Here is a 72,089-nt window from a genome sequence, read left to right on the forward strand (position 1 = left end):
CTCTTCTAATCTATTTTCCAATAACACCAGTGAGGGGTGTCTCATATAGGAGGAAAGGATAGCAAATACACAGTGTAAAGTGCAATTTCCCTTAAGAGCACACAGAGATCACAGTCAGTCCAGGGCTGGTTGCTCCCTTGCTCTCCAGGTCCTGAATAAGACTCCCCACTGGCAAAGCTATAGGGTCCAGATATCAGCCTAGTGGGCAAGCTAAAATCTCCTGCACCCTCTCTGTCCAACCAGTGCTTCATGTTCCTACCCAAGTAGCTCACACACACACACACACACACACACACACACACACACACACACACACACACACACACACACACACACACACACACACACACACACTTTGAGAAGAGTTTATACAACCACACAGGCACTCCTGGGGAAGGCTGGCACAGGTTCTCCAGCTGTGCCCCTTTTTCCCAGACTATATGGTTGTATCAGCTGCCACCACCCATTAATATTTATCAGATACTCAAAGGCCCTTAAAAGGGTGTCCAATTATTACTGTGCAATATTATTATCCAATTGGTAGTATAGCCCGGGGCTAAAACTATTGAAGTGGCTCTGTACAATTTTACCAAAGGCATGCAAGTACTCTAAAGAGCTTAAATTATCTCTACAAAAACAGCCACAGTTGAAAGGGTTTAAAAATATTTAATAACAGTCAAAACACAAGACAATAATTTTTACTACACAGTGCTAGTTAAGAGTTCAGAGATCGCAGAGAAATACTTAAAATAATTCAGTAGTACAGTTCTGACATCACAGATAAACACTTAGTCTAATCATTCTAGTTTCTAGCTATTTCTAAGAGAAAACACAAGTCTAAGATAAACTTACATATAGAGCAAGACAGTGCTGGTGAGTTGCACGGTCAAGACAAAAATGCTTAATGCTCTTTGAGTCTCTCTGTTTTTAAAATCACATTTCTGGTTCACATTACACCATTCTTTACACTTCCCTGAGTTCCCAGGCTAACAGAAACTACATTTACATTCTTCACCTCTGGGCAAAAAACAGAGTAATAAAGGACATTTGTGCATGAAAATTCTGGCCATTAACTCTGGCCTTAAAACAATAGGCAGGATGCCTCACTCTAGACTCACTGGCTCCGAGTTTTAACATCAAAGGGTCACAACATGCTTTACTTGGTCAGTAGAGTGCACTGTTGTTACATTTTTTTCAGTTCCACATGTAACACCATTTTTACCATTTAAGACAACAAGCCTGTGGTTTACATTAATATTTACAGATGGCAGAATTATCTCCAAAATTCTATCTGGCTAGGCTGGCAGCCTTCATCTATCTTCACCCAATCTTCACAATTTCAATAATATGTAAGACATTTAAAGAAAAATATTTGTTGTTTGCAAGCGGTGTGGTTAATTTTGGATATATACTGGCTGTGCATCATTTGCTGTTTGACACTAAAGAAGAACTGTTGGTCTGAAACATTTGTCTATAGTTCTATTTTAATAAAGCATTTTGGCTGCTGTATATGGAAAGCCTTTTAGTTTGCTCCTTTTTTCAGTTTTTTAGGATGAGTATACTATGTTTCATAGCTGTCTTCTTTTTGTAGTTATTGAATTTATTTATGTCATATGAGACCACCATGGTGAATTCTATTGCTGTTCACATGCCTGCCCTTCTTAGATAATAGCAAGAATCTACAGAATGGGGAAGTTAATTGAGCCAGTGAAATGGCATTTTAATCATGAAGGTGATTCACATGTAGTCCTGACTAGAGGATTGTGCTTGATGAAAAGGGTGGAGTGCAAATTGGTGAGACATCTGATGTGATGGCAATCACTGTAATGTAAGTATTTTCATTTTCCTCTAAGTTTTTATGCTATATACCTTGAAGGTAATAGAGAGTTCCAAAAAAGAAAGTATTAATGGAGTAATGATACAAGGAAAAGATGGGAAGAAATGGTAGCAGTTACAGGTAATGCTGAACATACATATAAGAAGAGAGTTAGTGGAACAGGTGTATAGAAAGTGATGCAATTAGCTAGTGCATCAGAGGAATGAAAGAGTGAAAATTATCAGTGTACTTAGCAAAATATATAGATGGAGACAGATATAAAAAGTGGATAAAACCAATATGGAAGATGAAGTTACTTGCCTGAATGGTATATGGAGAAGACTAACCAGGAGAGAATAACTTTAAATTGCTACTGTGGTGTTATTTATATTCTGACCAAATGGTAAAGACTTTAGTAAAATAATTAGTTACTGAAGCCGGGTTCCAGTCTGATGTTGGGTTTCATTATAAAAAGGTTTCCCTTTGAAGGAAGGGGAAAACAAAATGACTCAGAGCAGTTAATCTTAATTCCAAAGCAAATCTGTCTCACAACAAAAATTGCCCATTTTTTTTTTTTACAAGTTGGAAGTAAGAGACACAGTTGGGTTAATAGTTAATGTCTTTACCTCCCCAGTACAAGGTTTGACACTGAATGTGTCTGTGGGGTTCCTCCCACAAACATGCTCTACAAACACACCCCAGAATGGAGTTGTGGGCAGCCACACATGCTGTAGACAATTCATACAGGTGAAAGAGTTGTATAGACCAACCACTTTTGGTATCAGCTGTGGTGTGTGTGGTATCCTGTACATAAGGAAATCAGTGTGCCCTGTGTCAGGGCTAACCCAAGAGTGTAAAAATGGTCTTAAATGGATTTGATTGCAATGACTTTTTACAGGTTAGATACAAGTCCAAACAGGCTTCCAAAAATTAAATTCATACACGTTGTATGTTTTCCCTTGGCAATATACCCCAATACTTACACATATTTCCATAGTCTGGTTAAATCCATGCAAGAAAGATAATTCATGCAGGAAGTGCATTTCAAAACTTGTCCTTAGAACACTGCAGTTGCCATTTTTCACAGATTCCAGGAACATGTTCTTTCTGCAGAGTATGTTGCAGCCATCTTTCCATCTAGGCGTTGACCTTCCTGTTTGATTCCCTAAAATGTATTTGTTCCCTGCTGAGATTTCTTGCCTCCTCTGTGTTTATCTATTAAAGGTGTCAGTCCCCGGTTTAGCAGCTTCAAGAATGCAACAAGACCATCTCCAATGTTACAAGCCCTAGCAGATCAGCTATATGTTTGCGACTTTTCACCATGTAGCCTAGATAATGTATAATTTGAAAGTTATAAGGCTGGAGGGTTAGGGCCGTGGTGGTGCAGCGGTTAGAGTTGTCGCCTCACACCAAGAGGTTCTCCCATTCGATTCTCGGCTGGAGTGCCTTCTGTGTGGAGTCTGCATGTCCTCCCCGTAGTCGAGTGATGTTAAAGATATGCAGGTAGGTGCAAGCGTGAAGGAGTGTGCCTTCCTTGAAGGTTGAGCGTTGGGTTGGCAACTCGGCACCATAAAAATCCACTGCCAATCATTAGTGGACCAGAGTTCTGCTGTGGCGATCCCTAATCGGGAAAAGCCAAAAGACTTTTTATAAGGCTGGAGGGTCAACATCCAAAGAGACAGTTTAGCATTATTCTCTTTCTGACTGTATAGCCATTGATGGGGTATGATTTGTAACCAGATTAAAATTTCTTTCTGCACTGTTCTTATAATATCCTTTTTTTCTTGATCATTCCTCCTATAACCATAATATGAACATCATCTTTCATACTAAGACATCACTCAATTTTTCTTTACTGTCTCTAATCATGTAATCTCTAATATATCTTTATAAATATCATATGAGAATTGTCTCAGGTCTTTTTATCACATAGTAAACTAAGTAACAAATAATATGACTAAATTAGTTTTTCCTCACATATTTTCTCCAACTCATGCTATTGTTTTTATTGCACTCTGCTATAAAGCAAATGTATGTTCTATGCTTTTCTCATTACATTTTTCCACTCCTATGTTTTGTAGTGTAACATGATACTTTGCAATGTAAAATAGCTGTAATTTTTGAAAGATTGTGATTGCGGAGCTCTTCTCCTCAGGCCTTCACTGAAAATGGACACTTTCTGGTCCAGTCAGACTTTTCTGGTAAACAAATGTCAAATAAATAATAAATACATATATAAATAAATATCTGAGGTTGTTGAGGATCAGTTTGATTGCTAAGCATTTTCTTTTTTTTGCAGATTAGTACTTTTCAGTGTTCTTGAACTGGCAGGTAGTACAATATGTGACCACTTTTATGGATGTTCCCCTCTGAAATGTGAGAATGTTCAGCAGTGATGCCTACTCTATATGTGTTAGTGTGTATCAGAAACATTGTAGTATATATTTCTCAATATTTTCTAAAATGTGACAGGTGTTTCTCAGACAGCAATCACCTCTGCAAGCATATTTCTTCTTATTATGTGTATCAATAAAATTGCATAAGGTCTCATAATAACAAATATGCTTCTTGAGGTGGCAGTTATGTGAAAAACATTGAAAGAAATGGGCAAGGTAAAGGTACCTCAAGTAGATATCCAATCCATTGATAGTGTAGTCGAATTTAAACTGAACAGTCACTCAAATATATGACAATTTTTCATCAAAAGCTGATGTATTTCTAAAGACAATTCAAATAACAAGAGGTATATTTTAGATTTGTTTCCCCTCTTTTTAATTTACACAAGATAGGTGATCTAAGGTGTTTTCTTGATAAGATCAAAGTGAGCCACACTGTCACACTACACCATCTGACCAGTACCATAAATGTTAAAAGATATGGCTGTGAAGCATTTGTGCTTCCCTAATTCCCAGTATGGGACTTCCATCCATTCTATATACACAAAGTCCAAGAATGCAGTAACTCAAAAGAAAAGGCAATACATTAAAATGTTAATTTACACTCAGTTACATGTTATTTATCATAATATTCTTTTATATTTTAAAAAATATAACTAGAGCCTTTTAATAGGGTTTGGTATTGGGGCTTCTTAAATTAGAAGAAAATTAGATTCTTAATAAATCCTGTAAAATACAGCTTACCTCAAATCCATAACATAATTTCATGATTTGACTGCTATTGTGGATGCAAGTTAATGGTTGGGTGCACGTTATTGAGACCTTATTCAGTTCTGTTGCTGCACGTATTAAGAAATATTTTTCCAGATGATGCTGTTAGCAAGGAAACACTTGTCACATTTTTAGCAAGTATTGCAAACTATAGAATAAAAATGGGGTATATTTTATTTATTTATTTTATTTATTTATTTATTTCCAGTTTGATGACCGGGGAGGTCCACTGGGCTCAGGGAGCCCGTTTTCAGTGGAGACCCTGGGAGAAAAGCTCTGCATTACATAGTTTAGTTACATATACAATCATAGTAAAGAAGACACAATTACAATTTCATTTCATGCTAGAGAACAGGAATACATTCTTTATTACATAGTATATAAATATTTAGGATGGCAGTGGTAACTTAATTGAGAGGGAGAATTAAGACTTAGAAGGAAAAGAGAAAAAAAGGTAGGATGGATTATTTATAATACATACAATTATGTTATGTACAATATGTACATTTATGTTAGGTTAGCTTGAAAGTTATTTACAATATGTACATTTATGTTCGGTTAGCTTGTACTCAGAGTTAGTCAGGAGTTTAAGGAGTGGATTGATTATTAGGCTAGGTGGGGAGAGTGCAATTGCATTTCCTGTTAGAGGAAAGGTAGGAGTGTAGCTGAGTTTTAAAGTTTTTAAAGTTTTCACAAGTTCTTAGAGAGGAAGGAAGAGAATTACATTTTTTAGCTAAGGAAGAGGACAGAAGAAGCTGACCATCAGGACGATTGGGTTTGCGGACAGTGATTAGGTTTTGGTGAGTAGATCTTAGAGTTCTCTGAGGGGTGTAAGATTGAAGGATGTTGGTTAGTGGTGGGTACTTAGTACGTTGAACAATTAGTCTGTGGGCTGTAGTAATTTACAGATAGTCTAGATGATTGGAGAGTTCAAGCCAATTTAACAAATGAAGGGCAGTACAATGATGGGAGGAGAATTTGGCTTTGGTTGCAGATTTAGAAATCTTATTATAACAGACTTCTAATTTGGAGGACAGAGAGGCAGAATAAGTTTGTTAGTAGATGAGCACCATACATTAGTGAGGGGAATAGATAGATAGTGGCAAGAGTTTGTCTAGTGGAAGGAGAGAGAAAGTGGATGTTTCTGTATAGCATAGCAAGTTTTATATGGGTTTTCTTAATGTTTTGCTGGATATGAGTGTCGAATTTTAGGTGTTCATCAATAGTAACCCCAAGTAGTTTAGCAAAGGGAACAACCTCTCTAGTAGAGTTGTTTTGTCTAATAATTTGGAATGAGTTTTAATCAAGAGGGGAAGCTTTTGAGGGAGAGAATAATAGTATTTTGGATTTGTTGGCATTTAGCGAGAGGTGGTTTTGGAGCATCCAGTTTTCAGTGGTGGAGAAAGCAGTTTGGGTCAGTGTTTGAAGCTCTGAGAGGTTAGAGGTGCAGCAGACTAAAGTTGAATCATCTGCATATTGTACAATTTTGGTGTTGGGTATGGCTTTGTGGAAATCATTAATAAAGATGTTGAATAGCATTGAACTGAGTATGGATCCCTGGGGTACCCAAGTGGGGGTTGGAAGGAAGGTTGAGGTGCCTTTCCCCCATTTCACAGCTTGAGACCTGTCAGAGAGGTAGCTTAAGAACCAGGATAAGGCATTCTGGGACAGATTAAGGTTAGAAAGATGGTTGTTCAAGAGATGGGTGTGGGAGATGGTATCGAATGCCTTGGACAGATCTAGTAGAACTGTTGATACTATTTTACCAGAGGCACGGGCAAGATTTATTGTGTCTAAGAAGGAGAGAAGGGCAGTGACTGTACTATGGCCAGGACGGAAGCCGTGTTGGGTTGGAGTGATTAGTTGGTGATTGGCTAGGAATGGCATAAGCTGAAGGTGGATGCATTTTTCCAGAAATTTTGAGATTGGGGAGAGGACAGCGATTTGGCGGTAGTTAGAGATGCTATTGATTTTGCCTCCTTTATGGAGAGGTAGAATAAAGGCAGCATGCCATAATTTTGGAACATAAGATTCCTGAATGGATCTATTGATCAAGATGCTAATGGGGAGAGCGATACCATCTGCGGCTATTTTTAGGAAGGAAGATGGGATATTGTCAGGGTCATTGGAGCATGGTTTTAATTTGGAGAGGAAGTTTTTTATTTGGGAGGTTGAGATGGGTTTAAGTTCAAATATTGGAGGAGAATTGGGGCAGAGGGTGGTGTAGGGGATGAGGAAGATTGGATAGGTTGAGGAGAAGGGTTATTGTTAGAGAAGGTCTTGGTCAGCTCTGCTATGGAGTTGGTGAAGAAGGAGTTGAATAGAAAGGCTATTTCAGTATCAGATTTGCTGGTGTCAGGGCAGGGGTTGTTTTTGGTACCTGGGTTGAGAAGAGATTTAATGGAATTCCAGAAATGTTTGAGGTTTTTTGATTGGTTAGACTGGAGTTTGACATAGTAGGACTTTTTGTCTCTGCTGATTTGTTTTTTAGTGAGGTTGCGGAGTTGTTTATATTTAAGAAAAGTTTCTGGCTGCTTGTTTTGATGGTATGTTTTCCAGGATTTATCTCTTTGTAGCATAAGTTTTTTGGTATCTTTGGTTAGCCATGGGGCTGTCTTGGTTTTTACTCTTTTTGTTCTTGGTAGTGCTAGGGAGCTGAAGATGTTTAAGAAGGCTGAGTTGAAAAATTCTATGGCATTATTTAGTGGAAGAGTTTTTAAGGGGTTCCAGTTTGTTTGCTTTAGGGAGTCAGATAAAGTAGTGGGGTTAAAGTTTGTGATGTTACGTGCGTGAATATATTGGTGTAGGTGACGAGAGGAGTGGGTAGCTCGGTGTATGAAAGCTGGCAAGTGGTCTCCTACAGGGTCAGGTATAATGCCAGAATTTAAGACTTTAATAGGATGGGATAGTAGGATCCAGTCTAGTATGGTAATGGATACATTAACATGATGCACATTTAACATGAAGAATGCCCAAAAGTATTACAAGAATCTTTGACTGATGATGGCTTGGAAATAATCGGGAAAATATTATAGAAAATAGTTGTGATATCGTTTTAAAACATAATGTATTTCTCTAGGATGGGACATTTAGTACATTGCAAAAGTGAAGCTGGTAGAGTCAGTGTGAACCTTAATTATGCTGCTAATTTCTTAATTATTTAAAATAAATATTTTGTCTCTGTGCAAGAAAAGAAGCATTATTTTTAATTTATTAACATTTACTGACATCACTTTCATGATTTATTACACAGACAGGCAACTTAAACAGTTTAAAAGTCTTTTGGCAATAAATGGAGACATCTAATGAAAATTTAAAGTTTTATATATGAATGTTAGTGATATAACAGTTTTAGATGCTGATGTTTTCTTAAGTAACTTTAAAGGCATTTTCATAACTAAATTGCATTTGCTCAATCTGAGACATCTCTAAGGGATAGTTTCTGGTTCAGAATGCTTTTAGAACATAATTAAAAAGTACCTGAACAAAAAGGCTTTACATATTTTCTAGCAGAGTTTATGATAAACAAGGGCTGACGAGCATGATTCATGATTTCTTACAAGAAGACCCCCATGTACCTAACTGTAACTCTTGATCAAATCACTTAATTAGACAGTGTTCTTGGGCTGTGTCTGAAAAAGTTCCATAATGATAAGTTCTCTACCCCAGTTAACAAATATAAATGAAAACACGTTTCAGTACAGAATTATTACAAAAAAAAGAAGTGATTGAGTTAATTTAGAGATGTTGTTAAAATGTGGTGTATCTAGTCAGGAAATGTATAAGATTTATATGAAACACTGGTACTTTCCAGTGAAGGATGGAAATATTAATATTAGTAAATATATAACAGAGAAACCTAAGTTTAGTTTTAAAAGATCAAGTAACATAAAAAATGGAATCATGCATAGATGACAGAAGTAGAAACATCAAATTCATTGTCAGACTTTATTTGCATTTGATATGCTCCACAGTATGGCAACCAGTTCTAGGAAGTGATGCCATGGAAAGATTGCTATACCTGGAAATTGTAATATAGCTTAAAGGCTGAACAAAGAACACAGCATAAATTATATCTTGTTGATCAGACTCTCTTTCTGACTGAGAAGTGCTTAGAAATTATAATATTCAATTGTAATAATATTTTATTTAGATGTTTTTAATTGATCCATAAACTTTACATGAATTGTTTGCACATTGTCATTGGAAATCCATGTTTTAGAATTGTATACATTATGATTTATATTGTGATTAAATTTTTGTGAAGAAGGGTATGATATCCCTTTTACACAAAAGCACATACGTTTATAAAGGGTTTCTGAAAAAGCTAGCCAAAGTATCACGCCAGGCAAAAAAAAAAAAAGGGCTAACATGGGGGTATAATGAATTGATATGGAACAACATAAATGTAGAGCATTAGAAAGTTATTCAGTAAACACTAGAAGCAACTTTTGCTATTGTTAAATTATGTCTTTCTGAGAACAACGTTAAGTTGGACTTGAAACTGATGCAATTCTACATGGACAAATGGTGAGGCAAAAACAGCCAAATGTATGAATTGTTTTTCCGGACTGTACCTGAAGGGAAGGAAAGTGAAATATTTATATCTTGTGGAAGAGGATAACACAAGTTCTGTTACAGCAAATTAAAGTTGTTAGATCAGAATGATAAATATATTTAATTAACTAAAGTGCTGCAAATTGCATGTCCTTTTTCTTTTATTTGCACATTGTTTTCCCAAGGCTTTTGCTCTTGTTGCAAAATTGTTCAGTGATATTGCAATGGATGTAACAGTTTTGTTTTTAGAGATACAAATGATTATGACATTTAATGAAATATGTCTTTAATAAAAAATGACTACTTAGTACTTTTGATAGTATTGTAGGAACCTTAACATCCACTAAGCTATTACCAGTCCAGGCAAATGGGACCTTGATTTGATGTTTTACTCAATGAATGGGACTTCAGAAGTGCAGTACCTTATTAAGGCTGCACTACAGTGTTAATAGCAAAACATGAATCTAATTAGTTGATATAGGAGTAAAATTTAAAATTGACAACATTCTGATCTTTCTGTCATTAAAAATGAATATAGAACCTTCTTACCTACTGAGAATGCACATGATTAAGGATGGCAGGATTATTAGCAAAACTGGTTAATGCAGAATCCAAAAGTTAGGAGCTTAAAATGAGGGCTCTTAGTGACCCCTGAAAAGAGTTTTGAAAGCCATCAGGTTGGGCATGTTCGACTTCTATCCCAAAACATCAACTAATATGATACTCAGTAGTAAGGCACTGAAGCCATCTGCAAACATAATCGCTCCATCTCATAGGACTACATTATCTTTTATATTGGGTGCTTTTGTATCTCAATGAATAGGGATCTGCTCAATAGACTCCTGTTTATACTACTCAAAGAAGAACCTGTCAGGAGTTAAAGGGCAGTGATTGTATTTTTACCTTGTTTGAAGCAACCCTGCTGATCAGCCAGAAACTCAGAGCTATGAAAACATACATGGACTTGCTGGCGAACTAGTTTCTCCAAGAACTTGAAATGGCAGAGTAGAAGAAAATAGACTAAGACATGGTAGTTTAGATACCAGAACAACTATTGCTTCCTTTCATATGTCAAGTATGGAGTTTTTTGTCAAGCAATGTATAAACATGTGATTGTAAGGGTGAACTACTAGGGAGGCACATATTTTTGATAAAATACCCAGCGTAGAACACTGGCACCTGAATTAGCATGGCTAGAAAATTCACTTAGAAATTCAAGTATTTGTTTCAGACTGAATGACACAAGCTAAAAATGAATATCATGGAGCATTCTCTTTCAGAGACAACCCATGCCGCAAACTCCTTGAGTATCTTGCTGCTACACTTATGATGTGCAAATAAAGTCTTACATGATGGTAGCAGGTATGGAATATATAGGTCATAAATTCAAGTGTTTCTGGAATTCTGACACATTATATCTGAAAAGTTGAAGTATCCAATCACCCAGTTAAGTGCTTCCTATAAAACTTGTTGTATCCTGCACCTTCATGGATGTAATGACTCCATATCTTATTCTCACAGACTCCTCTTCTCATTCCAGTAGGGATTGTTTATCATGGTTCCCACTTCTAACACCTGCATCCTTCCAGTGCAATATAGCAGTGACCAGTCTAGTGCTGTCTAGCCAGCTTTGGAGCCTGTGGGCCCCTCTCAGAGTTTCCTGTATGTGGACAGAGGCACCCTTTATTTTCTCAGTTCATGATGAAAGTTCCCATGCTCTCCCCAAAGTGCATGTCAGTGATCAGAACCCTCCTAAAGCCTTTGCACCCTGTTGATGAGTGCAGTCCATTGTCTGCTTCTGCTGCTTTTCTAGCATCAGACTTTGTGGTCCTCCTCATTTATTCATCTTTGTCAGCTGTTAGCTTCTGTCCTCACACCTGTGTCAGTGCTAACCCATACAACAATAATACTCCTATACACCACAATATTAATGCTCAATGTAAGCAAAGACGCATCTACTATAACACTACCTACACAACTCTTACAACCCCTCATGAAGACAGCCTTTCCTGTTCTATTTTCATTATTGCACTTCTCTGCAACTGTAACCCTAGCACATTCATGTGCACAATTTGTTGACTTCCTTCCTCATGTCATATAAAATGCTTACAAGAGACCATAGCCAGATCCAGCCCTATGTGATATAGGCAGTTGCCAATGGTTCTGCTGACTTGGGGGGGGGGGCACTGGCCAAGTGTGGGGGGGTTCCCATAAAACTTAATTTCTTCTTTAAGGATACACAGTGTGCATCTTTAAGAAATGTAATATATGCAGAGTGCGTCCTTAGTAGCATCTGGACATGTGGCTTACTGAAGATGCACATATCTTTTTAATACTTGAGTGTGAGATTTCTATGGAGAATTGCTGTTCCAGATAAAAGAGACACATGAACATGGATAATGGGCTGGGTGTGTGTTTATGTAAAATGTCCCAGTTAGGGATGGCAGGTTGGTTAACTTATTCAAGCTCAAACCCTGCACCTTGATTACAGAAGACTAGAGCCTGAGTCCTCTACACCAGCTACCAAACTGTCATCAATAGGTGCATTTTCAAAGGGTGTTGAGTTCCAGTGCATTTTCAAGGAATGCTGAGTTTCAGTGCATTTTCAAAGAATGCTGAGCTTCTATGCATTTTCAATGAATGTTGAGTTTCAAGGAAAGAGAAGCTTACTGTTGCTCGTGCTAAGTCTGTTTTCTGTGTGCAACTGTTTTGTTTAGCAAATCCATCATCAGCATTTATGCTATAAAACTGGAAAGCAGTATTAGTAGCACAACAGGTAGCATATTTGGCTTTGATGCACAAGGCTGTGGGTTCTACTTCCACACAATGTAGATGGAGTGTTGATTTTTCAGTACCCTTTAAGGAGGGATGAGGGTGCTGCACTCCTGAGTGTGTCTTCCTTTGGATGGGATGCCTAATAACAATGACTCTGTTGCTGATTTGATAGCCATTTCCTATTGCAATATTACCAGCTTACCATTTCTTTAAAATATAACATGGGCAATTTAATTTTCAAGGGCAGGAGGCACCGAAATTGTACGAGACACTGAAATGTAAAGTTGTTTGCCAGTGGCAACCTCTTCATTAGTTATAGATCCCTTTAATGTGAAAAAAGTCAGATGACTTCTACTTCTGCAGATATTGTGTATGTTGACTGATATTCATTGATTTTAATGACAGAATTTTGAGTGGCCTTTTGTGATTGAAATGTTTTATAATGGGTAGTTTTGTCATTACTGGTTCACATGTTTTGTTTAATTGCTTACCAGAAAAATGTTCAAAACTACAAATTTAAAACACATTCTAACAAGTAGTGCTGTATTATACAAGGAAAATAATTTAATAATATCAGGATGGTGCATCAAAGAACAAATACATGCATGTATGCATGGTCTTAAATGTGTGTGTGGGGCTTATGGTTTGAAAATAGCACAAAGGTAAACATAATCCACCACTGACCAGATGAGTTTTCTTAGAATGTGGGTTTCAATGCAGTTTCAATGAATGTGAGTTTCAAGGGCAGAGAAGCTTACTGCTCATGTTACGTCTATTTTCATTGTGGAACTGTTTTGTTTAACAAATGACTATCAGTGTTTATGTTATAACATTTGAAATAAAAGTTTTAAACATCTCTAATCATTTTAGAAGTAAAGAAGAAAATATTATGCACACTGACAGGTTTGTATAGTGTTTCTGGTAAATGGGAAGAAATAGCCAATTGACGGGACACTGGAATGGTGGTGTGGGTGATGCTATGGGGGGGGCAGCTCAGTCTGGTAAATCAAGGGTCATGAGTTTAAATATCATCAAGCCATCTGCTTGTGCTTTAATAATTCTAAAATGTGTGGGGAAATTCAGTTTAGATGGCGGGGCTGGCATAATGGTAAAGCTGTTTACCTCACAGGCAAAAGGCACATGGCTTGATTCTTACCAAGATAAATTGCCTGGGGCTAAAATAACCCATAAAGGCAGTTAGCCCAGTACTTACCTAAGAATATAAATTACCCTGCCTGGAGCCACGTTTGTTGTTTCTTTTGGCATAGAAATGCAAAGGGTGCTTTGCGCAGTGGCCATGTTTTCTTATTCTGATGATTATGCATGAAACAATGCATTAAATCTGATGAAGGTTGTCTTAAAGTAATACTATTTATGCATTTTGTTCCTGTTATTTAGACATGAGTCTACTGTATATCCATTACAGTGTGGCCTAACATGTTTCCAATAGTCCTAGCTAGTCCATGAAAAATATTTTCACTTTAAAAATGTAGCCTTGCATTTTGCTCTCTTGCATTCTACAGCATGTTTCTCCATCCTGAATATTATAATTAAAAGTGCATAACTTACATTTGTTCATTACACAAAACACACCAGATGCTTCAGGGAACAAAAGAGATAAAAATGTATGCAGTTTTATTTTCATCAAAATAAATGCACATTACAATTTATTAATACAGAGTTAGAAAAAACAGGATGCGTAACTTACTGTTGGCGTTAAGACCTGCTACAGTGAATTTTAATTTAACCGCATGAATGACAAGGCAGCAGCAGTAATAAAATGTATCATAATATGATTTCATTTATTTAAAACATACCAAGAAAGCAAGGTTCTAAGAGTATTTACTGTCCGATCTCAGTGTCTTTGTGTTCATGGTATATTTGTCATTGTGCTGTTTAGTTTAATCTGAGGTACTTTTGCAAGCAAGCAAGCAAACAAACAAGAAAAGTGTGACAGTATGGAGGCTTTCACTGTTCATGTCAGCCATTTTAGTGGCAAGATTTGGTGTTTATTATAGTAACATAGGCAAACTTAATCTCCCCTGCACGTCTATACCTAAATTTAGCAGCCCTAGTGTTGTAGAACTAGTCTGGTAGGGGGTAATTAATGGTTAACTTCCAATTCACCTGTTCTTTGACTGAGGGATACAAGGAGACATCCTACATATTCATTTATTTCAGTTTGATGACTGGGGAAGTCCACTGGGCCTAAAAAGAGCTCGTTTTCAGAGGAGGCCTGGGGAGAAAACCACCAGTAACAATGACATATTAGCACATACACATACAAATACAAAGCAAAGAAGTCATATAGCTTTATGCAGCATTCTACAGCAAAAAAAAAAATCTATATTCTATAATAATAAAATCTAGCAACTATACAGTTTAAGAGTCATTAACAGTGAATTGCAATTAAAATTTTTACATTTCACAATAATAGTAGTAACAATCTAGCAACAGTACAGTCTAAGGGTCATTAACAGGGAATTACAATTGATGACAAGAAAATGTTGGAAATAAACTATTAACACAATTTGGAGGTTAAGGAGGAGTATCAGGGCAAATGATGGCAAATGACATACTCCACAGTAATTTTGTTGCATGCATGCTATAAAATTACTTTATTGCACGGACACACATTGTTTGCAAGGGGAGGGAACACAGTTAAAATATATAGTAAAAAAATCAAGTGCAAATTTTATTTTGCTGTTTACTTTAACTGTAATTATGCTTTCATCATGGGTTTTCTGATTTTAAAATATATTGACTTTGTATTTGTATGCATACCTCCTAAATGTAGACATTCAAAATAGTTGCAAAGGCCCTCGAAAAGTAACTACATCTAACTAAAAATCTGTACATCTGATTTGAATGAAATTTAAATATCAAATAGCACATAAGTCTTCCTACTTCAAGTAGGACTGTGGGATTATAATCAAAAACATTTTTAAAAAATACAGTGACAAAAATGATAGAAAAATATAAGCAGATTATTAAAGAGACAGTGTAAAACTCTATAGATTTCAATGAACTATATTGGACAATTCTACAACATAAGGTCATTTATTTTTTGCAAAAGGGAGATGTAAGATTTGTGTCATCCTTCTTCCATTTAGTGGTGACACTAGTATATAGGTTATGTAGTATGGTTTTCTATGTATTATACAGCTTAAAAAATCATGCATGGCAAGGGGGGATTCCGAAAAAATCTGTGAAGGGGTAAAACAAGCCAGAAAATAGAAACATACCTCCAAAAATAGGTATATCATGTTTAGGGATAAATCAGGCCTGAAAATAGGATGATTCCTTCAAAACAGGGACTGTTGAAAGGTCTGACTATATGCTGAGCAGATGTCCAATTATTTAGTGGCTATGTCATCTGGTGCTACCTTCTGATGATGCAATTTTGGGCACAAAATATTTGCAGTGGGTCGGCCTGGTTTTTGTACTCTACAGTGATCACCACATAAAGTGTTACTGTTATAGTCTGTGTAATTCTTATCACATTACTTGTATTTGTGCAGTTAGGGGAATAAGTCACATTCTGTACAGCAGTATTATATGCACTTTCTAGTTCTTTATGAAAGAGAGGAAAAAACAGCAGTTCTTGAGCTTTGAACTCTTAAAGAAACTGTTGTATGGCTAGCCCAAGTATGTATTAATTATGTGTACAGTGATGACTTTAGTTGAAAAATGTCTCAAGCACTGTACAGCTGTTAGATTCAATTCTACTTTTTACCAAATAGAATGCAACTGAAAAGTTTCACAAATATGTAAAAAGGAAAACTTAAGGTTTTAAAAAACGGATCCATATCAGATCATCATCAGCATTGATCCCCTTTTCCCATCACCTCCATCATATAGATTGTGACAAGACTATATCCACAATGCTTGAATTTGTTTGGTGTTTCTGCATTACAATTAACTCAGGGAAATGTACTATATTTTTAGAAGGGCAAGAGGCTCCTAGGTCCATAAGTGTGTATTAGGCCAATGACCACAGGGGCCCTTATAAGCCTAGCCATGCATCCTGAATCTCTGACAAGTTCTGCTACCCTTGGTAAGAGTAAGCAGAAGCTTGGGAGATGAAACATTTACAAGCAGGCTGCCTGTGTCCATTAGAGACATAGGTGCCAAACTAGGGATGAATTTCCTTTTTCTAAATCCAATTGTCTAAGTTATACTTGGGAGGAACTCTTCTTCACATGGCTGGAGAGCCTGTTTCACAGAAGGAGTTGTCTCTGGAATACATACCTGTCTCTCCAGTAGATCCTATTTATATTACAGGCAAGGTTTTGATCTTTAGAATGGATAATTCTGCTGCTGCTTGTTTAGTAGAGATGCAGGAGGTCCATCAGAGTGGGGTCCAACAATGCCTTGTATGTCAATCATAGGTCTGACCTCTACAACCTTTTGGAGATAGACTACAGGGATTGAGCTTTGACCTGGTCTTTACTGGATATGTTACTTATGCCCTATATTCTTTTAGTGAGGAACCTCTGTGGATGTTCTAATTGTGTACTCAGCGATAGGTCTGGTGAAGGATGAACACAGTGGATAAATGACCTCCTTGGACCTAGATGCCATATTTATCTTTGTAAGTTGCACAACATAGAAGGATTTTCTCACTACCATAGACACATGATGGTTAAAGGCAAGGGATAGAGCTTTGAGGTATTCTGTACAGGACAGCACAGATGTTACTTACCTCCTGTATTCTTTTAGTAAGGAACCTTTGTGGACATTCCAGTTGTTGGATGTGCCTAGTTAAGTACATACCAAAGGGGCATTGTATTCAATGATATGTGTGATGAATGCAGAATACAGTGGAGCAATTGTCTCTTTGGATCTAGATGCCATACTTTTGTTTATAGGTTGTACAACATAGAATGATTTTCTCACTACTGTAGACATGTGATGGTGAAAGGCTAGATTTCTGTCTAAGTGTGTGCCCCCAAGTCCCTGACTGCTAGGTTGACACTTTGTTGCCAATATGATTGTTACCAGAAGTGGATGACTTCCTGAAGGATACTATTATGCATTTCTTGGCAGTTATTTTTAGTACATGGCTCTAACACCATTTATTTGTCTGTGTCAGCCCTTCCTGGACAACATTAACATCAATGAAGGATTCTATAATTGCTCCTAATTTGCAACCATATGCAAATTTGGTCAGCCAGATGCCCTAGATGTTGGTTTTGGCTTTAGAGAAGTAGAAGCCAAACAGTAGCAGTCCCAGAACCGATCCCTGAAGAAACCTGCTGGTGACTAGCCTCTTTGTAGGGGTGGACTCCCCAATTCTAACTTTATGTGTCCTGTCTGTGAGCCAGCTGGCTCTTCACTGGGCAACATAAAGGTTTATATCTACCCTCTTGAGTTTATCAATAATGCCTGAGTGGGGTATTGTGTCAAATGGCTTGGCCAGATCAAGGTAGGCAGTAGGAACCATTTTGCCTTTGTCCATTGCCTTGGCGACCTTCTCAAAGAAGTCAACCAGGTTAAGTAGGCATGACTTGCCCTTGATGAAACCAAACTGGGCTGGGTCCAGTGCCAGGATGTTTCCTATGTCATTATTGATCACGTCCATGATAATTATTTCCAGGACTTTGTATATGAGACAAGTGAGACTTAAGGGTGTGTAGTTTGCAGGTTCTGTAAATGGCCACATTTTTCATAGGGATGAGGCTGCTGCTCGCCTTCTGTTAGGCACAGAGTCTATTTGGAGGCTATGGTTAAATAGTGATTCTAGAGGGCCCAATAGTTCATGTTTCATGCTATTTAGAAGGCAGACTGGGATATTGTCAGGGTCCATGGATGCAGTTTTCTTGGCCTTAGACAGTGCATTGAGAACCTGTTCCCTACCATCTCCTTCCAAGCTGACAAATATTGTACCCTCTTAGAACAAAACCAGAAATTAAGGCAGTTATTAAAGTCAGTCCTCTTCTGTTCATATTGTAGCATCATTCATAGAGAATGTAGAATGCTCCTCAGTGCTAGTCTCATACCAGCCTGGGATTCTTCATATAATCAAGACAGGTATGTCTCAGGTCATTTATAGCAAACATGGATTATAACTGAGTCATACTGGTACTTATGATCTAATGATCTGAGTGCAAGCATAATTTGGTGAATCCTACTGATCCCCAGTAAGTAACTGACCGTGACTTTCTCCTTACTCAGCCTGGTGAGAGGGACATCAGTGTGTCTCACAATTGAGTCTCCAATGACCAGAATGTTCAATTGCATAGTGGCCTGCCTTATGGGCTTAGAAGTAGAGGCTGCATGTGTTGATGAGAGCATTGTTTTGAAAGAGTGCATTTGGGACTGCTCAGGGCATTTCTTATATGTGCTTCATCTAGGAGGTCTTTGGGGATTAGGAAAGTTGCATTTATGTGCCTCAACATATTTGGGTCTACTTTGAACTGTGTATAGTGGGTGCAGTGTGTGTACTACTGACATCCTGATTGACATTAAAGAGCTTATATGTGAGACCTTTTCCTTCAGTGACATTGTGTAAATACATCTCTCACATACCTTATCAGTTTGTTTGGGAATTAGCTGGTTGTCAGTAAGCATGATGGAGTTTCTTGATTGCCTCAGAATGGCCATAGCCACCAAGATGGTAACAGTGATAGTGGGAAAGTTCATATTCATGGCAACAGATTTTTATTGATTAGATAGTTGCAGTGAGAATATAAAGTGAAGTTAGGTGTATCTGATTTGCAACTCTGGGGCCAGTGCTTGTCACTGCAAACAAGTTTCCCATATACAACTAGGTATTGTTGAAATTTCAAGTGTGCTTTACAGGAAAAAAAATGTTAACTCAAGGGGCCTGTGTCTATAGAGGGCACTGCCAAATACTTGAGGGGAACCTACTAAAGTAGACCCTGACAATTTAGGGATGAAGTATTTAAGGAAATATTCTGAAGTTGTTACCCATAGTGAATCAAAAAGAGAGAATTAGCTTTGTCAAGAATTATGAATAGTAGAGATTCAACTAATTGGCTACTACCTGGCTGCTACTACTGCTGGTCTCACCATATCTTCATACTTCTGGGATACAATGCCCCTTTGCTTCTGCTCTCACCTGAAGCAAAGCAATAGCATTAATTCCAAGATGAGAAGCAGGCCACAAGTTCTTTGGTGATAAACAGTCTTGTCCCAGATGGGTCTGTAGGCTTATTGTATCCATTTCCTGGTAGATGCCTTGAATAGTGACCAGATGAATCAGGACGATCCCACATGGACACTCGCTGCCCAATAAGACACAGTCAGGAATCAATGCCCTCTCCTCCTTTCCTCACCATGAGCAAAACAGACACAGTAATCCCAAGATGAGTATTGAGAAGCAAAATGTGGGCTTTCCAAAGATTGGTGGTCTTGGACCAAATGTTGCAAATAAAGGTAAGATGGAAACAATGGGTTACTATCTTAAGAGTTGCAGTGGGCACTATGTAGTTGATATGAAAAAGGGGGTAACTCAAGGTTTAGCAATCTATGGGGAGAGCCACTAATTTTAAAGAGTAAGATAGATTGGATGGGGGTGGGTACCTAATACTCTGGATCTATGGAATACAGTGGACGGCCCAATAAATTTAACTGTTGAAAAGGGACTGACTTCTCAAAATGATAATTTTATGCTTACTGAAAATACATAATGAAACAGGAGAGGGAAGGAATTGTGTGATCTAATTAGCATAAGAGGCAGACAACTAGAGAGACAATGAGTTTAAAAACACAACAGCATCAGTGTGGGAAGGTGAGGAAAATGTAATTTCTGTGTGACTCACAAGAGACACAGCCCTGGTTTCTCTCCTAGTTTAAATAAGCAATAGAAAACAGAATGCAATTAAAACACATTGTAATGAAAATACAACACGATATACAAAACAGAAGGGAGCAATAAAGAAATGCAAATTATAAGACAGTAATATAAGGGAAAAAAAAACCTAGAGGCCCTTTTAAATTCTCTAAGCATGAGTTCCTTGTGAAGCATCACCCGGTGGGTAAGTATATTAGTTGTGACCAAAAAGTTGAATTATTTGCTTTCATGGTGAAAGAAAAGCTTGTCACCATACACATCTAAAGATACTGTGCAATATATTATATTCAGTGGCTTCAACACCTGATTGGACTCATTATATAAAACATTAGAATAAGATTTTCCTTAATTCAAGGAACAATATAAGATATGGAAGTAGGGAAACTCAAGAGACACTGAGGCAGGCTGATACGGCTAAATAGAAAGACACGTAGCAGATATCTGATGCACCTATTCACTATAAGAATGGGAGGGGGGGATATAATGCAGTGACTCTCATAAAGAGATCCAGAATAAAGAGCAAGAGATCAAGGCTGGCATTTATGGTACAACACATAGTGATAGATAGTGAAATGGATCTTTTCTGTTATCAGAAGCATGTCCCAGTGACAGAGCAATAGAAACCCAAAAAGTATAAGAGACTTCACTATAGGGACTGAATATGAACTGACTGAAAATGATTTTGTAAAAGTGAGTTCAAGACAGACGTATCCACAGAAACTTACAAGGAGTATTACTTCAGGAACAGGAAAGAATTAGAAAAAGAAAGGCACTTGAATTAGTTTATGCACAACAAATGGACAAAAAAGTGAAGTAAACAGCATAAATATAAGGGCATGATGAGTTTTACTTTTGTTAGAGCAGAGCCAAGATGGAAAATAAAGACAAACTCTCAGCAACAGGCACTTGTAAGCCATGAAAGAAGTGAAACTGATGATCAGTTTTATTCAGATATACCACTGATAGGAAAAATGCAGCAAAGGGAAGAAAAAAAAAAGAGAGGAAGGTGCAAAATGATCAAGAGGCATGTGCTAATGTACAGAAAAGTAAAACAGAAGTGATTGCTGTTTAGTTACCTTCTACAGAGGGACAACATCGAAGAAGGTGAAGTGCCAGTGATTTTGGAGGGAGAAGCTACACTTCAAGGTAAGTTATCAAGGAAAGTGACCTTCACTTAGTTGCTCTACAGGTAAGTCACCTACATTTAAAAAAGCACAATGGAAAGATCATACTCTATATTGCATGAGAAGATTGTTAGGACATGTTCAGTATTTCCTAACCTTATTTTGAATTTAAAGATGATTTGCTGTGTAGCTTAAAAAGAGAAAAGAGAAGTCATTCTGCATCAGCTACAGAATTTACAGGTCACTAGCAATGAAGTTCATCCATAGTCACACGTTAGGAAGTCACCTAGTGTTTGACAAAACTAAGGCAAGAAAATTATCCAGATTTCAATAGTCAGGCACAAAGTAAGAGATAGAAGACTTATTTGATTCTTGCCCAGGATACAAGAAGAAGGCACCCCATCCTGAACATAAAAGTCCCTTGATCTCTCAATGTATTGCTGAGGGTATTATGGGTCCATTACTTAAATCCAGCAACTGGTTTCAGTCCATACTAGTAATACTGGACTTGGCTACCAAATTTCCAAAATCAGTGTCATTATGCAAAGCTAGTATAGGAGGTATTGCTAGGAAAGTTGGCCTATTATTTTACACAGTGGGTATCCTTAAGGAAAAACTTACTGAACATGGCATTCACTTTATGTCAAAGGTATCACACAAGTTATGTCAGTGCTTCACAGTAAAATGGGGGAAGATTTCACGCTACCATCTGGACACTGATTGGTTAGTAGAGAAATTTAATACAACAATGAAATATTTGCTAAAGAAAGTCACTGATGCAGATGGGGAGAAAAAAGTGTCAAATTTTGAATTGTAATTTACTCTGTTTGAACTTTTGTATCACAGGCATCAGAAGGAGAGAGCACTGCTTCATATCAATAAGGAAACTTGGGAAGAGGAAAAGACATAATTTGAAAGTATGACAAAGTACTGTGTTAGTTTGCAGGTTAGATAAAATCTGGCAATGCTTATAGTAAGGGAGCATATGCAGACAGCCCAGGAAATGTAACAGTGGGTTAATAACAAGAATCCTTGACTTAGAGAATTTAACCTTGAGATCAAACAATATGCTAGTGCACTCTATGGGAAAACATTTTTCTGATGACATGACAGGAGCCATTTGAGGCTACTGAAATGAATAAATACAATAATCTATTTGGTTAGGCAGACAGAAAAGAGAAAATTAGAGCCAATTTACTATATTAATGTAGTAAAGTCACAGAAGGAAGGACAGAACTATATAGACAATGCGCAACCTGAAGTTTCTGCAGGATAGACTAGGGAGTCTTTAAGATACAGCTTGAGGAATAGTTGGCCAAATGATAGAAGCAGGAAGTATTAGAATTTCCATTAAAAATAAACAAGTGCTTCTGAAATACCTGGGAGAGCTAAACTACTTCAACATAATTCAGAGACAACTGATATAATGAAAATTATATGAAAGAGTTTCCTTTAAGACAAAAAATGAGTGTTTCTGAAATGCCTCAGAGAACAAAAGTAGGGAATGACACCAGGGATAAAGCGTTACAGAGTACTCAATTCACAAAAACAGCTAGTAAGAAAAGTCTCCTAAAGGTACTCTAATTAGGTGTGATGGAAGAGTCTCATGGTTACTGGAGTGGCCCAATAGTGCTTGCTCCTAAATTTGATTTGAGTATTAGATTTTATAATAGTTTTAGGAAGTTGAATAGCATTCCAAAGTTTGATAGTTATCACATAGCCAAAATTGATGAATTGATAGAGGTAATAGGCAAGGCCAGATTTTGCCTTGATAAAGGGATATTAGCAGTAACACTTATCCTATATGCCAAAATAAAAACAGCTCAAAATCTATAAACCCTAATGATTTCAATCAGTATATTGTGATACCATCTGGCTTACATGGCTCCTCAGCTACCTTTTAGAGGTTAATCTATACCTCTAAACATCTAGAAATTGAAAATATGGATGAAGGCTCTTGAAAAGTAGGTACATCTGACCAAAAACTTGGAAATATAATTGGCATGAAATTTGCGTACCTGATAACTCCTTCCACTCCCTGTAGAATTGTGAGATATCAACACTTAGAAACACAAGTTACTGTGATTCCACAAAAATAAATAAATAAATAAATAAATAAATAAATAATTGGCTAAAAATCTGCAAGTTATGAAATATGGCAAATCACATGTAGAACTGCTACCAAGGCAGCAACTCAGTTTTGTAACATCAAACTAATTATTTTCATACTCGCATTAACTTGTCATTCTGCCTTAAGTTAAACTAGTTCATACTTCTAGAAAGCCAGTGCTTCTTACATCTAAAAGCTCCCAGTGTGCTCTGCAGTCCTTTGTAGCAGATTTGTAATTCTGGTTCTTCTACAAACAATACAAACTGCAGAGTTTTGTGACACAAGTGCCATTTACAGCTCAGGATAAGAAGAAAAAAAAGGATATTCATTTTACATAAACTGCTTTACTTTGCCATTCTCAGAGTTTCAGAAATCTTTAGCTATCACTTCTTACTCTTGTTTCTGTACTACCATCATCACCAAAACACAAACTATTCATCTATATGAGTGACCTGTTGCTGACATATTGATCTTTTTATTGTTTGGAGCTCCTGAAATATTGTAGTATGATGGTATATACTCTGCAATTTTAATTTTATTTTTTTAACAATCTCTTTATTGACATTTTTAAATAACATTTCAATTGAGTTCAATACCAAGAACAAACACATCAGACCAGAAAACAAAAATAGTTAGATAACAATATGAAGTACAATGGGATATAATAGAGTGACAGGATGGTGTTATCACATATGATTAGCAAAACAGTTGAGAAAAATAGTAAATCATTAAATAAATTATATACATATATACATATGTACTGCTTGCCAGTAAAATACAACCAATATGACGACCTTGTAGGTGTACTTGGTATGTAATTATTTTTTATTGGGGAAGAATAAAATTAGGATGGATTATAACAAGTAATCCAAAAGTGTATTTATTATAAGTAAATGATGGAGGGGGAGAGGTGTTGGGGACAGAGCATAGAGAGAAAATACAGTTTTATTCCTTTATAAGTGGACATTGGTAGGAGTCAGTGAGTGTTATCTCAATATATGATCCATTAGCAAGTTCCAAAATTCAGCAAAATGTTTATTTCGTTTTTGGGTATGCATTAAAAATGTGTGTGTTGTTATGTATCTAATAGCTGTTTGTCTGAATTCATTCCAAGACATCTGAGTTCTGTCTTTCCAGTTCAGTGTAATATAATACTTTATAAGTATGAATAGTGTAATTAATATTCTTTCTTGTTGATTCTTTAGCTTCACAGGGGGAACATGTAATATGGCAAATTTCCAGGATAATGTAGATTTCTCATATCCCAGTTTGCTTAATCTGACTTTGAGTGAACACCATAATTTGTATAAGCATTTACAGCTCCAGAATATATGAAGTAGGTCAGCATTCTATCTATCACAATGTGGACATAGGGGGGTAAATTAGGTTTAAATTTGTTTATTTGTCTTGGGGTAAGGTACGCATTATTTAGTATCATGAACTGAGTGTAGCTCAGTTTTCTGAAGGGAATATATTTAATTATTTGAATAGATTGAGTCATTTGGTCATTAGAAATTAGTGGATCTATGCCATGCCAGTATTTTGAGAAAAGAATAACTTCCTGGTACCTTATTGACATCATTCGTTTGTACGAGCAGGATATCATGTTCTTTCTCAGTGTTAGTAGAGACCAGAGTGCTTTGACTAAACTTATGTCTCTCTGTGTGATTGTAGGATTATTTAGCATACTGGCACACATATCTCTGATTTGTCTTAGCATACTTAGGTATTGTTTAGGTAAGTTTAAAGTTGTTCTCAGCTCTGTGAGGGACTGATTTCTATATGAATAAAGGTCTAACACTGTCAGCTCCCTTAGTAAGGGGTATGCTTTTGGGATCAGTGCTGATCCCCAAAGGAACTTTTCACCGAAGCACAAACAGCCGGGCATACTTCTACGAAAGTGTTTTTACCAAAAAAGTGCATTCGCGGAAGTATGCCTGCAGCTAGAGGGAGCCGTGGGGGTATGACTGTTGCGGAGATCATACTATGGTGCGGATAAGGGAATATTCCCTTTTCCTCACTGTAGTGCGATCTCGGAGTGAGAATATTAAAGTAGGGGGTGTGTGGGGGCACAGCCCCCCACATGGGGGGTGCAGGCGGGGCTTGCCCCCCTTCATAAAAGTAGATTTATAGTTTATTTTTAACGCACTTTAACGAAAGTGCTTTTTCTGAGAAAGTGCTTTTGTTAAAGTGTGTTCAGTGATTGTGGATTTGGGCTACTGAACTTTCGTTCAATAGTCCTAGATCCATGGTTTTAAGTTTAACATTTTATCAGTAATCCTAAGATTATGAGTCATATGCAGAGGTTGTATTATAATAAAGGCATTATATAAATTCAGTGAGTTGATAAGTTTTTGCAGTGCCTTTATTTTGTCTCCAATTGTTTTATGTAACTTCATGTTCTTCAAACAATTTTTGAAAGGGAGAGCCTGGGAATTTATGTTTAATGATTTAACATAGTTATAGTATAGGGTTATCCAAGTAGAAGACCATATTTTTTTTCTTGGATTATATTCAGATATTGCCAGTACCCTGTTGACTCTTATTTTGTCATAGTATAGTTTAAAGTCTGGGAGAGCTAAGCTTCCTTTTTCTGTAGGTAGAATCAGTTTTTTATATGCAACCCTGACTGATTTAGGATACCATGCAAACTTTGAGAGAGAGGAGTGTAGTTTATGGAAGAAATTAGCTTGTATTGGTCTGTCAGTAGCATTGAAGAGGTATAACATTCTGCGTAGAATGTTCATTTTGATAATGGCAACCCTGGCTAGTACTAGAATGATCTTTCTCCCATTTATGAAGGTCCTGTTGTATTCTTGACCATAGGTTTGTTACATTGCTTTGGTACACCAATGATGGGTCTTGATGAAAAATAATTCAGAGCTATTTCATAGTGTGCTTAAATTTAATTTCTGTGGGCAGTGGGTATTTTGTTGGTTTGGAGGATAGATTGGCAGGAGATACCAGTGATTTTTTGGGTTTATTTTATAATTAGAGAATTTTGAGTAGTCGCTTATGGAGGTTAACATTTTCTCAATACCAGAGATCGGTATTGTAAAATATAGGTTCCGGTCATCTGTGAAGGCTGTAAAAGGAATCATTGTATTATATAAATTTGGTATTTGTTGATAGATTTTTTTGTGTAATAAGTAGAAATAATGGTCCTATATATAAATTGAAGAGCTATGGTAACAGGGGGCATCCTTGTCTAGTTCCATTTTTTAATATCTATTCTAGAAGAGAACCTTTTATTAATCTGTAGTATAGTATGTGCTTTGGAGTCTAATACTTCAATGAATGTTATAAATTCTGGGGGAATGTTGAAATATAGTAGTATTGAAAATAAGAATTTTTAATTGATTCTGTCGAAAGTCTTAGATGCGTCTATTGCCAGAGCAAAGAACGGGAAGTTTTCCGACCAGACAAGGTAATCATAGCATCCAGTGTTATAGTGTTGCTATAGATTTGTCTGTGTTCAATAAAACTAGACTGATGGGGTGAAATGCTAGTTATCACTGTTTTTTATCTGTTGGCTAAGATGGAGGCAAATATCTTTATGTCCACATTAATTAGAGCTAGGTCTGTAGTTTCCTGGGTTTTTTAGGGTCAGCTTAGTCTTTAAGAACAAATATTGTTTTGATGCATTTAGATGCTGATCAGTGATATTATTAATTATAAGGTAGTTAAAAAGATTTAGTAATATTTCAGGAGTTGTTAGAATAAAAGCTTTATAAAATTCCACTGTGAATCCATCTGGTCCTGGGGATTTTTTCGATTTAAGATTTTTAATGCCTATACTTACTTCTTGTAGTGTGATGGGAGATGAGAGGTGATCTCTCTGATCTTGTGAGTGTGTTGGAAAGTTTAGTTGTTTCAGGAATATTTCCATTTCCTGGTTTGTTATAGTGTTGGATTGTTCTGTGTATGTATGTGAGTATAATTTCTCAAATATTTGGACCTTGTCCTGGTTGGAGCTGTACTTTTTATCTTTGTATACAAGTTTTGGAATAATTTGTAGAGGTTTTCTTTGATTTATCAGGTTGGCTAGAAATTTGGATGGCATTTGTGCCCATTCAGTATAATTGGCTATTGTTTTTATTTCTTGAAAACAGAGATTATTAGCATTTAAAAGGTATAATTCTTTTTGTTGTAGAGCTAATTGTTTTTTTTATTTCTTGGTCATAGTTTGTAATTTATTTTCAAGTTCAGTAATTTTGTTTTTGAGTGATATCTCTTTAGCTGCATGTTTTTTTCTTATAGTACGATGCTTTAGTGATCATTATACCTCTAATTACAGCCTTCGCAGAGGCCCATTGGATATCAAAGGGGATTTGGGAAGAGAATGACTGTGTAAGAAGGTCTTTAAGTATATTTTCTACTTCCTGAATTATTTCATATTTAGTTAACAAATTGGGATTTAAGGTCCAGTTAAATTGATTAGTGTTGTCATCTGATTTTCCAAACCAGCTAATAGTAAGGGTAATTTTGGAATGATCTGAGAAGAATCTTGGATCTGTATTTTGTGTTAGATCAAAATTCAGAAATTATTTGATATTAGGAAAAAATCCAGTCTAGACCAAGTTTTGTGACATTGAAAGTAGAATGCATATTTGTCATTATGCTTATTTATTGTCTGAATGTGGTATGGATTACCCAGTATAAAGTTTTTTTTTAACTTGTTGAGTGCATCAGTTGCTTGCGAGTTATATGAAGTGCTATTGTTTGATCTATCTATGGGAGGGTTTTGAACAATGTTCCAATCTCCTCCTATAATATAATAATGGTTGGGGAAATTAGATAACTTATGTATGGATACTATAAAATCCTGTTGTTTTATGCATGATGCATAAATGTCTAGGAAAAGTATAGGTTTATTAATATTTGGGGAGTTTATCATTATATAGCACCATCTGCCTTCCTGATCAGGATCCAGTTCGAGAATAGTGTCTTGAAATAATTGTTTGACAATAATTGCAACACCTTTGCTAGTTGACTTGTCCCCCATGGCCATAATTGTTTTAATCCATTTTTTCCTTAACTCCTGTTTCCATTGTTCAGTTAGATATGAGTTTCCTGTATTGTGATTATATTTGTTTTTGACTTTATAACTAAATGAAAAAATAATTTCCCTTTTTTTTAGATATCTGAATCCCCTTTACGTTCTAAGAATCAATATTCCATATCATATAAGGTTAATTATTTTGTAAGTGTTAGTGTGTATGAGGTCAGTTAATATTCTTATCATTAATAAAAACTGAGTTTCTATTATGATTTCAGCAAGCAGTACATTATCCCTCCCTGCCCTTCCTCTGTGCCTACTCACGTAACTATATGGACTAGAAGAGATTAACATTACAACTAGGAAGGTTTTACTAAAGTGGTAGATAAGTAACCATGTAAATCCCTAGAATAAAATGGTCTTAAGTATAGTAAATTAGTTTAAAAATATCACATTGATAAAAGTCCTGATGCGTGTCCATTCCCGTAGTACTGTCTAGCTATCTCCCAGCTCAATCAGGGTTATAAATATGGTCATAATCGGTAAGAGATATAGAAAAATTGAGTAGGTGTTAGTTGACATTGAACTACAAAGTAGTGTAGATAGGGTATTGTCATAGTTGTTTAAAGCCATATATCTACATTGTGCATAGTTTTTTGTAGGATAGGGTGGTATGTGGCATCATAAAAGGAACCTGCCCCTTTCCATGACAAATCTAACAGACTAAAGTTCAATTATTATTATAAAGGTAACCCTATTGTATTAATTTCTATTGTTTTAAACACTCTAAACAAAACATTTAAACTGTCAGTAGTGTATGTGCTGCATAAACATAATTTAAAGAATCATTTCAGAAGAATCTTAGCAAGAAAATAAGGTGACAGATGCATATATATTTACATTTACATTCTTTGCTAATCCTGTAAGCATAGTAGTAATTCACAAACAAAGCCAATATAAATGGAGACTGTCAAATCGCATTGTATCCTTTAAACTAATAGCGTTATATCATTGTATTAGGTGCTATGCACATTTAGCATTATATAGGTTAAATATATCTAGTAAATCTTACACCTTTCTGCAATAGTTGTGCAGTAAATCATGACCTTTAGTCGATAGCATCTTTCATCCCATTAGCAGATGCAGAATTTTCTCAAGAAAACTAATGTATATAATATTTCTTGCAGTTTTGTTTTCAAAGTTATGTAATAGACAATTAAAGTAATGCATTATGCAGAGTCTCAGTTAGGCTTCTGATATTAAATGCTGTAACCTATATATATATATATATATATATATATATATATGTATATACACATACATACATAAATATATATATATATATATATATATATATATATATATATATATATATATATATATATATATATATATATATATATATATATATATATATATATATATATATATAAACACACTTTGCAAGTTATGTAATAATTATTGCATTTGTTAGGTTAGTTATAGTTTGGTGCCAGTTTAGAGTCCTTATAAAAGTCCTGCATGCAGTTCAATTTCTTCTTGTGTCACAACTTTACTTTTAGGATCTTCTGTTGAATCTGCTGTTGTTCTCATTATCATGCAGCTTAGTGGCATCAAGAAAAAGTTTTATTTCCATTTCCTTGTTATTTGGAAGTGTTTCTTTAGTGAGAACCTTTCTAAAGTCTCTAGTCCTTATTCTTTTATTTATTTATGCATTTTCCAATGACTTAAACATGAATCTGCTGTTACCAACATTAGACTAGGTGGAAACGTGCTTGTTTCTTCAAATCTCATGTGTTTACCGAGTTGTGAGGTCAGGCAGCCCTCCTGGGAGCATGATTTGCCCTTTTAAAAAAAACAGGGCTGCGAATTTTGATTGAAAAAATGTCCGGAAAGGATCTGATGCCAAAATTAGGTAAGAATGAGTTTAAAACAGTCAAAACATTAATTGGAAGTGATCTGGAAGCTATTGAAGTAGGATTTTTATAGTTTATAGCTACTTTTGCCTTTGTGAGAAGTTCATTAAAAGCATTCATAAATGCTGTTTTGGCTTCTTTTACTGTTATTTCCATCCTGTATGCTATCTGGGCAATAGAGCTCCCAAATGTTTCCAGCTTATCTGAGAATTTTTGAATGGCCATTTGAATTGGTTGTAAGGTTGTTTTCAACTCATCTAGTTTTGCAGATTGCTTGTTTAGCTTTAGTGAAATTTTACTTGATTCTTGCAGCTTCCCAGTTCTAGATCTATTTGTTGCTGTGTCTTTCTCAGGTGAAGCAAGTGCAGAAAATTTAGTTTTGGTAACTTTTGCATCCATCTTGTCAGGTTATTTAGACATGTTTTCTTGCCTTTTTATTTTCAGTGCTTTCAGCTTATTTTTCTGAAAATATTTGTCAGTTATTCTCCTCTATTGGATTCAGTAGTCTAGTACAATAGGCCTCGCAATATCAGTCAGCCACATGTGCTTGCTCAGATCCAAATTAATCTTACTTTTTGAGATAGTGTTGTCGTTTTTATATATCCATTGCTAGCTCCAGGCAATGTTTCTCTATCCAATAATCATATCTTGAGTTGAATAACTCATCTCTGTACCTAGATATTCAGTTTTTTTCCCCCCTGTAGGAGCTAAGTGGATACAGTGCTTATAGTGTAGCAGCCATCTTGGATCTGCATATACTCTGCAATTTTAATTTTCATTGTGCATGTGTGCGTGTATGTATTTGTGTGTAGTTATATATATTGATATATACAAGACAACCCGAACAGTGTCTTGTAACTCATTATTAAGAAATCCTGCTACTATTTTTTCTATTTAATGACTTTGTTCTATGAATCACATAAACATATTAAATCATTGCTTTTCTTTTGAGATTTAGTTTATTCTTCATTGATTCAACTTCTTGACTGATATTGAATTGTTGAAGGGCATATTTAGATTTGTTCTGCTGGTCATGTGCATTGCTGTATTACCTCTGAAGATGAAATCATCAATTTGTGGGCCATGTCCATTCTGCTCAAAAATAATACCGCTCTCAGTAATATATCTGCTCGAGGTAAAAGTAACAATTTGTAATAATTTGTCCAGATATGAGGACATGATGTTATCATTAAATCATTGCAAGTTATAGTATTAGCGTGCCAACAACCAATAAAAGTGACTGTGAATTTAACAGAGTTTGTTTTGGCAGTTCTGTAAGAGGTAGATAACCTGATTCTGTATTGTTATCACTAATCAAGCTGCCAGCCTTTGCTATGCTTTTACTTTTCTTATCAGCCTTTAACCAGCAGAATGTCATTGTTATTGAGCAGAAGTAGACTATTCATAAAAGCAAACTTTGTTGGAAAGTCACCCATCTGCCCAAAGAAAACATTTTTTTTCATCATTTGGATCAGAAGTTCTTATCAAAAAATTCACTTTGCCTTCAAGGCTATTTGCTTCAGTTTATTGTCTTCATTCTTTCCTCCATGAGTTAGTCATGTCACAGATGGCATGGAAAGAGATGCAGCTGAACACAATTCTTTATTTTCTGAGTTCTCATCACTAGATTGGAATAGTCCCAGTCTTGATAGTTTTTCCCTCTTGCATATAGTCAGTCAAATAATCAGTTGTGTCACTAGTGATGTCATCATATTGGCGATGACAAAAGGCATGAGCTAATGACATGACAATGGCTGCTGAGAAAATTGTAGCAAATCAAAATTTAAAGGCACCACCCAAATGTTTTTGACACCCTGCTATTTTAAGTTTAAGTTCTGTATTTTCTGGATAAACCAGACAGTTGACAGGTGTAGGCTGATGGATAAAATACTAAAACTTCAGTCCTGCTATGTTGTGATATACCTGGATAATGTTATCATTCATTCAGAGGACTAGTAGCCACACTTACGAAAAGTACCAAAAGTAAAAGCAGTGTTACACTCTATAAAGGAACTTAAGTATGGCGGAAGCCAAGTACAAGGAGTTTCTTAGAGGAAGAGGGACAGTAAGTAAATGTCTAGGTAGGTTAGAGGCCATACAATACAGGTTTGTTGTCTCTACTTAGAAAGAGGGGAATGCTTTCCTTGGATGAGCTAGGAACTATAGAAAGTTGTGCCAAATTCTGTGACTTTTTCTTCCCTTTGACAAATCTAAGAATGGAAAAAGCTCCTGTTGAGAAGCAATGGTTTCTTGAAGCAGATGAAACATTTAATGAGCTAAAAAGGATCCTTTATTCTAAACTTGTGTTAGCAATTCCTGGTTTTACAAAAGAGTTTCCCCTATATAGTGATGCATCAGAATTATACTTGGTAGCAGTGCTATCCCAAGACATTCAAGATGAGGTGCACTGTATAGGCAATATCATTCAGAAGCCAATCAATGAAGAAAGGAGATACTCAGATATAAAAAGAGAGTTCCCAGCAATAGGATGGGATATCAGATACCTGCTGTACATAGGTTCAGATGGGGTAAACCCCGTAGAAGCTTGTGGCACCTCTTGAATTGCAAACAGTAATAGAGTAACAATCAGCCTCATGATTTTTCCATATGCATCAACACTGTTCTTTCACATGGATTTCAGTGCTTTATTAAACTTCTCTACTAACCCATCAGCCTGCAGATTATAGACTGAGGTATTCAATTGTCTGACTTTAAAGACATGACATACATGATGCTGTACATGTGACATAAATGTAGTGCCTTGGTCAATTTTTTCTTTGGGGTACCAGTTCTCTGGCAATAGCCTTACCACTAGCTTTCTATAATGGTAATACTTCTGAAAATTTGGTATACAAGGATACCCATAGAATCACAAAATCATAAAATGTGCAAGAGCCATGTTGCCTTTCACACTTTGCCAGTACATTGGAAGTCTTTGATTTAGATATTTTGAAAGAGACGGTTACTAATTTATGGATAGGCTTGACTGGAAAACAGTATATCTATGGGATAGTACATATTGCTGCCATATTTGTAGGTACCAGGTCAAGGATATTTTGACCAGTAGCAGGCCATTTGACTATTGGATTTAGAAAATTCTTGCTTATGAAATCATGGGATTTTGGGACATATTCTACTTCTGAGGTAAAGGTCTCCCAATTTATTACTGAGTAGTTAAAGTCTCCCAGGATGGTGGAGTTTTATGTATATGAAGATCATCCAGTGTATTTAAGAAAATTACATGTTTTGGGGGTTCATCAAGCGGTCCCCTAACATGCTATAATCTCATAGTTGGTTTTATTTAGGCTGAGCTGAATCTTAATAATTTTGGTTTGTGGTCTTTGGGAATTTGTCTTGAGTTAATGTGATCTTTAGCAAATATAGATACTTCACCACAGATCCCATTGGGTCTAAAGACATGACATAGATGTGGTACTTCCTGTGCTCCTGAACCAGGTTTTACTAATAATATACACATGGATGTGTTCCAAATGCAAGACGCTTTCAAGATCAGGCAATTTGTTATTTAGCCTATTAGCATTGTGCAGTACCACACTGATATTGTCCAATGCTTTATTTGTTATGTTTCTTAGGTGTGAAAATCTATTAGTTGGACTTTGCCTAAAAAGGCACTACAGGGCCAACAAAGGCTTTAGCCAGTATGTGTAATCCATGGAATGAGAGGTTCAAGCCATCCCTGACAAAGCGAATAAGGCACAGCAACAGTTTATACCATGCTGAAACATAATGGATCCCCCTTGAATGCTGCCAATCATAAGCCGATTGCTGAAATCAATCCTGTTTCCTTGTACAACACATAATTTCTGGTGAAGGTAGGATTCCATGCAATACCTGCATCTTTCTTTTGCTAGATGTTACCAGTGCCCCCACAATGACCGTAATAATACATTCAAAGAGCACTGCTATGATAGCCATTGAGATTGAGGGACTTGTATTTATGTATTTATGTATTTATTTATTTATTTGGGTCAATGGACTTTTATATCTTCTTTTCAGGATACAAAATTAATAAAGATAAAACAAAGGCAATAGCTGTAAACTATATATCTACAAACAAATTGTTTTAGCAATACCTATATTTATGAGGACATGATAAAATAAAGTAATTACGAGTATGGGTTCAAAAAAGATTCTGTTATGACAACTAAGGATATGTGGGAAGAGGCTAAAGAAAAAATAATGCAGAAACTGAGAAATTGGAAACTCTGTTTTATGGATATGGCTGCAAGATACAAGTTGTGAAAATGTTTTTAGTTCCTTTAGTTTTATATCATATTTTTATCCACCAGAGAAGAATTTGTGGGTAGCAATTGTTAAAGAGTTGAAGGATTTTATCTGGGCGAGGAAGAGAGCAAAGGCCAAGTGGGATAAGTTGCTCCTTCCAATAGAACAAGGTGGTTTGGGATTACCTGGTTTGAAGAGGCATTTCAGGGCTACACAGTTAAGGCTCCTATATATAGAACAAGCAGAAAGCTATAATTCAAAGTGGAAAGGAATGATGATAATATGGGGGAGGGGTCAAGAAATAAGGAGTGACTAGCATTTTGGATGCAGATCCTTAAGGAGAATAACAATGACCATACAGAATATTATATTCATAAAATAGCAGAACACATTCTAAAAACGAAGCCAACAAGTGAATGGAGAAAGGAGATGCTACTAATGGGATGACTGCATTTAGGTGTGCAGAGAACAGGCAAGAGGGGACTGGAATTTACTAGAGAAAACCTGTAAAGGAATAAAGGTTGTTGTGTCTTTCAGCTTTTCCAGGTTAGGAGTCACCACAGCAGAACTCCAGTCTGCTAATGATTGGCAGTAGACTTTTACATGCCGAGTTGCCAGCCGTGATACACAACCTTCAAACGAAGGTATGCCCATTCACACATGTATCCACACAGAAGACACTTTAGCTGGGAATCGAACAGGACAACGTCTTACTGTGAGGCGACAATGCTACTGCAGCACCACCACCACAGTCTGTAAAGGAATCAAGGTATTGTGAGCAAATAATTAGAGAGAGAAAGGTAATACAATGGGAAGACATCAATAATTCATTTGGACTGCAAGCTAGAGACTGCCTTCCCTGTCAAAGATGTATAACAGAGTATAGACAAAGAAAAAGGAATATGGGATCCTAATCAAAAGACCAGCATTAGTAGAGTTTTTTAAAAAATCTAGAACAGAAGATGATGTTAAAAAAGGGATAATTCGTAGGGCATTAAATATTGCATGATAACTGTAGGAATCAATTAGTGGAAGTTAAAAAAAGAATAGAAGGAGAGAGACTGGACAAGCAATTCACAAAGAAACAGTGGGAGGATATATGTATGGCTCACAAATATACAACAAAGTCTATAAGATTTGAAATCTTTGCTTGGAATTGTTTGCATAAGTATTGTTTACTTCAAGCAGACTCCACAGAATTTTTCCTCAGGTAGATTGCAAATGTTGGCGGTATAATGGGGAAGAAATAGATACATGGGAACATATTTTTGGAAGTGTAGTGAGTTGGCAGACTTTAATAATTCCCTGCATGCATCTCTGTCAGAATGAGTGGGTGAGCAAATTGGTTTAACTAAGGACGTGATTTTTGAACTGTGATACATAATTGAAATTGCCTAGACATAGTACATCCTTGCTGAATTTAATTCTTGTGGCAGCCAAAACAGCAGTTTCTAGAGAATTACAATCAAAGTCTAAACCAACCATACTAGAAGTAGTGAATATAGTAAAAGAGATAAAAGATTGAGAAGTAGGATCTTTAGAAAATGATAGGAGCAAATGACAGTGAAAAATTGGGAAGTGTGTGAACAATACATGCAAAATAATGTTTTGGAGGAGGAATGGGATTTAAAGGAATGCAGGAATTGAATGAGCTATGTAATGTTTGACTAGCAGTGACATTATAGAAGATTACATGTGATGTATAATGTTTGCAACTGAAAATATGGCAATATGGTTTGTTTTCATTTATATAAATACATGATTGCCTATGTCATAAATGATAGTTCAATAATGATGTTTCTTGTTTAAAAAATGGACTTTTATATCCAGGATGAGGTGTAGTTTTCTGGTATTCTTAACAAGAAGTGTAGACATTTTCTATCACTTTCATTATGCCTGTCCACTAAAATCTGGATAGCATTCTTGCCTTTGTTGTTCTCATCCCTAGTTGACTTCTTTTCTTTACTTAACCTATATAAAAAGTCATCTTACTGTGACACTCTACTGTTGTCTCTGGCTCAACAGGTAACGTGCCTGCCTTTCATGTTAGAGGATCAGAGGGCTAGGTTCTATTCCTTCACCTACTGCTTGTATTTATTTGTCAGTACTGACTCTGCAGTACAGCATAGAAATGGGGGGGGGGGTATATACTCCTGAGTGTGCTGTCCATTGGATGAGACATAAAATAAGGTCTGATCTGCCTGAGCTGGTGATGGCTCATTTGGATGGAAAAAAACCCATAGCGTTTACCAAAATGAGTAGGGGAGACTTAATTTAAATAAAAATGTCAAACATATTTAGACTAATAGAATTTTGTTATAAATGCAAATATTTTTATATATTTGCATAAATAGCAATTAAAGCACCCTCATCAATTCATTTTATACCCAACCTGTCAACCCAAACCATAATTCAATATCTTTCTTAATTTCAGCTTCATCCTTATATAACAGTTGCATCACATCTTCTATATCTATTTAATTTTCTTTTGTAGCTAAATTTTTATAACAACCACATATAATTATTTCCAAGTGTATTTCCTTAAGTATACTTTTCTCCCATTGCACTTTGTTTTTATCTAAAATCTATCACATTTGAAAAAAAGCAGTATTTATACTTCAACATAGCTTTCTGACAGGTAAGACATTCATTACTAACCTCCATATAAAATCTTCACATTCTGTTAAAAGTTCAATTCTATGTGGTCTGTCACAAACTGTACTCTTTATTCCCTCTAGTAATTGCTGTCACGGATCTATTCAATAATATTTCTCAAAATTTTCATATCAATCCTTTCTTGTTTTTCAACTTGTAATAAATGTACTTTCTACTCATTTAATAACTTGTAGTATATGTTCATTTCTTCTTTGTAAAAATTCTTCTTCTTTGCAAGTATATTCCGAAAAAAGCTTTGATATTTCATCTTTAAACTATTCTTAATTAAATCTTGCTTCTCCTACAATCTTTGAAATTAATCAAGATATATACAATTCCTGTCTGTATAGGATTAACCTAAATACCCAAATAACTTTGGAAATCAATTACCAAATGCACCCTTTATTTTTAAAACTACTTCCTAAATAACTCACTAAAACACAGAATACATTAAACATGCTGTTCAGCAAAACATAACCCACACATTTTTCTTGTATATAATATTTATTTTATTCCTTATATCAACTCTTTCCACTGTTTTTGCACCACCTCTTTCCCTATAAATCTTAGTCCAAAAGCAGTGAGCTCTTTTATTGTGAAATACACCCCTCCAACTTTCATCAACACCTCCGTAACTCTTACTTTTTTACAATACTTAATTTTAAGGCTACCTGTTTCAGTACATCAGTTATTACTCATATTCTTTTCTTAGTCGTAATGGCTGCATCATCTGCATAATTCATGATCAGTAACCTAAGCTGTTCTTTAAATATTGTATTATCTTCACTCAGTTCTCCTTCTATGTTAATATTTACACAATTCACAAAATTCAGATACAGTTGTATGCATAGACCATGCCTGTTTCATTCTTTTCCCAACGTATTATGTTTCCAATGCATTCATTTACTAATACTTCTAGCCATGATATGCTATATACTTTCCTAAAATCATCACTATTTCAGGATTCCAAAAGGATTCCATTATCTTCCAAAGCTGCTTATGACTTACATTGTTATTTGCTTTCATAATGTTAAATGCAATCGTTCTACTTTCCACCAGTTCTCTTATTATTTCTTCTCTAAGGTGTGTTTTTAAAATGAAGATTTCCCTATGTACACCTTTATAATTTCATAGGTTCATGAGTGATTACTAGACTATTGACCACATGGGACCTTTTTAAGCCTAGCCAGGCTTAACATCATATACCCCCCATACCTAGCACTTCTTTTATTGCTCTATCAAATCTTTTTTTGAAACATACACATTATTTACCTGCTTTTTTGATAGAGAGGGATGGAGCCTTCACTGTCACTCAGGTGACTGGGATTTGATTCGTGGCCTGGATACAGAAGCCAGGTAGGGTGAGAGAAGAGTAAAAACATGACCTGGTGATATCTACAGCTGGTGGAAGGAGCTCATATGCACTCCAAGGTACATTGGGCAGTGTGAGTTTCCTGAAAAAGACTGGCAAGATCACTGCTTATGCATCAAAGGAAGGAGCGAGACCACTTGGAGGGAACACCCCTTGCAGAAGTGTTGGGATGACCTCTGTGGGCATCCCACTACACATCCTTGTGTGGCACCTAGCCAAATGTGTGCAAGTTAAGGGCATGGAGAAAAATAAGAAAATGTGAACTACCAAGATAACTTCGTAGATGATGTCCCCCACTGATGTTTCAGTGATGGAGAAAAAATTAGCCAATTAGTTGGGAGAGGGTTGAAGTTTGATAGACTGTGGGATAAAAGGTGCAGTGGTGCAGCGGTAGTGTTGTCACCTCACAGCAAGAGGTTCTCCAGTTTGATTTTCGGCTGAGGTGCCTTTTGTGTGGAGTCTTCATGTCCTCCCTGTATTTATGTGTGTTTCCTCTGGGTATTCCGGTTTCTTCCCATGTTACAAAGACATGCATCTGGAGCATTTCTCCCCAGGCTTTTGCTAAAAAAAAATTGGCTTTGTTCCAAGTTGGACTTGCCCAGTAAACAAATGTTAAATAAAATATAAATAAATAAAACTGCCACAAAAAATAAAACCAGACGTTATTCTGTAATCCACGTTCTCCCATTCTTATTGTCCTTCTGCCATGCTTTTTCTGTAGTCGTTTTTTGTGCTCATGCAGATTGCATCTTTTCTTATTCCATTTACTAATCATTCATTAAAAACTTGAAAAAAATATGTTTGCTACTATCATCATGTTCCTATAAAATGAATAATCAATTAAACAATCCCCTGGCACTGAATCCACTTTTCCTTTCATTATCAAGTTGTAATATAATTATATTTTTTGCATTTTTTTACAATTTTCAATACTTATTCTTAATTCCCATGTACTCACAGTCTCTGTGCCTGCCCTTTTGTATATTTGCATTAAACAATTTTATATATATTGCAAAATAAATTTTTGTTGCCAAACCACTTTGCATTTTTATCTTACACCTCTAATATCACGGTCTCTTTGTATTTAACCTGTTTGCAGATATACAGCTTAATTTATTCCCTCCTTCCATTCATGAAATATTGTTGTCCTTTTTACACATATTTCATATTTATTAATCTGAAATTTCTCTCTTTTTGACAAAAAATATCATAGTTTTATTTTCAAATGTTATCTTCGAATTCTTTAAATTTCTTCATGTATAGTTCTTGAATGCATATATTGCAATCTTTCTCAATGTCACAATATGTTAATTTATATCTTTCTATATCGGCCAATCCATTTAAAAATCCCCCAATCCTTTACGATTATAATATGACCTCCAAATTTGAAAGTATGTCACTTTCAATGACGCACACTTTCTTGTTGCTCTTTTTATTCCGTTACTTTCTTTAATTATATTTCCTCTTCTCTATATACAGATCAAATTGCCATATGGTCTGAAAATCCATTGTTCTGCTACTGCTGTATACTTTTAATATTTTTGAAAAAAATATGAAATCAATTTCCTTTTTTAATGTCACCCTTTTACACATATACTTCCTTTCTTGCCCTAACCTCACCCTATATGTCTTTATAATTTCTTCACATAATCTGTCATGTTTCCCTAGTTTCCTTTTACTGCCCCAGGTATCACAATACTTCCATATTCACACCTGCATATTTTTTATTTCTGTAAATAATTTTCCTGTGCCTTATCTGAAGTATAAGCACATATAGTGACCTGTCCAAACACCATTCTTCTAATACTTCACTCAGTTCTAAGCGTTCTTCCTGATTAGCTATTGCTACAAGAAGAACATCAGTACCAGATAACTTTGTTAATACTGCCATCTCAGTGCAACTATCTTTCCCTAGACTTCATCGAATAGTACAATTCTGTTGGCTTCTAAACTGTTCTCTTCATCCAAAGCATAAACTTCTGATATCTGTTAAGGAAAGTTGGTGAAAGTGCACATTGCTATACAACAGTAATACAGTTTATCCACTATCAGTGCTTTTGATACTGTTTACATTTGCAGAAAGGATACAACAGTTACCACTTTCCTTTCTTTTTATCTCCTTGACTCTGTTTTTCCTCTTTCTGTTTCTAACTCTTTCAACCATAGAAGCTCCTTATAACCCACTTTCATTTTCATCAGTATTTTCTTGTCATATAGTAAATCTGCTCTCTTTCTTCCAGGCCATAGAACTCTCCCCCCTTTAACCCAGTTATTTTTCTGTTCCATGTATCATCCTCTGTCAAGCCTGCCTAGTGCTTTGTATTTCCTTTTCTTGGATAACCTCATTTTCAGCCTCTCTTCTACCACAATCAAACCACGTGTCTCTTTTTGACAATACCTGCAAAATGGTTTACAGTTTCTAGCAGTATGACCTATTTGGCCACACCAAATAATCCTCTGATCCTCAAAATGAACACATTTTAATATGTCCACTTTAGTGTACTGTGCCTCTTACAACATTAATATTTATAATGTAAAACATTTGCTTTGTAACAGTATTAACTCAGTTCCCACATCCCAGTCCCTAAATCATCATAAACCTTATTGAATGAAAGCATATCCTTATGAAAATTTATAAAACAAAGACTCCATTTCTGTTAAAGTGTCCAATCTGAATTGCAATATAAGCATTTTTCTCATTACTGGGATTACTGCCAAAACAAGTACTTATTTTATGGAAAAATATTTTTACAGACACTCATACTCATGATTTTGTTTCTGAACATGAATGATTCTAAAGATACATCATAAAATCTTCAACCTCAAAATGAACGAGTGAGTCAATATCTTAGTCTTTAAAGCCCAAAAGTTCAATACCATTTTTCCAGACCACTTATCTATCATTAATACTGCTTTTTTTTAAATGCATATTCAAACTGTCCGTTTCCTTTTTTCAGAGACATGTTATTCCACTCTCTTCTCGACTCTGCTGCTTCCACTATGTAACTTTTCCTAGAAGTAACCTCTCTTCTGATATCCTGCCCATGTTCCTCAGATTGTGTCTACAAATCACCTTCCACTCAGGCTCCTTTGTTTACAACCTCAAATTCCTGAAAAGCATTATCATTGTTTTGAGAAACATTTTCCTCAACAGCTTCAGACAATATAATGCAGTGGTACTGGGTGATTCTTTTTCTTCCATCATTCTATGCAATGTGTCAATGTCCAAGCCATCTTCAGCTTTAGCAGTTAAACAGTGAGCACTAAGTTTTTTCTTGTTAACTTGTGATAAAATTTCAATCATCTCCTCTGGTACAGTTGTTCCTTCTTAGGTTCATAGGTTCATACGTGTTTACTAGGCTAACGACCACAAGGGCCTTTTTAAGCCTAGCCATACATCTCAAATCTCTGACAAGTTCTGATACCCTTGATAAGTGTAAGCATGGGCCTGGGAGATGAACCATTTACAGGTTACCTGTGTCCATTAGAGACATAGGTGCCAAACCATAGATGAATTTCCGGTTTCCCATCCAATTGTCCAAGTTGCACTTGAATTGGGTTAGGGAGGAACTCTGATTCACATGGATGGGGAGCCTGTTCTATAGACGTGGTAGTCTCAGAATACATACTTATCTCTCCATCTGACTTGGTGGGACTGTCTGGATGAAAGCAACTGACACTTTTGTCAGTTGCTCATTTTAACAGTCATCACACAAATAAATTATGGATAAAATGCATTACAAAATACTCAGAACTTCAGAGCTTCTTGGGGTTATTGGCTGGATTTTAACACAGGCTTAGTAGTGACCTCTGCTGTGAACCCCACCTAGTCTAGAACAGACCTGCTCACAGGTGTATATAGAAGCTCACTATGCTTGGATGGGGGGGGGGGGTTGTATTCTCTGGTATGACATACTGTAGTTGTCTTCTCAGCTTTTTGTGAAACTTGTGTTTGGTAATCTATGAGCACCAGCATTTAGATGCAACTTATTTAATCCTTGAAATAATAAGGTAAGATATGAATTTATTTTCTATTTCTTTTCTGTTCACATGTTTTTCTTTAGGCATCATTAGACCAAAAGGATGTAAAAAAGGCCATAAAACCCACCCCAGACCATCTATAACCTCATGGCTTCTTAGTGCCTAGCACCTCCCAGACCCCTAGCTTAATTTAGATAATACAGTGCAGGTCTCGGTCATTTAGGGTATGTTGAAAAGATGCAAAAAAGCAAAGCTGAAGAATAAGACTGAATTTCTTTCCTTAACCATGCTTTTTATTCAGGCCATTATTCAATGAAAAGGCTGTTTAAAAAATCTATAATGCATATCAGGGTATCTACAACCTTCATGGATTCTGAGGGCCTGATGGCTCCCGAACTTCTGGTTTAATGGAATAATTTACACTGCAGTTATTATAATGTAATCTTGGTCGAGTAGCATGTGCTGAAAGGATGCAGGAAAACACAGCTGAACAAGAAGACTAAACTTCTTTTTTGAACATGTTTTTATACAGGGCATCACTGGACAAAAATGTTGTTTAAAAACTCTAAGTTGCACCTCAGAGGATATAGAACTCCCATGAAAATGGCCCCCAAACCCTCTAGCTTAATGCAATTGTTTCCTCCACATTTTTAAGAGTGCACTCTTGCCTAGATAGAACAAGTTATATGGATGAATGAACAGCTGCAGGAAAAAATTGAAGATTAAGACAATCTGTGAGAAAAAGGAAAAAAAAAACAAAGTAATCAGATGGTATGAATAGGCCAGGATGGTGTGGGTAATGTGGGGTGTGCACAGAGCCTTTTTACCTAAGACATTAATTTACTTATGGCCAGCACTGTCTGTCTAGCATCCACTTATAAGGGTCTGATGAGGTCCTGTTTAACTGATACATCTTAGAGTTCTTCAGAGCAGGTATATAGGCTGCCCTCAGGAGCAAACTGTATTCCAGGGTCTGTTCCCAAGACTGTATGGCTAGCATGCAAAGGGGGTATGAATGTATGTATGTATGTGTGTGGGGGTGTGTGGGTGTGTATGTGTGTGTGAGAGAGAGAAAGAGAGAGAGAGAAAGAGTTCAATACTTCTTGTTGCTCAAAAAATGCATGTTGATTTAAAACCTGTTGTTTTAATACATTTTTAAGTGATTAGAGTAATGCTTAAAATTTGTTCCTGAATTTGTCACCACCCCCTGCCCCCATTCTTTTTGGCTTTGGACAGAATTCTTGGCCAAATAAGTACAAAGGAATGGTGTTATCACAAAACATTCAGACCTAAATTACCTCTATTGGTGTTACTACAGCAAACCAGAAATAGAGTACTAGGTGTTTCATGTGGCTTGACACAGTTTTTGTCTTTGTATTCATTTATGACTACAATTATATTTCAGTCCATTCATTACATCTTTGTACTCTGGGTATTTTAATGCATCAAAAATCGTTAAGTGATTCTTATATTTCAATGGACTAACATAGTCATGTTGTTTTGGAGGTATTTTTCCTAGAATCCATTTCAAGTTCCCTTTATATGAGTAATGCTAGGCATAAGGAAATCACTTTTTATCTTCTGTATAAAGATAATGACAGCAATGTGTGTCACAGGCAACTTGCACAGCTTCTGTAACAAAATAATTCCGACTTTTTATTCTTAAATTTTTGTTAATGATCTATATTTTTCCACTTTGTATTGAGAAACAAATGATTCTTGTAAATGTTGTTACTTCTAATACCTCTCCTCTCTTCACCATCTTTCCTCCTTCAGGTACCCTATGATCCACCCGCAAGAAAAAAGTAGAGGAAGTTCTCTGAAGCCCTGGTGTAATTTCCATTAGTTAGTATGAATACCACCTTAGGTCTGCTCCCATGAAAAGATACCAATGGCTTAATAGGATGAACCTGGCCAACTAATCATGCATGCGTGCATAAATAAATAAATAAATAAATAAATAAATAAATAAAATATATTAACTCAGAATAGAAGGAAGAGGTAATGGGAACATCCTCCTCTTTATTTTACTTTAGAACCTTAATCAGTTCTTTCTTGCTCTAGTTAAAGTATTATGTTCTCATTGTGCCTCTTTAAATTCATATGGCTTACTTGTAATTCCAGTAATTCTGGATTTTTTTTTTTTCCGGAAACCTACCTTATGATGGCAGATTTCATTTCCACTCCACAAATTTTGGTAATTCAACTTCTTCCGTGTTTTCTTCTTCAAAAGGAAGTGCTAAACAAAATTACCTGTTTACTTTCTCAATTATCAGTACAGGCCTCCTAAGTACTTTCTTTTTTTTAGGTTGTTCTCTCTCTTTACCCTTGTTTGCATGAATGCCATCCTTTTACTTTATTTTCTTACATATTTGCCCTTTCACTGTGAATGGTATCTCAGAATAAAAAATATAATTGCTTTTACCTCCTTTTTGTATAGGTATCTATTGCACAAAATGTTCCTTTATTTACAGCCTCTGCTTTACACTAGCAGAAATTACCTTAGAACTCCATATTCTCCTACTTCTGTCATTTTCTGTACTCAATTTCTACTGAATATTCCATTTCAACTGCATTTTTTCTATATCTATATCCTCCGTGTTTTTGTGTTAACACTTTTTGTAAGTTTCTGTGTATATATACCATTCTTGAAATTACTTTTAATTCAATGTTTCTCATCAGTTCATCTTAATTTCCTATACAGGTACCTTATGCATTTTTTAGTTTGGTTACTCAATGACTGGCTTGTTTCTAGTAACATACAGGATCCAGTTTACCTTTAAACCACAATAAAATTATAGCCTGTTTTGTAACCTGTATGTCAAATCCATTCCCCTGATTTTGGTTTGAATAATAAGCTATTAGATCTGCAGGTGCATATAAAGTGAATAATACTGATGTGGGTAGCATCTCAAAGACATGGTAATGGTGGAAAATGTTTAGTTTAGGCGGGAAGAAGATACAGGAATACTATAGATCAAACTGATGACATGACCAATTCAATTACTATATTAGATTTATAAAGAAGTCCAAATCAAAGTTTAACAGAACTGTACCAATTCATAATAGCACTTAATGAGTTTACAATATTTAACAGGATGATAATAGCAGGTGATTTTTATATGCCTTTTGTGAACACGTAAAATTTAAGTTCATTTAAGCAATCTGACCATAAATTATTCTGCATACTTCAAAAACGGTTATTTCTGACACATACATCTTAGTATAAAAAATAAAATGTTGTTAGCTGTAGTGTTATCAAGAATGGACATCAGTATTGATACTGTCCTGGAACCATTAGGGAGTTCAGATCATGTAAGAATCAAATGGAAAGTAAAACTGATGGCACCGTTTTTCCAGTAGTTCTTTCATGTTGTAATCACCAGCTAACCATGCTGGGAACACAACTGTCACACTGCAGTATGGAATTTGTAGCTCAAAATATGTTTTCCACTTGGCAGTATAAGTACTGCACACAGCTAAAAATCAACAAGTCTCTCACCAGCTGCACACATTCTCCACCAGTGTAAGTCCATGTAGACAATGGGGCTAGATATACATAACAACACAGGTTTATCTTTCTACAGCATTGTTTAAAATACAAATATAGCCCACTTAGATCTCAGTCTCATTGGAGCAGTCTACCACATACAGTCTTGTTTAGCCTCTCCACCAAATAGTCTGCCTTAAGAGATTTCAGGCTATAGATCTCTCCCAGGACTAGTGTTAATCTCTGTAAAGAGAAGGTATACTTTATATAGAAAACTCCATGTTAGTCCTGATAGGACTGTCATAATAATCTAGGTCTTAATTTCAATGATGCTCCAGATGAAGAGCTAACTTCCTACATATAGTGGTCCAGATTACTCCCTTTTGTCCAATAGTAGTTTACAAGTAACACCTTTATATCTAGCTATTTTTATTGCATTTTCTGACTATTGATCTTTTAGAATATTACCCCACTTTACACTGTAGTCCACTTAAGAGGATGTTACACATTTTTAAAAATCAACACACACTTTTAAAGACACAACTGCAAATTTAGCAAAGATATATATATAGCTGTATATATACATACACACACACAGAAATGTGTGCATATGCATATGTTTGTGTGTGTGTGTGTGTGTGTGTGTGTACATACATGCACGTACATGCATATCAGGTTGGGTCTATTAAAATAATGAGTGTGCTGTTAGTCAGTGTTATCCTTATTCATTCTTCTTTCTTTTTTATGCAATAGTAACATGTGAATGTGAAACAACTGATATTGTTATTTGTCTGTACACATAGGCTTATATTTGTGAAAAAGTCCAGTTTTGCTTAAGGCAAAGATACGTCACAGATCTGACACACGCGCGCACACACACACACACACACACACACACACACACACACACACACACACACACACACACACACACACACACACCAGAAATAAATTAGTATAACTGTTTGAAATCATTTTGGTAGCCTTTGTACAAAACTCAGCTATCTGGATTGACTTGGATATGCACATACCTCACAACTGTCCAGATTTTCACAGAATGTCCAGATTTCTGCCTCATATTTTAATCTGTTCCTCATATAATTTGAGTTTTGTTGGCAAATTACCGAAGATTGAAGTAACTAAATAATGACATAGATATGAATTTCAGACTATATAACCTTCAAAGAATGCACACTAATACAAATTCTGTTAGTCTAGCAACTTTGTAAGTTTATAGGAGCATTATTTAAAATCTATCCCTTTTTATTGGACCTTTGTCTCCCCATTATATTAGGCTTTGTCCAGATTTCTTGTGCTAAGAGGTTGAGAGATATGGATACAAAACAGAAGCATGTCTGTATAAGTGACCCCAGCAGTAGTCTCTATATTGAAGGGGAGTGTATGGCACCGACTCCATGTAATAAAAGTGACCTCACATAGCAATAGAGGCCCCATCTGCCAGACCATTCTTCTTTGCAATGTAACTCAAAGTCATACCTTTCTAGGTTGCAGTGTCTTGTCATCACAAGGAAAATAGCTGTGCAAGTGAATAGCTCATAAACACAGCTGTATAGTGTCCATGATTCAGGTAGGGTTGAAAGGTACTATGTAAGCATGCATGAAGCTCATGCGTCATATTTGTGCAGAATACTGAAGAGAACAGATGTAAGTATTAGCTTTTATACCAATATGTCAGTGGCACACACTACTGCACCTCCGACCATCCCTGTATGTACTGCTTATGTTCTGCAGAGCCCATGATCTCACATCTACTTTGTTTATGCTTACAGGATAATGGCAAGCCCTATATGTCAAGTATTTTTAGATTCCAGTTAGCAGTTGTGCTGACCTAACTGCCTGTTCTCAGAATCATGAGATGTTAATCGTAATACCATCTGAGGGAATATTTGGTTACCTTCTTAGCTGATGACATACAGCACCACATAAGCGGGACATAAGCAACTAGGCACCGCATTCTGCAAACACTTATTTCCAGGTTATGGGTGGCCATTTTGCCCCTTGCTGGCTACATGGACTTCCAGTTTCTCTTGCAAGTGATTTCCAAATCACACCCATTGACACAAATGTGCAATACTTATCAACTTGTAGGATGCACACTAACTAAAATGCAGTTTTATGTGATCTTGCCCTTCATGGTACAGTAATTTTAACATGTTAAAAGACAGTACATATTTGCTTACATGGCTGTTTCTGCATAAAACACAAAGCAATTAAGAACAAAAAAAATAATTCAATTTAATTTCACAACCCAAATATGAATAACTGCCGCTCAGGGAAAAATAATTACAGTCAAATGCATGTGTGTGTGTGTGTGTGTGTGTGTGTGTGTGTGTGTATGTGTGTGTGTGTGTGTGTGTGTGTGTGTGTGTGTGTGTGTGTGTTTGGCTTTTATACAAGTCAGAAAAGAAATATGACTCGGCATCCTGTAAATATGTTTTCTAGAGACCAGCATCATGCATTTCCTTCTCTGTTGCTTTTTATGTTGTTCTTCTTTCGGCTTTTTCTGGTTAGGGGTCGCCACAGCAGAACTCCGGTCTGCTAATGATTGGCAGTAGATTTTTACAGTGCCAAGGTGCCAGCCTGACACCCAACCTTCAACAAAGGCACACCCATTCACACATGTCTTTTGAACATCACTCGACTGCAGGGAGGACATGCAGACTCCACACAGAAGGCGCACCAGCCAAGAATCGAACGGGAGAACCTCTTGTTGTGAGGTGACAATGCTACCACTGTACCATGACAGCTTTTGTACGCATGTATTTATTAATGTGTTCTTTTCTTTGTTGAATGGGTAAATGCCAGATGTACCTTAGTAACTGTTGTCAGGTACAGCCTGGGACACAAGCTCTGTAAAAGAAATTAGCTGCATGTTTAAATTTATGGAAATACATTTCCAAGCTTATGAATTATTAAAAATAGCTGTACAGAAATAAGGACAGGGCGCTAATAACTAAAAAGGAATGGAAAGGGTTAATTATGTTTTAATCTTAAACAACTTATAACTACTTTAACTTGGTCTTTGGTGCTGAATAACAGCTAAACATATACAATAAGCACTCACATACATCACTGGAGATCATAGCCTCTCAGGTACACTTCTTTAAATGCCACAATCCAATTATTCCTGCTGTATTCTAGGCACTAGTCTCTGGTAATCTCAATTTAGATCTGAAACATAAATCATTCTTCCTCAAATGACAAGCTAAATATGCTTGTCATCTTACTGGCCAGATAACACAGACCACTCTGCTTTCCTGCAGTTTTCACTTCCCTTACGCTTTTTACTTTCTTACTCTCGAAATACTCAGCTGAACTGAAGCAATGTGCCCAGAACTCCGAGTATGGTGCAACCCTTGGTGATGACCTAAGAAACAGAGTTGTCAGTGATACTCACAATGAAGCTTGTCTGACAAAGCTGTTATCCATATCAAATCTAAAATCTCCAAGGGCATTTAAAATGGCATTGAGTATAGTAACTGTAGACATTGATGCACTACAATTGTGGAAGCACAAAGAACCTTTTGAGGCAGTACATCAGCTGAATTTTACAATAAAAATATATTTTTTATTATTTAATAATAAAAATCTTCACCAAAAGACTGCAACTTTAATGTAGCAAAGAGACTTAATTGTGTAAGGTTGAAATAATATAAAATAAGCATGTTGTAGTAAAACATTCTCAAGCAATGAGTAAAAATTAAAATGATATGTTTCTAAAGATGAAACAAAATCAAAACTGTTTTCAATATTAAATGATAAAAATAAAAGCATTTCTTATGTCTTATTTTCTGGTAAATAATGAAAAAAATTAAATGGAAAATAATGCAATCAGAAATTCTTATTATTTGAGAAGATGTTTCCGTCTATGTTTCCAAAGACGTTATTACAAGCCACAATGATTACAACATACACTGATGATATTTTTTCTGTAATGGGTCAGATTATGGTTATAATGTGATCTGAAAAGCAAAAAAAAACAGTTATTAGCTATTGTGAAAGGAAGAGGACCAGCTTTGTGAGGGAAGAACTTGTTATAGAGGTTTGTGTTAAAATGAAAACATATACAGGTTATGAATCAAAATGTTTCAAATTATAAGTGCTAGAAATGAATGATGATGTGTTTCAAGAGGAAACAATTACAATCTAAAGTGCCAGCACTGTTTTTTGGTGAATCTCAAATTTTCTCCAAAGTTTTGCAACAGTTGATCACTGCCATTCACCGTGAACTAATAGCTCTCTATATATGAATGTGTGTGTGTGTGTGTGTGTGTGTGTGTGTGTGTGTGTATACTTATCTATCAAAAAAAAAAAAAAAATATATATATATATATATATATATATATATATATATATATATATATCTCACACACACACACACACACACACACACACACACACACACACACACACACGCACATTGGAAAATAGTCCAGAGTTCCAGTTTAGGGATGATTTGCATCTCACTTGTTTGCAAATGATGTCATTCTCTAATATCATTGTCATAGCCTTAAATGAAAGTGATCTCTGGCATGCACTAAAAATAGTTCACTGTTGAATGTGAAGCAAATTAAATGAAAATTAATATCTCCAAATCAGTGGTCATGGGTCTTTTCCAGAAGAAAGCAGGTTGCTCTTTGCAGATTTGGAGATTTGGAGGAAGCTGCTATTTTAAGAGTTTAAGTATCTTTTGGACTTGTTCACAAATGAGGACAGAGACGATTGTGAGATGGTTCTGTGTATGGGTGCAGCAGTAGCAATATTGCAGGTATTTTACCAGACCACAGTGATGAAACAAGTGATAAGTCATGTTAAAAAGCTCACAATTTACTGGCCTGTCTTAGTCCCTATACTCACCCGTATCCAAGAGCTTTGATTTGTGATTGTGAGGATAAGAAATAAAGATACAAGTAGTAAAACTGAGGTTGCTTTAAAGGATTGTTGGATTCATTTTCCATAACAGATTGAGCTCAAGAATCCTGGAGAATCTTGGAGCAGACCTGTCATTCCTTTGCATCAAGAGGGGCCAGTTTAAGAGGTATTTCCACCTAGTCAGGATGCTCCCTGGTCATCTCTTGTGCACCTGTATGATCACCAAATATACAGAAATAAATCTTTTAATCTGCTGCACCTGCAACATTAACCAACCTTGCATCTTTCCCCTGGAAGGTAGAGTGTAGGAGTACTATGTAGCATAGATGTTGGGGAGCCTGACTGACATAACCTGTTTACCTTTCTTGCTTTATAGCTCCAGTGGCTTGCACTAGATTCCTGTGGCTGACTTAGTGTCATTAGAGTTTGCATCACAACATTTTGTGGCCAATAAATGTATAATACATTTAACTTGAATTGCATCTCTTGAATCTCATTATTTTGTGATGGTACAAACTGAGACTGTGGTTCTAAAGTTCAAAGTAAACTTTATTAGTGGTGTTGAAATTACAACTTCTGCAAACCATGCCTCCAAATATTTGCCTCCTTATTGTTCAGATGAATGCTTGCAAAAGATATTTAGGGATTTGATATCAAAGTGCAGACAGACTCACCATTACTAAGCTGAATGTCCTGCTATCTGAGTGCCTACCAATGAATGCTTATCAAACTGAGTGTATTGCACCAAAACCAAATGGTAGTAGATATAAAGCGTCAAAGATTTTACTTTCAGAAATTACAAACAAAGTACCACAAGGTAAGACAGGGTACATAAGTAGATGCACATATACAAGAAATGTCATTGAAATAATAAATGAAAATGACAAGGAACTGGTGATTCTGTTAAAACCTAGGATGCCAGATCTTGTCTCACAGACTAGATAAGAGAGTAAAAGTGTATTGCATCAGAAGATTTTAATTATCGAGGCGTGGCCAAGGATGAACACAGGATAGCAGCAGATCACTTCAGCTCCACCAATTTCACTGCACTGACAGGAAATAATTACTTTAAAAATTAATTTATGAAGTAATTTTCTTTCTAAATATGTTTGGTTTATCTATTTCTTGAATTATATCTAAAAAAGAAAGAAAATTTTAATAATATTCCTGTCAGAAATCACCTTGGAAATTTTCCTGTCAGTTTATCTGTTTGAAATGAGTTCCAGTAAGACAAATTCTCAAGATTCCAGCATCAAGAAAGAACTTCAGTCTCTGATATCTACAATCCAGCAACTTACTGCTAAGATGGATAAACTGGATACTAAAATTGATACCTTCATAGAAAAAAAACTACAAAACAAATAGACTTGTTACATATAGACTTGCAACAACAGAAGATCCAGATTACAGGCATAGAAGAGACTGTAAATGACATGGAAAATAGAATCCAAGAAGAGAAAATCAACATTGAGTTTTTGCTGAAACAAAATACACATCTACAAACAAAGCTTGATGACCTGGAAAATAGATCTAGGCGCAATAACATTAGGATTTTTAGACTGCCAGAAAATATTGAAGGTAACAATATTACTTCTTTTTTAACAACATGGCTCCCTAAAACTTTAGACTTACCAGAAGCATTTTCTTTTGGTATCGAAAGAGCCCATAGATCTATAGCTAATACTAACTCTAACAAAAAGTATCCTAGATCAGTTATAGTTAGATTTCTATCATCTTTTGATAAAGAGATGGTTCTTAAATCTGCTTGGGCTAAAGCTCCTGTTAAAATTAATGAGACAACTGTATGTTTTGACAATGACTATTCTTCCTTGGTAATAACTAAAAGAAAAGATTTTCTGCCATTAATAAGGGAGCTTAAGAAAGCACAGTTTAAAACCTACCTTCTGTTTCCTGCCAAGCTAAAAATCTTCCCTCCTGATGGTCCTAAAATTTTTGATGACTTAGACTCTGCATTGCTGTTTATCAAAAAAAATAAGATTTTGGATAAAATAGAGGAAATGGAATGGGCTAGTCCTTCATTAAAGAGGTTGGCAACAGAAACTTCGTGGAAGACTTCAGAGAAGAAAAAGAGACTAAAAAACAAATGACTTGTTCTATGTTTTTTTTTTTTTTTTTTCTCTCTTTATTTTTCTTCATTATTAATCTTTTTAAATATAGTTACTGCATTTTCAGAAAGCCACAAATATTCTGAAAAAGATTTAATCAAAGTTATTTTCTGTGTACAAAGATCTGTTTTTGTTTCATAATCATTCAAAATATTTGAGGAACTAATAACAAGCTATCATTCAATATGTTTCTCTTTCTGACAAAGAGAACTAAGGTTAGTAGCTTGATACATTTTTTTCTTTTTTTTTTCTTTTTCTTCTTTTCCTTTATTTTAAATAATGACATTCTATTTAGTTTATGCAGTGGGTAAGGGGTGGGGGAGGGCAGGGAGAGAAGTGTAATGAAAATATGATAAAAGGAATAATAACTTATTTATTCCTTGTAAAAAAGTATATATGTTGTTTAAATGCTATTGCTAATTATACTTCCTTGATTATATTGCTTATGCTTGTTTATAAATAATTTGTCATGCTTTAATTAATAATAATTAGAACTAAATAATAGTAAATAGTATGTTTCATATCCATCTTTATTAATATAAACAGCAAGTAATATTCCACTGTAAATACTTTTTATAGCTTCCTTTTACATTTTTTTATCTTTTCTTTTACTCTCTTTTTATTTTCTACTCTCTTTTTTTCTTTTCTCTGTTCTCTCTCTTTATTTTCTTTCATATTAATATATTGACATGTTTTTGATCATACTGGTACAGTAAATAATAAGATTTGTATGAAAATTGAAATGGGGCATAAATAATTAGTTCTATTACATATTAATAACTGTGGGCTTAGTTTCACTTTCATAGAGGCTGTAATAACTTGTAAAATACTTTAAGAAGGTATTGCTATGTTTAGCTTCATTTCTACTGCTAAATGAATGTCAGTCACTTGTTTTTAACAAAATTCCCGCCAGAATGTTAAGGGAGACAATTTGGGATGTGGGTTACCTCGTTAACAGTGTCCTCGAGTTGTTTTAAAAGCTTCAACACTCAGAATTCACGCAGAGAAGCTGAAAGCAGTCAATTTGAACTTTGACCCCTGAATTCACACTGACACATCGCAGATTCATGAAGAACACTCTACCAGGAAGTAGAACTGCTGCAAATGCGACTCTGCGATGGAAAATAAACTCTATAACATTTAAATGTGAGTTATCTTTTATAACTACTTACTTATTCATGTTATAATTTATAAAATATGAAAGTTATAATGATTTTAAATGATTCAGTATCTCATAGTAAGCAAATGTGATATTTTAGAAGGCATAGAAAGTGAAACATTTATACAAGTGTTTTTGAAAGTTTACTTGACTGCAGCATATTAATGTATGTTAAAAACTTATGATTTAAACATATACATTGCTATAATTCATTTGATTTATCTGACTGATAAGCATAAATATCTTTATGATTCTATTTTGGAAGAAGTTGTCATGTGACATATTTTAAAGCAGCAGTTTAGATATACAAAATACAGATGGCTTTCTTCACAATAATGCAAGTGTTTCTGAGAATTTACATAGCTATGCAGTATGATTTATAACAATTTCTATAAATATAATATTTTATTTTATTGGCAATAATAAGTATGAGAAAAAAGCTCTGATACAAGTAATTTAAAGTCTTTTGGAAGCTGTTAACTGCATTTATATGACAGAAAATAGGTACATCTTAATATATGTAATGTCTGAACCATAATAGCCAAAGCTATTGATTTAAATGAGCATTAGAACTTATTTTTACAAACTTTGAATAAATTAATATGTAGATATGCCCTCCTTTTTTTTTTTTTTTTTTTTCTCTTTCTCTCTCTCTCCTTCTCTCACGTCTTTTATTTCTTTCTCTCTTCTTGGTTCCTAATATCAAGTTTATTTGAATGCTATTTGAGTATAAATGTATTATATTAAATAGATGTACATAGCGATATGAATAGTTTTTAAAAGTTTCTCTTAGTTTATATGATGCTGATTTATCAAATGTATAGCTTTGTCTTACCAGATAATCTAATTGAAAGTTGTTAATTTAAGTTAATAATAACTAGTATTAAATTGATAAGGTGGCAGCTGAGGTACTGCTGCTTAGGGTAGGGGGTTAACTTGAGTAGTATGTACTACTCCAAGTTGGAGTTTTTAACTCCAGGCTGGGTGCAAGGTTTAATCCTTACATTATTTTCTTTTGTTCACTGTTGTATGTATATAGTTCTGACATCCACAATACATTTTGTAAGCTTATTGTCACTACAAACAAAATTGAATCTTATACAAAATCCCATAAGAGATTCAATAAATACAGCTATATCTAAAGGTACACCTAAAGGAGGAGGTATAACATTACTTATTTTGTTAATTGTTATTCTGATTATAAGTTTTATATGTTTTAAAAATGCCAAATGACTTCTCTAAAAGGAATTTCTTTAAACATTAATGGACTGAATAATCCGTGTAAAAGGGCAAGCCTAATAAGATACATTAATTTACATAAGGCCAACTTAGTCTTCCTTCAAGAAACACATCTCCTGAAAAAAGATATTGATAAATTAGCCACAAACAAATATACAGTATTGGTTAGTTCAGAGCACACTCAAAAAAAGAGGAGTGGCTATTTTATGGAATAAAAGTATGCCCATTCCTAAAACTATTAAGTCTTATCAAGATGATAAAGGAATGTTTTGTATGGTTACAATACAAATTAATGGGAAGACTTATACATTAATCAATGTATATTGGATACCTGGAGTTGGTATTAATACAGTGAAATACAATCTTGATAAGATCATATCATTCTCTATAGGAGATATTATTTTAGCTGGTGACTTTAATTGTATCCTACATGAAAATGATACTACTACTATAGGAAAAAGGAAAATTACATCTAATGCAAAACATTTAAAGGATTTTGTTAATTTTTATCATTTAAATGATATTAATAATCATATAGACTCGAAATCATTACCATACACCTTTTTTTCTAACAGATACAAAACTTATTCAAAAATAGATAGAGTCTTTATTTCTAACCAGATGGTAACAGAATTAATTAACTCTAAAATCATTTCATGTCCTATATCTGATCATAATTCAATTGTTTTTGAGTTCATGATAAAAAATACTTACAATATTCAGATCAAAAGGATACCAGCATACTTAACTCAACTAAAAGACTATAAAGAATATATACTTTCAGAAGTACAACATTTTCTAGACATAAATAATACTCCTGAAGTCTCCATTGTTTATGTTTGGGATGCTTTAAAATCATATCTATATGGACAAAGTATCAGATGGCATAATAATAATGAAAAGGAAATCTTGGGATAAGGAATTGTTAGATATTCAAAGTCAATTAGACTCTTATAAACATAATAATAAAGAAAATATTATGGATAAGAAAGTCATTGAAGAAATAAACAAACTAAATGAGAAATACAAATAAATTTTAACTCATAAAGTTAAAATAACTTTGGAGAAATACAAGTTTTTGTCTTACTCAATAAGCCCCAAATACTTACATAGACTTAAAAGCAAAACAAAAAGGTTGAATAAGCAAAATCATCTCAAATAAATTTTCTCTCTAAGGAAAAAGAAGAATGTTTCTAGTCTACCAGAAATACTAGATGAATTTAGAAATCACTTTCACAAAATTAATCATAATAACATTAACATGGAAACTAAAGATAAAATAAAGGAATTTATAACTACAAACATGAATAAAAAACTTAATAAACAACAGATTAAACTATTGGATAAAAGCATTTCATATACAGAGGTTGTTACACAAATAAACAAGCTTAAATCAAACAAAGCACCAGGTAATGATGGTATTATACCAGAGATATATACAATTCTTTCTAAAAGTACATACTCATTAATACATAAGGTTTTTATTTTGGCCCAAAATGAGCTAATAACTCCCCCATCTTGGCAATACACATTTATTTCGCCAATAAACCTAATAAAGACCCAACTAGATGTACTTCATATCGACCCATTTCATTACTTAATGTTGATTATAAAATGTTTATGAGTATTTTTGCTGATAGATTGAAGACAATCATCCCTGGCATTATAGATATAGATCAGACAGGCTTCATTGTAAATAGAAATACTTTTGATAATATAAGGAGAACTCTAACATTAATTGATTTTGCAAATAGGAAAAAGAAAGATTTAACACTTATTAGTCTTGATATAAGTTCAGCTTTTGATTCAGTAAGGTGGGACTACTTGTTTACCTTACTGAAGTGCACAAACTTCTCAGATGCATTTGTAAATCTAATTGAGCATCTATATAAAGGAGCATTGGCTTATATTAAGATAGGAACATATGTCTCACAAAAAATACCCATTTTTAAAGGTACAAAACAAGGGTGTCCACTCTCTCCACTATTATTCACTTTAATAATGGAGCCTTGGGCCAATCTGATCAGAAATAGTACTGATATAGAGGGATTTAAAATAGATGAAAATACAACAACTAAAATTCAACTATTTGCAGATGATGTTCTAATTACATCAGCAGGATCTAATTCTTCTATGCAGTCTCTATTTGATAAAATGATGAATTTTAAAAGTATTTCTGGTTTAATATTCAATGAAGAAAAAACTAAAATACTACCTATATATACACGAAAAAATGTTCTCATTAGTGATTTTACTAAATATGTACCCAATTCAGGTCAGATAACTTATCTAGGTATAATATTAACTAAAGATATTAAATTTATTATACATAATAATTATAATACCTGTCTTCTTAATATACAAAATCTTTTCAATACCTGGAATAATATGTTTTTTACTATGGAAGAGAGACTTGCAATTATTAAAATGATAATATTCCCCAAGATATTATACTTAATACAATCAATAATACTCCCACCTACAAAAATAATTATCAAAAAATTAAATGCACTAATGTTAAATTTCCTATGGGCACCTAATAGACCTAGGATTGCATTAAAGAAACATACTAATAGCTGGTCTCAAGGGGTATTTCTTTTCCAGACTTTAACTTATATACTATCTCTTCTATTGTAAAAGTTATTACTTTGTTAATAGATCAGTCATATGTTGCAAAATGGAAAGATTACTGGGAGCTAGTTAGTATTCACTTCATGAAAATCTCCTTAACACATAAAAATATGATTGTAAATAACTCCATGCTATGGTTACTAAAATAATTTTGTACTTCACCTATTACACCTAAATATATAGTTAGTTACCCATTAAACATTATTATTAGTTATCGTAATTTTATATTCATGCATCCTAAATATAAGGAATGGAATTTTATTATATTCCCTATAATGTATACTCGAGGTATGCTTTTGTCATCCACTTCTGAAGGAACTCATTTAGCTACAAATAATGATCTAAAGTACTGGTATCAGTTGCTATCTGATAATAAAGTTAAAAATCTAGATTTCTTAAAACAGGAATTTGATCTAAGAGAATCTTGTTGGTTAGAAGTTCAGACCTTTAGACAACATCTCATTGATAAAATTGATCTAATGTCTATAACAGTTAAAGAATCTATCCCAACACTGATTGATTACTTGATATTAAATTTACAACATAAAGTTTCTGATAAAGGTAAGCTTTCATACATACATAAAATTATCAGACAAGAAACTTTTTACAGTGTAGATACCTACTGGAATTATTTCACTTCCATTAATGGTGACCCACCAAATCAAGAAGATAAACAATATATATTGGAATCTGCCTATAAAACTACGTCTTCCATTGTCTGGAGACTTTTTACATGGAAATTTTTACATAGATCCTTTTATTTGATGATGAATAAAATAAATAATAAAGATAATCTATGTAAAAGATGTAATGTAGAAATTAATGCTGACTGGGCTCATATGTTTTATGACTGTATAAAATTGAAAGAATATTGGAAGTCAATTAATGAATTTTTGCAGGCTCTTTTTACAGATAATTTCATTATTTCTAAATCTCTTATATTATTCAACACACCTGTACCTCAAAGTGTTAAAAAGGTTAAGCTTCCCTTGTTATGGTCTATTCTAGCAGTGGCTAGAAAAATAATAACCAGAAATTGGATTTCAGATACACCTCCTTCGTTCAATGAATTTAAACATGTTATGACTATAGTGTGCCATATGGAATTGATGACAATAAAATCAAGAACTACTAGAAAAACATCTTATTATATTGTACGGGATAATTTACAAAACTTGTTAAAAAAATCTTAACTTCAATAGCATGGTATTTTAGTTTAATTAATTGATCTGATTGTAGTGGATGTCTTTGTAAATACTTTGGTTATTTTGTTGAATGTTATAATCATATCTATTTTAATTACTTGTATAAAATTGTTATGATATTTCTCTTGTATGTTAAAAACAATAAACTTGTTTTAAAAAAAAAAGAAGATTTTAATTATCCATACAGAAAGATTATGTTATCTGGGAAAAATTAGCCCTTTCCCTCTACTCACTCTCCTTTAGATTGCTGAGGGGGGATTGCAAAGGGGTGATCTATGCCTGGCTTACTTGTCATCCACAAACCCCACACTTATGACTCTCACACATTCATAAGTCCCATAATACCAGAAATATAAGGTCTAGGGAACTGAATTTTGTCTGTGCTTAAAGGGAACATGCTGGAAAGACAAATATGTGTCCCAGAGACTGCCCCTCCTATGGAACAGGCTTCCCACCCATGTGAATCTGAGTTCATCTATTACCCAGTTTAAGCACAATCTCAACAAGTGCTCCTACCTCTCAACAGTACAGAGTTTTGCAGACTGTCCAGATTTTTGGCTCATATTTTTGGCCTGGCAAATCACTGGCATGATCTCAGGACTGAAGTCACTAAATAATGACATACATTTGAGTTTCAGACTTCAAATACTTCAGAAAATGTATATTAAAACAAATCCTGTTACTCTAGCAACTGTCTAGGTTTATAAGAACAATATTTAAAATATGTCCCTAGTTGTACCCTCGCTTTGTCAAGCTTTGTCCAGATTTTTTGCATTAACAGGTTGAGACGTATCCCTTATGGACAGAGGTAGCTAATAAATACCTGGCCCTCAATGTCCTATTTGGATGCAGGACATCATTATTCTTTCAGGAAAACTTGGCTAGGCTTAGAAAGCCCCCCCCCCCCCCAAGTCATTAGTCTAGTAACAGTCTATGAATCTATGAATCATTCTGATAACTGAGAAAAGCTGTACTGTACAACTTGCATGTTGGACACCGTTACTGTAAAAATGAAGACCGTCGCACAGAGATGTATGCAAATGGCTAAAGTTAGAGATGATGCTAAGTGGATTTGGGAGAATGTCTTGCATTTTTTCAGGTGGAACAGAAAATGTCTACACTTGCAGTATTGGAACAGCAGGAATTTCCATGAAGATATTGAAAAAGACTGCATACTCATCTTAGTGGTATAGTCATAAACCCTATATTCACTACTGAGGTGTATGCTCATTGAGAATGACTAGTAAGCATTTCTTATAAATTATATCACATACATCAGCAAGTTGAGATCATTTCTTTATAAGTTATCTATTTCAACTATGTATCAGGACGGGGTCTGTATTATATTTTTGAAAGTTTCCAACATCGAACACCATATGGTCGACACCATATGAGCGATGTTTGAAATTTTGAAAATATAACAAAAAAATAAAAATAAAAACAATACTTAACTAAATGCTGTAGGCAGGGGGGCAACCCCCCCTGCACCCCCACTACTTAAATATTCCTACTCCGAGATCACACTGCTTTGAAGTCAAGGGAAAATATTCCCTACGGTGATTTCTGTGTTTCGCGCATGACATTTCAATGTTTCGACCAATCAGGTTCACTCAATATGCGTTCGTCGTTTACAATTTTCGATCATGCGATAGGAACCCATCAGGACTTCCTGCAAACAGTGATTTAACACAAAAGTATATTTAGACATTCAAGGCTGGTAAGAATAAAAAGACAAAGTTATGTTATTCCTGTTAAGTTAGATTTCCATACTCAGCTACATCACAGATAAATCACTGGCTTTGTTATTTCTGAATAGACATGTCAAAGCAAGACTTGGACTTTATAAGTTAAAGCCAGATGTCATTGTGAGTCAACAAGAACTGTTTTTTTTTTGTCTTTTCGGCTTTTCCCAGATAGGCGTCGCCACAGCTGAACTCCGGTCCACTAATGATTGGCAGTAGATTTTTATGGTGCCGAGTTGCCAGCCCGATGCCCAACCTTCAGCAAAGGCATGCCCATTCACGCATGTCTTTCGGAGGCCACTCGACCGCAGAGAGGACATAAGTCAACAAGAACTGTACATACAGAAATTTCAGCTTGACAAACAAGCAAAGCACATGGCATTCCAAAAATCAAATTCTGTTTGTTTGAGATTTGACTAGGGCGGTACCAGGTGTATCCAAGGTGTGTTTATAAAGCAGATAGTTCCATTGTGGCTTTGTGTTGTAGGAGTGGACATAAGTATCACTTACCAAAGACTGCATTGTTGAACCATTATTAGAGTGATATAAGTGAATCTGAAATTTCACAGGCATACATAATGCCAAGTTATGAGCCTATAGTAGTTTCAGAGACATTTGACTCAATCTGAGAGTTAAGACATTTTTCACAGTGTTGAAAACCATCGCAGCATTTTGGTGTAAGGTTTTTAGCATAAAGATTTATATTTCTTTGGGGGCATTTACCTACCTCAATGAATTGACTCAAAATTCCATTTTACCCTGATAAAGTGAAATGAAGTTTTTCTAACTAGAAGAGTGTGTGTGTGTGGGGGGGGGGGGGGGGGTTGAGCTTTCTGTTCAGAATGAGTGCTTCACTGATTTTCCATAAAAGTGTAATTGGCTGCAGTGTAAAATGTGCCTTGAATGAGCACAGTCAGATTTGTAACTAAGGTGGGGTGAAGAGCCCAGCAGCCCTGAGTATAAGCTGTCAGGGCTTATGATCAGCAGGTGCTGATGGTGTGGAAGGGCATTGCCAGCACTGATTTATGAAGCCAAGGATATTGTGGCTGCTGATACTGTACTTCTGGTTATGGATGAAGCACTAAACTGCTGCATCTGTGGTAATTTAACTTTAGCAAGTTGCTTATTACATTTGTGTCAAGCTGTTTGTTACAATTGAAAAAGGCCTAGAGCTCTTCATCTTTGAGAAGACTTTTTTTCACTCATGTCGCAGCTGGGTCGGGCTGTTCAGAGAACTGCATGGGGTGGGTACCAGATGAGGTAGCTACAGATGAGAACAGTGTTCATTTAGATGCTAAAGTGCTCTTGAAGGCTGTGGCTGGTCACCTCATGTGTTCTTTCTCATTATATACTAGATCTTGACAAATGGTTGTTAAGACTCTGGTGCGCGAGACCTTTTTATTTTGTCTAAGTCACTGATGTCACTTATGACCTTGCTCTAGCAAGATGTCAGCATATTTTATGCAGTTAAGCCACAGAGGGGCACCAAGAAAGGGAGCAGTAGAACAGTGATTGACATCGTCTGTAGTTTTGTGAGTATGAAGCATTCCCTTTGTTTTGTAGGTTTTATGTGCCAATGAAAAAGATTTCAGCCAGTATTTTAGTTTATTAAATACATTTTCCAATCCTAACTCTCAGTCTGGTTTTACTTGCGCAAAGCAGAGATGAACTGTCAGACTATCGATTAAACAAGAGTTTCTGAAATCTTCTCAATTAATGCTGACAAATGTTGGAATAATAGTGAGCCCTGGAATCATTTCTGTGAAAGGGAATAATGCTGAAACTGACTGCTGACATGTCCAGGCAAATTCTTTTCTATGAAAGTAGCTAGAAATTCCAACATTATTCATTTATAGTAATACATATCATTCAGTCTGCTTAGCCAAATGGAGCTCTTAACAATGTTAAAACTGTTGGATAATTTGTTGCTCACGTTTTTGCTCTGATCATCCACTGATCCTAGTTCCTTTACTTGACCATGGGGCTATTTGATGTGGCTTAGCCTCCCTGGATTAGACTTAATCCATGTTCAGAGCCAGTGAGAAGATTAATGAAACTGAGGCATTGTTATACTGCAGTTGGAGACTGATTTGTACTACTTGTGCACCCTTGCATATGTCCAGTAACACCACAAGGATTGGATGTACAATGGACATTAGTGTTGTACCACCCCTCACTTCTGAAGGGGATGGCATAAGCAGGACATGCCACCCGTCACTCAAGCATTATTTCTCAGTTTCCACCAAGGAAATTGAACCATGATGGTGTGCCACAAACATTTGCATCTCCCTACTCCCCTCTCCCGGTGATGAGCACAACCATTATGCCTGACTACACAGCATACCTGTCAACCTGTTAGATCAAAAAATCTGGACAAAGACACAAATAATAGGGGGACAAAGGCAGAAAAATATGGACAATTTTTAAATATTGCTCTTACAAACTTAGACAGTTGTTTGAATAACAAGTTTTACATTAGCATGAATTTTCTGAAGGATATGAAGTCTGAAACTCAAATGTCTACTATTATTTTCTGGCTTCAGTTCTCAATGATCTGCCAGTGACTTGTTAGAAAACCACAATTTGATAAGAAACAGATCAAAAATAATAGGCAAAAATCTGGGCATTCTGTGAAAAATCTGAACAGTTGAGAGGTATGCTGCACAGTTGAGAGGTATGCTGCACAGATGAGAGGTATGCTGCACAGTTGAGAGGTATGCTGCACAGTTGAGAGGTATGCTGCACAGTTGAGAGGTATGCTGAACAGTTGAGAGGTATGCTGCACAGTTGAGAGGTATGCTGCACAGTTGAGAGGTATGCTGCACAGTTGAGAGGTATGCTGAACAGTTGAAAGTTATGCTGCACAGTTGAGAGGTATGCTGCACAGTTGAGAGGTATGCTGAACAGTTGATCAGCTATGCTGCAGTTGGAGCTTTAAACACATCTCTGTTAATACTCCTCCATGCTTCAGTATATAGACATTCAGAAATGGTAAACAGAGTCATGTTTACTCTATGTTTGGCTCTAATACTGTATTTCATATCAACAAGTTGTTTAGGGTGATGTATATATGTAATGTGTAATGGATTATTTTTTAACTATATGAGATGGGATAGCAAAGTAGCAGACCTCTAGTTAGACATTTCATTTGGCAGCATATTTTCCTAAAGAGGTAATATAACATTGTCTTTCCATACTTTGCTACATATTTTACTGGAACCAAAAAGCTTATCAGACTAGTTTGCCTAGTCTAATTTATTTTCCCATAGATTATATCCTTTAGATTATATCCATGACTTAAAGGCACTTTGCCATTGCTTGTGCAAGATCACTATGCACTGTAATTGTGATTTTTCACCTTTCCTCACAAATCAGATATTTTGTTCATAGTGGAAGCATATCATTGCAAAGCTAGTCAGGACACTAGAATTCATCTGAAGGAATTTTGATAGGTTCATAGGTTCATAGGTTCATACTAGGCTATCTGCCCTAGGGCATTTATAAGCCTAGCCAGAATGTGTTTGGCTTTCACCACCCATTTTAAATTTATTTTGCTATGCCCTTTTTCGAGGTTAGTATACTATGCCTCTATCTAACAGTGACACAGAAGTGATACCTGGGGTAAACCTACAATCTCCCATCCACTCATCAAGATTCCTCTTGAAGAGAGTCAATGAGGGACTCTGCCTAACCTGGACTGGGATTTTATTCCAGAGTGAAGGGAGCCTCTGGGTTATGAATCTGTCCCTCCAGCATGTCCTATTTATTTCAGTGCTGAGGTTCAAGTCTCTCGAGCGCGTAGCTCGATGGGATTTGGATTTTCTGAGGTGCGGCATGTCCATTAATTCCGGGTTGGACATGGCTTTATACGTCAGGCACAGATCTCCTCTGAACAGGCGGTATGCCACTGAGTAGAGCTGGAGTTTCTTTAACCGGGCAGCATATGGCATCTGTTTGAGCCCTTTGATCCTCTTGGTGAGGTACTTTTGGGGTCTTTCCAGTTGCTGCAGGTGTCTGGTAAGGTACATCCCAAAAGGGGCATTGTACTCAATTATGGGCCTGATGAGGGATGAGTAAAGAGGCACGATGACCTCCCCTAATCTAGATGTGAATCCCTTCATGATTAAGTGGGCTATATAAAATGTTTTTCTAACCACTTTGGCCACGTGGTTGTCAAATGAGAGATTGCTATCAACTTGGGTCCCCAGGTCCCTAATTACTTCTTCTGTACTTAATGGATTTCCATCTATGTGGTAATTTGTGGGCACTTTGTTTTTGCCAAAGGGGATGACTATACACTTTTTGGCATTTAGCTTGAGGCCATGGCTCTAGCACCAGTTGTCTGTTTCTATGAGGCCCTTTTGGAGGATGCTTGTGTCAGCTGGAGAGTCGATTATGGCACCCAGTTTGCAGTCATCTGCGAACTTGGTCAGCCACAGTCCTTCCGTGTTGGCCTGTACCTCTGAGAAATATATACCGAACAAGAGAGGTCCCAGGACTGAGCCTTGTGGGACACCACTTGTAACTGGTTTGGAGTCTGACATGGCTCCAGCAATTCTAACCATGTGGGTTCTGTCCTTGAGCCAGTTTGCAATCCATCTAGTGACATAGGGGTTTATATTTAAGCTGGTGAGCTTATCTATAATGCCCAAGTGGGGTATTGTATCGAAGGCTTTTGCGAGGTCCAGGTAGGCTGTGTGGACCACCTTCCCCTCGTTAATGGCCTTGGTGACTGTTTCAAAGAAATCAACCAGGTTTAAGAGGCAGGATCTGCCCTTAACAAAGCCGAACTGGGTAGGATCCAGTGTTTGTAGGTCCCCAATATCTTTATTTATGAGGTCCATGATGATCCTTTCCATAGCTTTGCAGACCAAGCTAGTCAGGCTTATGGGGCGATAGTTTCCAGGATCCGTTGAGGCACCACCTTTATGGAGAGGGACCACTGTTACTGTACGCCACTCTTTGGGCACATATCCTGTAGTAAGGCTGAGATTGAACAGTAGTTTTATGTTTGGGTTTAGCTCTTCTTTGAGTTTATGTAGGACGCAGCCCGGGACACCATCTGGTCCCATTGATGCTGTGTTTTTTGCTTTGGAGAGGGCGGCTCTTACCTGAGCATCTGAGATGTCAGGGGGGCAGCACTCTGCTGGGATAGATATTTGCCCTTTTGGTGGGGAGAAGTTTGCGCTGAACCTGTCAGCTAGGATGTTGGCAATGTCTGTGGGTTCAGTGTATTTTTTGTCATTTTGGACTAATTCTGAGCATATCTGGGAATTACCACCCAGGTTCCTAACATAACTAAAGAAAGCCTTGTGATTATCCTTAGTGTCCTGTGCAATTTTTCTCTCGAAGCTGGCCTTAGACAATGTTATGTGTGCCCGTAGTTTTTTGCTAGTACTGATCAGTGATGCCTTCCCTTTTTGGGATTTTGCTTTATCATTTAGTAGCTTCCTCCTTCTATTGTATAGTTTGTTTATGGCTGGGGTCCACCAGACAGGACGTCTGCCTTTGGAGGATTGGGTCTTGGTTTTATTTGGAATCGCATGATCCATGCATTCCTGAAGGTGTTCATAGAATGCGTTTATAAAGGATTCTGCGGTCTGGGCTGTATTTTCCACAGGCCCGGGGGCTTTGAAGGATTCCACCTCAGTTTTGAGGAGTGTGAAATTTGCTTTAGAGAAGTTTTTCACTGTGGTTTTCTGGGCAGGGATGGGGTCGGGATGTGAATATCCAGTGAGATTAGTTTATGGTCTGATCTTACCAGTGAGGGATACACTTCTGGTCTGGAGCATAGAGTCCCCATGTTGGTGATGATCAGGTCCAGTATGTTTTCCCCTCTTATGGGAGTGGTAACAAGTTGTTCCATAGCATTTGAGTTTATAAATTCTAGGAACCTTTGGGCTAGGGTGTTGGAGCTAGAGTAATGCTCCCAGTCTATGTTTGGGTAGTTGAAGTCGCCCAATATAATGGTGTTTGGAGAGACCTTCATATTTTCCAGTGTTCTCAGGAAGGCCGAGTGGGGTTCCTGGTTTTGGGGGGTGGTCTGTAGCAGGCTATAAACTGGAAGGCAGTTTTACCCACTGTTGGTTGCACATGGATAGTCTCTGATGCTTCGTGCTTTGCCACCAACCTGGAGGTGTGGGTATCTTTGATGAATATCGATACTCCCCCTCCTTTTGTGGTTCGGTCCAAGTTCTGGGGCCGAAAAGCATGGTATGAGGTATAACCTGGTAGTGCTGGGGTGCTCTCGGGAGCCCTGAACCAAGTTTCTGTTACTGCACAGATATCGATGTTCTCCATGCTAAGGAGAGTTTCAAGTGCGTGCATCTTGAGGTTTAGACTTCTGGCGTTGAGTAGCATTACTCTTAGTTTCTTATCCCTTGTGATACCTATGGAGGTGGGTTTGTCTTTTGAGCCTTGCCTAAAAAAAGCACTATGGGGGTAGCAAGAGCCTTTGCCAATATCCGAAAGCCCAGGGGTGACAGGTGCAAGCCGTCCCTAGCGAAGCATCGTGGCTTGTCGAGCATATCATCCCAAGCTGACAGGCATTGGATCCCCTTTGAATGACACCAGTACTTAAGCCAATTGTTGAAATTGATCATCTTGTCTTCATATTGTGGCATCATTCTTGGTGAGGGTAAGATGCTACTCAAGGTCAGGGTCATACCGGCCTGGGCTACATGCTCAGAGAGCTCCTTTATGTCTCTTTTCATGTAGTCCAGGGAGGTACGTCTCAGGTCATTCACACCAGCATGGACAATGACTGAGTCATATTTGTACTTGCCTTGGAGTGACCTGAGTGCTTGTGTTATGTGGCGGATCCTAGCACCCGACAGGCTGCTCACCGTGACCCTCTCCTTGTTCAGCCTGGTGAGCGGGACGTCAGTGTGCCTGACGATAGAGTCACCTATTACAAGTGTATCAGGTGTGTTGTTTAGTCTTAAGGGCTGTGACTGTTTGGCACACTGGCTTTGTGAGATATGTGTTGCACGTGTTTTGTTTTGGGGTAGCGGCTGCTTGGGTGTCTGCTTTGGAGGTCTCTGCTGCTTTGGCAGATCTTTATTTAGAGCCTCCGAGTACGTTTTTGTGTGATTATGTGTTTGGTTTGCTGTCGTGGTAGGTCTATGTGAGACTGGAATTGTAGTGAGTATGGTTTCCTTCTCCTCCTGACTGGTTATGCCAGTACTGAGTTGAGAGAGCTTAGCCTCCAGTTTAGCTATATGGTTGCATCTCTCACATGTGTTGGAATTTGTTGGGAGGAGGAGAGGGTTGTCTGTGTACATGAGGCAGTTGTAACATTGCCTCAAGATTCCCAGATTCGCCAGCTGGACCGGAGAGGAGATTGACAACTAACCTTTGGACATGCTAGAATAATATTGGGAATTCCTTAATAATTGAAAACCAGGGCCAGTGGGGAGTGAGGGTGTAGTGCTTTTAATTTTTAGTGCTGACTTATATAATTGCTTTAGTGAGCAAGTGCCAGGTAACTTAAGTGCAATGTGTTACAGGTAACTTAAATGCAAAAACGACAAACAGTAACTTTCTTTCAAGTGAAACAAGGAAATAAGTACAGTAAGCAATGCAGATATCACTAGTGAGCCACAGAAGCGCTGAGAAGCTGCGTATTAGGTGGAATTAGCGTTCCAGGGAAATAACAAGCAAACAAACAACAAGCATATAAACAAAGCTATATTCAGCAGGCCTGGATCTAGTCTATGCTACAGCAAACAAGGTGTACCAATTTCAGTAAGATACAGTTCAAATATTCAGGCACTATAAACCTTTAACCAGAAATTCCCAGCTCAGAAGGGCAGAGTCCAGCCTCTTCTCCCACAAGAGTGCAGACCACAAACTTTCTTAATGTAAAATAACTGGCCTGAAGCCCAAGTGCCTAAACCAGAACTAATACACTTTAAGAATAACAGACACTGGGCTCTCAATCAGCAGTTCCCAACTTAGAAGGATGAAAGCTACCTGTCCTGCCACCACAGTGCATGCCACAAACCTTCCTAATGTAAAACAACTGGTCTGAAACCCAAGTGCTTAATCCAAAAGACTTAGAATGACAGCTAAACTTTAATCAAGTTACTACCAAGCAGTAATAAATACAATTGAATACTTTAGAGAATGCCTGGATTAGTGCTCAAGTTACACAAACAAAGCTAGATCCAGCAGGCCCGAATCCAGTCTATGCCACAGCAAACAAGGCACCAACTTCAGTAAGAAGCAGTTCAGATATGCATGCACTATAAGCCTTCAATCAGAAATTCCCAGCTCAGAAGGGCAGAGTCCAGCCTCTCCTCCCACAAGAGTGCAGACCACGAACCCTCTTAATGTAAAATAACTGGCCTGAAAGCCTAAGTGCTTAAACCAGAATTAATACACTTTTAGAATAACAGACACTGAGCCCTCAATCAGCAGTTCCCAACCTAGAAGGATGTAAGCTACCTGTTCTGCCACTACAGTGCAGACCACAAACCCTCTCAGTGCAAAACAACTGGTCCGAAGCCCAAGTGTTTAAACCAGAAGGCCTAGAATGAGTTACACCAAGCAGTAATAAATACAATTGAGTACTTTTAAGATGATGCAAAAGTAAAAAAAAAAAAAAGTAGGTAGAAACACAAGTACAGTAAAAGCAGATTAAATTTTTTTTTTTTTTTTTTTTTCTGAACAAGTGCTGAGATCAAAGAAACAGATTTGAGTGCTGAAACTAGAAAACTGGCTAGTTATAGGGAAAAAAACTAAGCTAGAAGGCTTCCCTCCAACACAGAAGGGCTTGGGGGCTCAAAAGCCTACAAATAGTCTATACCACTTAACAGGAAAGGCAGGAAACAAGCTTAAATTTTTTTTTCTGTTTCCCAGATGCTCTCTTTGTACACAGTAGGAGTGCCTGAAATCAGAATATGATCTCACTGCACTCAGTTTAGTGAGCAAATGAGATGGGCCCAGAAGGAGTATCCAAACACAAATTTACAAGAGGGGCGGGCAGCTGCAAGGCCACTAAGATTAACACCAAAACAAAAACAGGGAGGGTGGGTATATCTGATAGCAGAGTATCAGCTGCAGGGATGTAAGTGAGATTTGTTTTGAAGATTTGCTTTTTCATATTATCAGTGCTGATCTTATTGAATTGTATGGCAACAAGGGACGTGACAAGAATGCTTACTGCCTTGTGGGGAAGGATCAAGTTAAGAAATTCTGGAAAACTGTAATATGAAGGGTTCTTCTACTGCTGCGGCTGAAGTCCGTCCTGGATGATGGAATCTTATGGCTGAGTCTCAAAAGGTGAGCAGCTTACTGGAGACTGTTTAATACTATCAGTTAACTCTTTTTTGGCATCCTCTACCCAGGGGCTTGCACATTTAGGGGACTGCATCTGCATACAAATCTCAAATGCTTGACTTTAACCAGTGATATACTTCTTACAGATCCTCTGCCAGGGATGCTTGGCATTTGTTGGGGGTGTAATAATAAATTAATAAATTAATGCACTTTTGCTAACGTGCTAAACTACCCACAGCATCTTATGTAGCAGTCTTTCTAGTAGATAGCGTAGACTTGAAGAAAGATTTCTCCTTAAATGATATATAGTTTGTACAGATTACTGTTCAGAAGTACTCAAATATTGCAGGACGTTACTCTGATTTTATATGCTGTGGCATTTGTGATTCAGTAGAAAGGTAACATCTCGGTTTGTCCACCAAAGCTTCAGGTATAAAAAATCCAACAAGTAATAAAAAACTCAAGTTTATTTAAAATTTGGATTAGCGCTTTCACAAATGTGCTTCTTCAGATCCTAACATAACATCTTTACAAAATTCAATTGACTTTTTAAACCCAAGGAAGACCAGTCAAAAAAACAGTTCACATCAATGAGTTAATGACCTTGCTTTTAAGGCAGGTTTTAAAGGTATAGTATAATTTAAACCTGGTGGTTTATGTGGCAGCATAGTGTCTATCCACTTCATCTCAAGAAGCTCTGTCTTATTAATAATACCACCTCCCCTAACATTATGCTTAATCAAGCCAATCACAGTGAACTTAAAAGAATGACCATGATTGCTTTTAACATGTTTATATAACACATTTAAACAATTCTTCCTTCTAATATCACCTAAATGCTGCAGAACATGTTCTTTTAATTTCTCATTGGTCTTCCCTATATAAAATGCTATGCAGTCTACACATTTAGCTAGATATACTAGATTTTCAGTCTTGCAGTCAGCATGTAAATTAAAGGTAAAATTCCTTGATGTAGTTGGATGAACAAATGTATTTATACAGGACATAGAAGAGCAGGCTTTGGAAGATCTACAGGGGAAAGTATCATATTTAACCCTAACTTTGTTATCCTTTCTAAGAGTCTTATAGCAAAGCTTTCTTTTCAAGGCTAGATTATTCCTAAAAATAAACTTTGGCACATCACCTACAACATCCCTGATTGCTTCATCTGAATGTAGACTCGACCAATTGCTTTCTATAACATTACATATGCTTTGTACATTACTGCTAAATCTAAGTGAAAAAGCACATCTAGGTCTAATTAATGTGGAATTAAAACTACATTGCTGCTATGTGAATAGGGTAAACCAACAGTACTTCTTAGAGTGTCCACTTCTTGTAGACTTTTCTTTATATCCTGTTTATTATATCGTCTAGTCAGAAAATCATTAGTAAGAGTATCTGTAGCTATGACATAATCTTCATTACCTGTATGTAATCCAAAAACATGTAAAAACTGACTTTTCACAATATTCTTGAAAATCCTATTAGGACGCATACTCTGCCTATTTAATAAACCATTTTTCCTACATTCTTTTCTATACATGAGGGACTCTATGCTTCCATCTTCAATTAAAACCAATGTAACATCAAGAAAATCTATGCTTTCATATGAATGATGCATGGTAAATCTAAAACAGGAGCTATTGTTTTCTAGGTACTGTACAAAATCACAAAGGCTATCATATTTCCATAAGATGAAAATATCATCTACAATGAGCATATCAAAACAATCCTGTCTTGGTTTGTGATTTGTTGTGGAGTTGACTGGTAAGAACAGTTTTAT

Source organism: Protopterus annectens, chromosome 11.part0 (assembly GCF_019279795.1).
Source record: "Protopterus annectens isolate FY-2018-M chromosome 11.part0, PAN1.0, whole genome shotgun sequence".
Classification (NCBI taxonomy): Eukaryota; Metazoa; Chordata; order Ceratodontiformes; family Protopteridae; genus Protopterus; species Protopterus annectens.